Genomic DNA, 72,089 nt, shown 5'->3' on the forward strand with positions numbered 1-72,089 from the left:
AACCTCATTCAATGTCACGGATGTAACTGATGGCATACAACCAAGCAATCTCATCATTGTGTTTGCACTCAATGAACTTCCAACACCTAGTGTAAATTCCGTCAGTAGATCATACCGTTATGCTTTCATCAGCCTCCCCTACGATATCAACCTCATTGAGTGTCACTGATGTAACTGATGGCATACAACCAAGCAATCTCAACATTGTGTTTGCACTCAGTGAACCATCAATTTTGAGTTTTTTGAGTGACCCGCATACTACCGCTAGGCTTTCATCGACGTCGCCTATAATCTTCACCTCAAGTATCACTGATGTAACTGATGGCATGCAACCAAGAAATCTCAGCATTGTGTTTGCACTCAGTGAACCATCTAGTATGAATTCCTTGAGTGACTTACATGATACTGTTATCGTATTATCAACCTCACCTGCGATATCAAGTACATCGAGCCTCACAGATGTAACTGATGGCATACAAGCAAGAAGTTTTACCACTGTATTTGCACTCAGTGAATCGATACCGCCCAATGTGAATTCCTCGAGTGAGTCACATGATACTGGTTTACATTCATCAACCTCACCTGCAATATCAACCTTGCTGATTATAACTGATGTAACTAATGGCATACAACCAATTAGTTTCACTACTGCGTTCGCTCTGAGTGAACTACGGCGTAGTTTGAGGTTAGTGAGTGACCTACATGATACTGATATGCTTTCATCAACCTCACCTGTACTCTGAACCTCAAGTATCACTGATGTTACTGATGGCATACAACCGAGAAGTCTCATCATTGTGTTTGCGCTCAATGAACCCCCTAGTGTGAATTCTTTGAGTGACTCACATGATACCATTATGCAGTTATCAACCTCACCTGCGATATCAACCTCATTGATTGTCACTGATGTCACTAACGGCATACAACCAAGTAATCTCATCAGTGCGTTAAGACTCAGTGAACTACGGCGTAATTTGAGGTCATTGAGTGACTCACATGATACTGCTATCTTATCATCAACCTCACCTGATATATCAACCTCATCGAGTGTAACTGATGTTACTGATGGCATACAGTCAAGTAATCTCATCATTGTGTTTGCACTCAGTGAACCATCCATTTGGAGTTCTTTGAGTGACACACAGGATACTGATTCATCTGCGATAAGAACGTTATTGAGTGTTACTCTTGTAACTGATGGCATACGTCCAAGAAACTTCATCATTGTGTTTGCACTCAGAGTACCAAACCATATCTTGAAGTTTTTGAGCAACCCACATGATACCGATGTCATTTCATTGACTTCACCTATGATATCGACTTCATGGAAAGTCACTGATGTAACTGATGGCATGCAACCAAGCAATCTTACCATTGTGTTTGCACTCAGTGAACTACCGTGTATTGTGAGATTAATGAGTGACCCACATGATACTGATATGCTTTCATCAACCTCACCTGTACTCTGAACCTCAAGTGTCACTGATGTAACTGATGGCATGCAACCAAGTAATCTCATCATTGTGTTTGGACTCAGTGAACCACATAATATGAATTTCTTGAGTGACTCACATGATACTGATATGCTTTCATCAACCTCACCTGTAATATTAACCTCAATTATCACTGATATGACTGATGGCATACAACCAAGTAATCTCATCATTGAGTTTGCACTCAGTGAACCATCCAATTTAAGTTCTTTTAGTGACCCACAATATGCTGATGTCATTTCATCGACCTCACCTGTGATATCGATCTCATTGATTGTAATTGTTGAAACTACTGGCATATAATCAAGCAATCTCAACAGCGTGTTTGTACTGATAGAACCATAACATATTTCGAAGTATGTGAGTGACCCACATGATACCGATGTCATTTCATTGACTCTGCCTGTAATATCTGCCTCATAGAGTGTCACTGACGTAACTGATGGCATACAACCAAGCAATCGCACAATTGTGTTTGCATCCATTGAACCATATACTTGGAATTCTTTGAGTAACCCACATGATACTGATATGCGTTCATCAACCTCACCTGCGACATCAACTGCAAGTGCTACTGATGTAACTGCTGGCATACAACTAAGTAATCTCATCATTGTGTTTGCACTCAGTGAAGCGCCCAGTGTGAATTCCTTGAGTGACCGACACAGTACTGTTGTTCTAATATCAACTTCACCTGCGATATCAACCTCATTGAGTGTCACTGATGTAACCGATGGCACACAGCCAAGTAATCTCATCATTGTGTTTGCACTCATAGAACCAGGGCATATTTCGAAGTTTGTAAGAGACCCACATGATACCGATGTCATTTCATTGACTTCACCTGTAATATCAACCTCATCGAGTGTCACTAATATAACTGATGGCATACAACCAAGCAATCTGACCATTGCGTTTGCACTCAGTGAACTACCGCGTATTTTGAGGTTCTTGAGTGATCCACATGATACTGATATGCTTTCATCAACCTCACCTACACTCTGAACCTCAAGTACCACTGATGTAACTAATGGCATACAATAAAGTAATCTTATCATTGTCTTTGCGCTCAGTGAACAATCCATTTGGAGTTCTTTGGATCCTATCAATGTCGTTTCATTGACTTCACCTTCACCTGCGATATCAACCTTATTGAGTGTCACTGATGTAATTGGTGACATACAACTAAGCAATCTCATCAGTGCGTTTGCAGTCATTGAACTACGATGTATTTTGAGGTTATTGAGTGACCCACATGATACTGATATGCTTTCATCAACCTCCCCTACACTCTGAACCTGAAGTATCACTGATGTAACTGATGGCATGCAACCAAGTAATCTTATTATTGTGTTTGCGCTCAGTGAACCATCCAAATTGAGTTCTTTTAGTGACCCACAACATACTGATATCATTTCACTGACCTCACCGGCGATATCAACCTCATTGAGTGTCACTGTTGTAACTAACGGCATACAGCCAAGCAATCTCATCATTGTGTTTGCACTCATAGAACCAGGGCATATTTCGAAGTTTGTGAGTGACCCACATAATACCGATGTCATTTCATCGACCTCACCTGTGATATCTACCTCATTGAGTGTTACTGATATAACTGATGGCATGCAACCAAGCAATCTCACCATTGCGTTTGCACACAGGGAACTACGTCGTATATTGAGCTTATTTACTGACATACATGATACCAATATGCTTTCATCAACTGCACCAACACTCTGAGCCTCTAATACCACTGATGTAACTGGTGGCATGCAACCAAGAAATCTGATCATTGTGTTTGCACTCAGTGAACCACCTAGTATGAATTCCTCTAGTGACTCACAAGATACTGATATCCTATCATCAACCTCACCTGCGATATCAACTTCAAGCGTCACTGATGTAACTGAAGACATGCAACCAAGCAATCTCATCATTGTGTTTGCACTCAATGAACCACTCATTTTCACTATTTTAAGTGACCCACATAATACTGATATGCTTTCATCTATCTCTCCAGTAATCTGAACCTCAAGTGTCACTGATGTAACTGATGGCATGCAACCAAGCAATCGTATCATTGTGTTTGCGCTCAATGAACCACTCAGTATGAATTTCTTGAGTGACTCACATGATACCGTTATCCTATTGTCAGCCTCTCCTGTGATATCAACCTCATTGAGTGTCACTGATGTAACTGATGGCATGCAGCCAAGTAATCTTATCATTGTGTTTGCACTCAGTGAACCAGTCCATATTTTGAAGCTATTGAGCACTCCACATGATACCAATGTCAATTCATCGACTTCACCCACGATATTAACCTTACTGAGTGTCATTGATGTAACTGATGGTACATAACTAAGCAATCTCAGCATCTCGTTTGCACTCAGCGAACTACGGGTTATGTTGAGGTTATTGAGGTTATATGATACCAATATGCTTTCATTAACCTCACCTGTACTCTGAACCTTAAGTATCAATGATGTAACTGATGGCATGCAACCAAGTAATCTCATCATTGTACTTGCACTCATTGAGCCACCCAGTATAAATGCCTTGAGTGACTCGCATGATACCGTTATCCTGTTGTCAACCTCTCCTGTGATATCAACCTCTTCTAGTGTCACTGATGCAACTGATGGCATACAGCCAAGTAATCTCATCACTGTGTTTGCACTCATTGAGCCACCCAGTATGAATTCCTTGAGTGACTCGCATGATACCGTTATCCTATTGTCAGCCTCTCCTGTGATATCAACCTCATCGAGTGTCACTGATGTAACTGATGGCATGCAGCCAAGTAATCTCATCATTGTGTTTGCACTCAGTGAACCAAGCCATATTTTGAAGTTTATGAGTGACCCACATGATACCGATATACTTCTTTCAGTCTCTCTTGACATATCAACATCTTGGAGTGATCTTAACATCATGTTTGCACTCACTGAACTACCCGGTATTTTGAGATTTTCTAAAGTTCCATGATCTACTGATGTTCTGTCGTCAACTTCACCTGCGATTTCTACCTCATTAAATGTCACTGATGCAACTGCTGGCATACAACCAAGAAATCTCATCATTGTGTTTGCACTCAGTGAACCTCCTAGTATGAATTTCTTGAGTGACTCACATGTTGTTTGCCTATCATCAACTTCACCTGCGATGTTAACCTCATCGAGTGTAACTGATGTAACCGATGGCATGCAACCAAGTAAACTCATCATTGTGCTTGTAATCAGTGTGCCAGTGCATATTTTGAATTTTTTGAGTGACCCACATGATACCGATATACTTCCATCAGCCTCTCCTGTGATATCAACATCTTGGAGTGTCACTGATGTAACTGATGGCATACAACCCAGTAATCTTAACATCGTGTTTGCACTCAGTGAACTACACCGTATGTTGAGGTTAGCGAGAAATCCACACAATACCGATGTTCTGCCATCAAAATCACCTGCGATAGTAGCCTCTTTTAGTGTCACTGATGTAACTGATGGCATACAACCAAGAAGCCTCATCATTGTGTGTACACTCAGTGACCCACCCATTAGGAATTCCTTGAGTGACTCACACGATACCGATATCCTTTCATTGACTTCACCTGCGATATCAACCTTAATGAGTGTCAATGATGCAACTGATGGCATACAGCCAAGTATTCTCATCACTGTGTTTGCACTCATTGAGCCACCCAGTATGAATTCCTTGAGTGACTCGCATGATACCGTTATCCTATTGTCAGCCTCTCCTGTGATATCAACCTCTTTGAGTGTCACTGATGTAACTGATGGCATGCAGCCAAGTAATCTCATCATTGTGTTTGCACTCAGTGAACCAGGCCATATTCTGAAGTTGATTAGTGACCCACATGATACCGATGTACTTCCGTCAGCTTCTCCTGACATGTCAACATCTTGGAGTGTCACTGATGTAACTGATGTCATACAACCAAGTAATCTTAACATCGTGTTTGCATTCATTGAACTACGCCATATATTGAGGTTATCGACAGATCCACATAATGTCGATGTAATTTCGTCAGCCTCTCCTGTGATATCAGCCTCATTGAGTGTCACTGATGTAACTAATGGCATACACCCAAGTAATCTCATCATTGTGTTTGCACTCAGTGAACCAGGCCATATTTCGAAGTTAGTGAGTGACCCACATGATACCAATATACTTCTGTCAGCTTCTCCTTTGATATCAACATCTTGGAGTGTCACTGCTACTACTGATGGCATACAGCCAAGTAATCTCATCATTGTGTTTGCACTCAGTGAACCAAGCCATATTTCGAAGTTAGTGAGTGACCCACATGATACCGATATACTTCTATCAGCCTCTCCTGCGATATTAACATCTTGTAGTGTTACTAATACAACTAATGGCATACATTCAAGTAATCTTAGCAGCATGTTTGCACTCAGTGAACTACGCCATATATTGAGGTTATTGAGAGATACGCACAATACCGATGTTCTTTCATTAACCTCACCACCGATATCGACCTCATTGAGTGTCACTGATGTAACTGATGGCATACAACCAAGTAACCTCATCATTGTGTTTGCACTCAATGAGGCACCTAGTATGAATTCTTTGAGTGACTCGCATGATATTGATGTCATTTCATTGACTCTACCTGCGATCTCAACTTGATTGAGTGTTACTGATGTAACTGATGGCATACAACCAAGCAATCTCACCATTGTGTTTGCATTCAGCATACTACGGGTTATAATGAGGTTATTGAGTGACCGACACGATACTGATATGCTTTCATCAACCTCATCTGTACACTGAATCTCAAGTACCACAGATGTAATTGACGGCACACAACCCAGTAATCTCATCATTGTGCTTGCACTCAGTGACCCGATCATTTTGAGTTCTTGGAGTGACCTAAATGATACCGATATGTGTTTATCAGCCTCGCCTGTAATTAAAACCGCAAGTACCACTGATGTAACTGATCAACTGTAACTGTCAATGTGTTTGCACTCACTGAACCAACGACTTTGAATTGTTTGAGTGAGCCACATGATACCGATGTCATTTCAATGACTTCACCTACGATATTAACCTCATCCAGTGTCACTGATGTAACTGATGGCATACAACCAAGTAATCTCATCACTGTGTTTCCACTCAGTAAACCTGGCCATATTTTGAAGTTTATGAGTGACATACATGATACCGATATCATTTCATTGACCTCACCAGCGATATCGACTTCGTTCAGTGTTACTGATGTAACTGCTGGCATACAACCAAGCAATCTCATCATTGTGTTTGCACTAAGTGAACCACCTAGTATGAATTCCTTGAGTGACTCACATGATACTGATATTCTATCAACCTCGCCTGCAATATCAACCGTATTGAGTGTCACTGATGTTACTGTTGGCATACAGCCAAGTAATCTTATCAATGTATTTGCACTCAGTGAGCCATCCATTTTGAGTGCTTTGAGTAGCCCACATGATGCCGATGACAATTCATTGACTTCGCCTGCAATACGAACCTTACTGAATACCACTGCTGTAACTGCTGGCATACAACCAAGCAATCTCATCATTGTGTTAGCACTCAGTGAACCACCAAGTTTTAATATCTTGAGTGATTCATATGATACTGTTATCCTATTTTTAGCCTCATATGCGGTAACATTGAGTGTCATTGATGTAACAGCTGGCATACAGCTAAGTAATCTCAACATTGTGTTTGTACTCAGTGAACCAATCAGTATGAATTCCCTCAGTAACTCACATGATACTGTTATCATATTATCAGCCTCTCCTGCAATACGAACTCCATAGAGTGTCATAGATGTAACTGATGGCATACAGCCAAGTAATCTCATCATTGTATTTGCACTCAGTGAACCACATAATATGAATTTCTTGAGTGACTCACATGATACAGATATACTATTATCAACATCACCTGCGATATCAACCTCATCGAGTGTCACTGATATAACTGATGGCATGCAACCAAGCAATCTTAAAATTGTGTTAGCACTCAGTGAAGCACCCATCATAAATACCTTCACTGACTCACATGCTACTCTCATACTATTATCAACCTCACCTGCGATATGGACCTCATTGAGTGTCACTGATATAACTGATGGCATGCAGCCAAGTAACCTCATCATTGTGTTTGCACTCATAGAACCAGGCCATATTTCGAAATTTGTGGGCAACCTACACGATAACGGCTTCATTTCATTGACCTCGCCTGCGATATCAACCTCATTGAGTGTCACTGATGTAACTGATGGCATACAACCGAGCAATCGCACCATTGCGTTTGCACTCAGGGAACTACGGCGTATTTTGAGGTTATTCAGTGACCCACATAATACTGATATGCTTTCATCAACCTCACCTGCACTCTGAACCTGAAGTATCAGTGATGCAACTGGTGGCATGCAACCAAGTAATCTCATCATTGTGTTTGCACTCAGTGAACCATCCATTTTGAGTTCTTTCAGTGACCCGCATGTTACCAATATGCTTTCATCAACCTCGCCTGTAATCTGAACCTTAAGTACCACTGATGTAACTGACGGCATACAACAAAGCATTCTTACCATTGTGTTTGCACTCATAGATCCAGGCCATATTACGATATTTTGGAGTGACCCACATGATACCGATTTCTTTTTGTTGACCTCACCTTCGACATCAACCTCATGGAGTGTCACTGATGTAACTGATGGCATGCAACCAAGCAATACCTCCATTGTGTTTGCACTCAGCGAACTACGGCGTATTTTGAGGTCATTGAGTGACAGACACGATACTGATATGCTTTCATCAACCTCACCTGTACTCTGAACCTCAAGTGTCACTGATGTAATCCATGGCATACAACCAAGCAATCTCATCATTGTGTTTGTACTCAGTGAACCATTCAATGCGAGTTCTTTTAGTGGCTCACGTGATACCAATGTCATCTCATTGACTATACCTTCACCAGCGATATCAACCTTATTGAGTGTCACTGATGTAACTGATGGCATACAACCAAGCAATCTCACCATTGCATTTGCACTCAATGAACTACGGCGTATTTTGAGGTTCTTGAGTGACCCACATGATACTGATATGCTTTCATCAACCTCCCCTACACTCTGAACCTCAAGTACCACTGATGTAACTGCTGGCATACACCCAAGTAATCTCATCATTGTGCTTACACTCAGTGAGCCAGGCCATATTTCGAAGTTTTTGAGTGACTCACATGATACTGATGTCATTTCATTGATCTCACCTGCGATATCAACCTCATTGAGTATCACTAATGCAACTGATGGCATACAACTAAGTAATCTCACCATTGTGTTTGCACTCAGTGAACCACCAAGTATGAATATTTTGAGTGAGTCACACGACACTGTTATCCTTTTGTCAGCCTCACCTGCAATATCAACCTCATTGAGTGTCAGTGATGTAACAGCTGGCATACAGCTAAGTAATCTCAGCATTGCATTTGCACTCAGTGAACCACCCAATATGAATTCCTTGAGTGACTCGCATGATACCGTTATCCTATCATCAACATCACCTGCAATATCAACCTCATTGAGTGTCACAGATGTAACTGCTGGCATACAGCCAAGTAATTTCATCATTGTGTTTGCACTTACTGAACCAGGCCATATTTCAAAGTTTAGGAGTGACCCGCATAGTACCAATGTCAATCCTTCAGCCTCCCCTACGATATTAACATCTTTGAGTGTCACCGAAGTAACTGATGTCATACAACGAAGTAACCTCATTATGGTGTTAGCACTCACTGAACCAGTCAATATGAATGTTTTGAGTGAAACACACGATACTGGTAATCTTTCCCCAACTTCGCCTGCTAGTGTTGTCACGGCTATTGTCAATTCAGTAACCGATGTCAAACATCCAAGCAGCCGTATTAAAGTAGTTGCGTCGATTTTAAAATGTAATATGTGAACAGATATCACATTTTGTATCCACTGATAACTATAATTTTGTTTGCAAAGAGCCAAGTAAGAAAACGCTGGGAAAGCATGAAATTTGTCGTTCCCAAGTTCTACTGGGATGTTTTGCAATGGCTGTAACTCAGCATGTAGGTCAGCAGTGTCAGCAGATGGGTTGCATACTTCATGTTCATACAAAAACAAAAGTGGCAACGACCATGCTTCCCATCTACGAACATTGTCTGTAACCATCATAACTGCATGTCGAAGAATGTGCGCGGTAGCACTCGGACATAAACCACAACAGAACTGCAGAACGTATTCCATATCATATAAATTGTCCGTGGTTATCAAATCAAGCTGCGATCTAAACATCACAACATTAGAATGATATAAATGAGCTAAATATTTTGCCGCGCAGAATTCTTGGAACGTTTTGTGAATGAACGTAGCACATGTTTCACCCACAAGGGCACCTTCTTCTTCATTTGTAAGCCCGATGTCTAAAGACTGGTTTAAGATATCTTGGTCAAATTCATCACTTCTGATTTGTAGATTATTCGCAAACAATGCATCAAGTGCAGGCTTACCCAGGTTGGTGAGAACATTCTCAATGTTACTTGGAGACATGTGTTGTTTCTTTTGGAATGGCTTATTGAGATAAATGACAGCTTTCTCATACAAACCAGTTGTGCTTTGGAATGGCACAATTGAGTCTCTGGAACTTGAGTCTTCCCAAAGGAGGCAAAGCATAACAAGGATTATAGGAAAAGCTGATAAGGTCTGCAATATAGGAGTTTCTTCTATTCTTTCAATCAAGTTCCTCCCGATTTCTATCTGACCAGTCCTATCAAAGAACTTTCTTATATACATTTGACAATTATCAGGAGAAAATCCTGATATTCGTACATGAGCATATGCTGACTTGTCTGGACTTTGACAGAATTCATCTACCATATGTGGCCTTGACGTCGCAATGACAAAACAGCCAGAGAGCAGTGGGCTTTCTAGGGCATGATCATACAAGTCCTTTTGCATCTCATCAAACCCATCAAGTATTACAAGACACTGTTTACCTAACTTATCGATTGCTTTTGCGATACTTTCAACCGAAGTGCCCGGTAATAACTGTTTTTGTATCACCTGCTCGAGACTTTCGTTTGAATTTAGTTTTCTAAGCTCTATGAAAAATGTGAGATTGAATTTCTCATACATTGCTTCTGAAAATGACATTTGCTCACTTTCACCATCAGGACTAGAACCATCTTTGCCTTGAGCCCAAATATATGCAATCCTAGATACTAAGGTAGTTTTACCACTACCAGCGGGACCCTGCAACAGTATGTGATGCACAACCTTTTCCTGCTTTTCAATATTTTCCTGCCCGTTTACTGTTTTACACTTTTTCAAAGACTTAATTGTAAACAAGTCTTCATATGATTCTAGTTTCCTACTGTTGCTACCTTGTTTGTCATATCCTTGCTTTGAATTGCCTAAGTATGGCTGACTTTCACTGGTACTAGCCATACTACATGTACCTTGTTCTTCGTCCTTTTCTTCAATGAGAGTTAAATCAACAAAAATATCATCTGTATCGGCTATCGCTCGTCTGCCCCTACCAAACCTGATTTTGCTTCTGTCTAGCTGGTACTTCTTCTCAAGTCGCTGTCTCCAGCTCGATATCTCGGAAAGAAAATCTACAAAGCAAAGGTAAAAATATGAGTATGGAATTCCTGAGAGGCACCAGAGAGGTACCTATTGACCCTTTCCCTACTTCCCATCATGCACTATCCCAGGGAAAATTACACAGATGCTCTACTTCGCTCTATAATTGCATCACGCGTGTTTTTAATAATTACATAATTAATAACATCATGGCCTTATAGCGATAATCCACATATAGGGAATCAGTATGCCCATATGAAGAAAAAATTATTGCAAAGACCATCGGATGCACACGATCTATGAGGTTGATAGACTACGTCATACCCTCTGGAATAGCGCATGATGGGAAGAAGGGAAAAAGGTCTATATTCAAAAAGTGGGTAATTGTGAATCCAACGTACGAGGACACAAAACACATCAAGGATCAATAAATGATACAAGAGGATATCTTGAATATGAACAACAGGAAAGAAAAAGAGCAAGGTACACCAACTTGATGTGGGGAAACAAGTAAAATACAGACTAGACAGTATGCAGGAGGGACAAAAACAGCAAATGTATAAGGCATTAGATGTAGTCAAAGTTCGATAGTCAAAAATTACCAGTTCCAAAGCCCACAGAAGTACTAAACCTGCAAAAACAATAATGATCAATGGGAATACAAAAGTGCACTAGACAAAAGTACACTGGAAGTGATGAAAATTACTGTGCACATACATGACATAGCAGACAAACAGAACCAAACAGGTAATTGGTTTGTTCCCCCCTGCATACTGTCAAGTCTGTAATTTACTTGTTTCCCCACATCAAGTTGGTGAACCTTGCTCTTTACACAGCCGTGACGTTAGTCACGGCTGTGTCTTTTTTCTTACAGGTTCTTACCTAGCCGGGACACCGGCTAGGTCTTGTGATGCTATCGGATCTTTCTTACCTAGCCGGGACACCGGCTAGGTCTTGTGATGCTATCGGATCTTTCTTCTTTCTGGCAACAAATTTCAAAATGCTTCTTCTCCTACATGTTACATCCTACAATGACGTCACTTGCACATATGCATCGGCTATATCCAGTGTCTATAGGATATTCACAAATTTGGGGTCAAAGGTCATTAAGGGTCATTTCCGGTATAAAACCAAATATCTTCAAAATGCTTCTTCTGCCACAAATTACATAGTACGATGATGTCACTTACACATATGCATCGGCTATTACAGGTACACAAAAGTTATTCTCCGATTTTGGGTCAAAGGTCATTAAGGGGTCATTTCCGGTCTGAAAGCTAAAAATATTCAAAAATCACTGTTTTTACAAATTACATAGCAGAGTGTTGTCATTAGCACACATGCATTGCTATCAACCAGGGTCTTTGGGGTGTCTACAGTTTTGGGGTCAAAGGTCATTAAGGGGTCGCTTCCGGTCAAAAAACCAAAAATCATCAAATATGTTCATTTTTTTAAATCTCAAAACGTAACCAGACCAGAGTGACATAAACTTCATATATGCATTAGTGTTACCCGATGTATGCACGGTATTTTTAGTTTTTGGTCAAAGGTCATTTAGACGTCATTTCCGGTTTTAAGCTAAATAATTTCAAGAATTTTTATCTCCATAACTAAGCATAGTAGATTTTTTAAATTTAAACTGTAACAATGCATTTTCGCGGTGTGTATGAGGTTTTTTTATATTGGGGTCAAAGGTCATTAAGGAGGTCAAAATGTCAAATAAGAAAAAAAATGTTTAAAATTGCTGAAAAGTGGCTGTATCTTAGCCTATGGAAGACGGATAAAGCCCCTACATGCTACAGTGATGCACCTTTAATGGTGTGAGATGTCCATAATAACCGGTCAAAGGTCAAACTTTAAGTTAGACTGGCATTTCCGGCCCCGGCTAGGTCCAGATCTGTAACCAGATCTAGTTCTTCTTTCTTCTTCTGGCAACAAATTTCAAAATGCTTCTTCTCGTACATGTTACATCCTACAATGACGTCACTTGCACATATGCATCGGCTATATCCAGTGTCTATAAGATGTTCACAAATTTAGGGTCAAAGGTCATTAAGGGGTCATTTCCGGTATAAAACCAAATATCTTCAAAATGCTTCTTCTGCCACAAATTACATAGTACGATGATGTCACTTACACATATGCATCAGCTATTACAGGTACACAAAAGTTATTCTCCGATTTTGGGTCAAAGGTCATTAAGGGGTCATTTCCGGTCTGAAAGCTAAAAATATTCAAAAATCACTGTTTTTACAAATTACATAGCAGAGTGTTGTCATTAGAACACATGCATTGCTACCAACCAGGGTCTTTGGGGTGTCTACAGTTTTGGGGTCAAAGGTCATTAAGGGGTCGCTTCCGGTCAAAAACCAAAAATCATCAAATATGTTCATTTTTTTTATATCTCAAAATGTAACCAGACCAGAGTGACATAAACTTCATATATGGATTAGTGTTACCCGATGTATGCACGGTATTTTTATTTTTTGGTCAAAGGTCATTTATACGTCATTTCCGGTTTTAAGCTAAATAACTTCAAGAATTTTTATCTCCATAACTAAGCATAGTAGATTTTTTTTGTTTCAACTGTAACAATGCATTTTCGCGGTGTGTATAAGGTTTATTTTATATTGGGGTCAAATGTCATTAAGGAGGTCAAAACGTCAAATTTGCAAAAAATGTTTAAAATTACGGAAAAGTAGCTGTATCTCAGCCTATGGAAGACGGATGTTAAAAATATTTATGACCCAAAGGTCAAGGTTAAGGGTCAACGGTTAAATTTTAAAATTGGTCCAAGGAATGATTCTTACGACATTCTTAACATGTTGAAAATATTTATGACCCCAAAGGTCTTTCTTCTGGGGACAAATTTCAAAATGTTTCTTCTCTTACATGTTACATCCTACAATGACGTCACTTGCACATTTGCATCGTCTGTATACAGTGTCTATAGGATATTCGCAGATTTGGGGTCAAGGGGTCATTTCTGGTATAAAACCAAATATCTTCAAAATGCCTCTTCTGCCACAAATTACATAGTACGGTGATATGCATCTGCTATATCCAGTGTCTATAGGGTGTTCACAGTTTTGGGGTTTAACATGTTTAAGGGGTCATTTCCGGTTAAAATCTAAAAATCTTCAAAAATTCATATCTGCTACATGTAACATACGGTAGTACGCTGATGCCACTTGCACAGAAATGATCCTTTTGATATCCTAAATATATTAAAAATATTTGTGACCGCAAAGGTCAAAGTTTAGGGGTCAAAGATCAAATTTTAATTCAAATTTCACCGTATTTTTGCGAAACGAATTAATCTGCAAGAATTTTTTGTACATAAACATGTGGATTCAAAATAACTTTGGAATAAGTTTTGTACCAAATGCCACCTTAATCTTTCCTCTCTCTCTTTCTTAAATTCCAAATAATTGCTTTTATTGTATTAGGTAGTTTTATCGGACACCAGTAAATTATGGCCCTATTGCCATTTGACTCCAAATCTGCGGCAAACTTAAAGAGAGAGAGTTATGTACAAGATTCACAGTGTCAAGACATGAGTAATCAAACCCACACGCAATCGCGTTACCCGTCTGGGGTAAACCGTGCACTGAGTATGATCGGAGAGGGAGCAAAACGTTTGCAGCGTCATATAGGCCCAGACTTTGATTTTTAAATCAAATTTAAAAATTTGATGCAATAATTAAAAACAGGATGACAAGACGCAATTTCTTTAAAAAAATAAATATAAAGTGTTCGCTCATAGATTTAAGGATTTATGGTTCACCCAAGCCAGTGTGTATCGGCGGGTGGGTGGGGGTGTGTGTGACGTGGAGGGGGGGAGAAAAACTGAGAAAAGTGTCTAATTATTGTATGTCTGGGTTCTGGTTTATGTCGTAATGCTAACATTTTTGTTTATACTTCTACAGCACATGTATCATGATGATGATGATGATGATGATGATGATGACGATGACGATGACGATGATGATGATGATGATGATGATGTTGATGATTATGATGATTATGATGATATCATCATCATCATCATTCCCCTCCCCTCTCGTAACCATATAGGCTGGGCTAAATAAAAATCTCAAAACAAGCGGAAGAACTAATATTTGTATCAGGAAAGTCAAATTATTACAGAAAACATGCAATCTCTTCAGTGGTGTAGCCATTATTTTTTTTTTTTTTTTTTATGAGTTTGAAAAAGTGAAATTTTTGGCTTTCTTGACCAGGAAAGTATAAACAGGGATATTAAGAACCTCATTTTTTTGTTATGAACTCCCGTCGTTAAAAAGCCTACTATCACACAATTCAGTTTTATTTTCCTGACCTTTTTATATTCATTTAATTATTTCTTTGTTTAGTTATCATTTACTTATTTACGTCTATTATTTACTTCATCATTTTTCTAGCAGTAGCGGCTATGATTCTCAGTTTTTTCTTTTGCTCAATTAGATAAATCTTTTACCAATTTCACGACATCGGATGTGTGCGGCAATGGGAGGTATTTATGTGTGTGTCGGGTGTGTGTGTGTGTAGTGGACAATGCAGTGTTTAGTGTTATTCTACAGCCGACATCACTCATAGTACATTCGGCGAAACACAAAGGGGTTGTGTGCGTGCATAGGTGCGTGGTACACAATACAATGTCTATGTGGGTACAGTGATGTGGGCGTGGTTTGGGTGAGTGAAAACAGGTTGGTGCACGCACTTGCTTTGATAGCCATGGGAAAATTATTTTCCCAGTGTGTCTCTGTGGCGTTGCTCTGAACAAGACACGTTTGTGATTGCTCGTATAAAAACCTCGTATATGTGAACGTGAAATAAGAAAATTACTTGCTTGTTTTCTTATTTCTTACTTTCTTGCTTGTTTCCTTCCGTCATTCATTCAATCATTCATTTACTCATCTCATTCATTCTTTTATTCTTCTCATCTCTTTTCTCTGCCTTCTTTCTTTCCGTTTGAGACCTAGAAGTTGCCTAGCTTCGGGTGCCTACCCCAGGCTGTGGGGCCACATAAACGTAGCCAGGACGATAACCAACTTGAGTGCAATAACTTGATATATACTTATACTTTATACATACAGTGTACTTACATACTTTTATATATTATAAGAACTGATATACATTTGATTAAAAGAAAACTGCAGTAAGTTATACAGTAAACTTTGTTATTATTCATATTGTGAAAATTCCTCGTCCATAAAAAGGGCACGAACGAACATATGAACTTGAATAAAGAACACTATACTCAATATCATCATAACTTATAATCAGTGCTTGATATTATATTCACCCTACTGCCTGGTAGGCCTAGGCCTACTATATATGAATTTTGGTTACCTGGAAAATACCATTAAATATCTAATAACGCTGTATACTATATCACAGCTTATTTCACTGCGAGAAATTCATTTGTATAGCGATTACAATTATACTGTGGGACAAAACGATTGTATTTGAATAAATTTAATAGGCTAAACTAACAAATATGCCACGCAAATCGAGAAGGTCCCGTGCGATGTCGGAACAGCAGGCAAAGAAAAAACTTGGTACAAGTTTAGACAGGCATGAAGCAGGGTTAACAAATAAGGTCTTTGGAAACTTCCATCAAGGTGATGAGCGTTTTTCCCCACTATCAAGAGCAAAACAGTGCCCGTGTAACAGTTTAGCGATGCTCTGTAATATCGAGCATGTTGAGAGCATATTGAATTCATCTCATATAGACGAAATGTTGATACATGGAGATGCCTTATATAAGACTACCGCTACCAAACTAGAAGCATGTTTTGAGCTTGCTAATGACGGAATTTTGACGAATGATCAATTGCCAACTAATTTTGCTCTTGGTAATAGAACTTACACAGTTCGGTACGAAACTATAAGGTACGGGAGGCTTGATGACAACATTGAACGCGACCCGCTTACTATTGAATTGGAAACATCATTTAATATTACAAATAAGGTAATTTTCAATGTTGATTGTTACATGATGGCCATTTACAAGAATTCAGAGACTGGTGGTTTCATATTTTTTGATTCTCATTCACGAGATCAGTCTGGTTTCCCTATTGCAGACGGCACTGCCATTGCATTGTTTTTTAAAGACCTTCAACATTTGCATACATACTTGAGTTGTTTGGCTAACAAATTGCACTTGTCTGAAAGAATGTTTTACATTATACCCATTGCTACTAATGAAGATACACATACAGAAAGTGACCCAGGGTGTTCCTTCTTTCCAACACGGACAAATGACTCATCAGATCAAAAGGACACGGAAAACACAAGCTCTCTAAATGAAATAAGTGAGCCAAGTCCCAGACTCTCGAGATGGCAAACTTGGTACCAAGGGCTTTCCGAAGAAAAGAAAAGTGACCTTCTTGCCAAAAAGCGAAAACGTGCAAGAGAAGATTATGCGTCGATAGAAAGACTTGAAAGAAAGAAACAACAATCATGTGAAGCATATCAGAATCCAGATATAGCTGAAAGAAAGAAACAACAAGCGCGTGAAGCATATCAGAATCCAGATATAGCTGAAAGAAAGAAACAACAAGCACGTGTACATTCACATGAAGCATATCAGAATCCAGATATAGCTGAAAAAAAGAAACAACAAGCGCGTGAAGCATATCAGAATCCAGAAATTGCTGAAAGAAAGAAACAAGAAGCACATGAAGCATACCAAAATCCAGAGAAAGGACGACGTAAACGTACTCAAGCCCGCGAAAGATCTAAAGATGCTTATAGCGACCCGCAAAAGAAGGTATCCAAAATCCAGGAAAACCAATTACGTAGATCAAGAAAGCCTTCTGATATTGACACGGTCGTTTCACGATTCAAATCATTTTGCAAAGAAGGTATGCAGTTGATATTTGTATGTCAAATATGTCAAAGAATCAACTTCAGACACCAGGTTAAAAAACTCAAAAAAGAAAACTACAATCAACGGATTCTACTCAAAAGTCTGCCTCCTGACATGTCCATTGAAGATTTAAATGTAGTGGAAGATAGGGATGACAGCAAAACATGGGTATGTAATACCTGTCATGCAAGTATGAAAGCTAAACGTATGCCAACAATAGCAACAGTTAACGGGTTGAACCTACAAGAACAGCCTCCCGAACTTTCGCATTTGAATATGCTAGAAAGGCACCTAATAGCTCCAGCAATACCATTCATGAAGATGATATCTCTAATTAAGGGTGCTCAAAAAGGAGTTCATGGCCAGATAGTGTGTGTAAAAGCTGATGTTAACTCAGTTGCCCAAAGTTTACCAAGACTGCCAACGGACCATAGTCTGATCAGAGTAAAACTGAAAAGAAAACTGGAATATAAAGGACACCACATGTGCCAAGATGTCAATCCAAGTAAAATAAGATCAGCACTTGTTTGGTTGAAAGAAAACAACCCTGAATACGAAGATATTGACATTAACTTTGAAGCTTTTGACAACATGTTAGATGACCAGTTAATTCACAATGACCACTCCGATGATAACGAAGATGACATACCAGATTCAGGAGATAAATGTACACAAGGTGACAGTGATACCTCCCCCAATGTGAATCATATCCAAGATAATGATGATGTTTCTTATGTTCATGACTTTGACAACGATCTCAATGATGAATCGGTCAATCATGCTGATGACAATAGTATGAATGTAGATAATGTCACTGATGAGTGTGGAGATGATATAAGTTTGCGACACTCCCATGATAGCAATGAAGACGATCATTCTGATAATGAAGATCAGACCAGAGATGACAATGTTGTTGATCGAGATAACATTCCAAGTATTGAAGTCAATGAAATTGAACATGATGTTACAAACACGTCAGCACCGCTGTATTCATTCTTACATGCTGTAGATTTTGCACAGTACGCAGCAGACAAGAGTGATAGCACTATTTTGTCAGTGGCTCCAGGACAAGGCAATAAGCCAGAACACGTTTTAGAAATGGAACCGAAGTGCTTCCCAGTAGAATTTCCAGATGGTTCTAATACGTATAACGAGAGTCGAGAACAAAAGCTGTCGCCTTCTAGATATTTCAATGCCAGGCTCTTTTCAGCTGATAATAGATTTGCCAGGAACCCGGAATATATATTTTTTGCTCTCTACTGCACAGAAGTACATCAAATTCATTCAAATGTATCTATTGCTACAAGAATAGGTTGCACAAAAACTTCAGATGGAAAAAAAATCACAGCATCTATGTTACGAGACCACGAACAGGTGAAGCAACTTATTAAAAGAGACGAAGGTTACCGATTCCTGGCTCAACTTAGAGGAACCCCTGCATACTGGGAAAAATCGAAGAAAGATATCTTTGCAATGATTCGTCAACTAGGAATACCTACTTTCTTTGTGACATTTAGTGCTGCTGATAGACGATGGATCGAAATACATAATTCTATCCTTAAGATGTTAGGAAAACCACCAATGACACCAGAGGAACATAAGAATATGTCATGGGATGAACATTGCGATATCATCATGTCCAATCCAGTTGCAGCTGCCAAACTGTTTCAGGAAAGACTACACACATTTATCAATGACGTGATTATGTCACCAGCTAATCCTATTGGCAAAGTCAAAGACTACTTCTACAGGACAGAATTCCAGCAACGTGGCTGGCCGCATATTCACATGGTTGCGTGGGTTGAAAATGCCCCCCAAATGGGTGAAGATCCAGATAATGAGGTCCTAGAATTCGTTGATAGATACATATCATGCGAAGTTCCTCCAGAAACTGATCCTGAATTACATGAAATTGTTACGAGTGTGCAAGTTCACAGTAAAACTCACACAAGATCGTGCAGAAAAACCGGGAAAACATGCCGGTTTAATTTTCCAAAACCGCCATCAGACAGAACATTCATTTGTACCCCAACAGCAGAAAGAGATGAAAATGATGAAGAACATCAGAAAACCCTAGATCGTGAAACAAAAGCAAAACATATGCTGAACAACATTTGGGAACTTTTGCAGAATCCTGATCATGACTTTGCAGATTTTTATGACGTTCTTTGTTTAGCTGGAATTGGACAAGACGAATTTGAACAGGCACTAGAGACGCTTTCAAAGCGGCAAACCATGTACCTAAAAAGGCGTCTTGAAGACCAATGGATCAACAATTACAATCCAGACCTGATTCGCTGCTGGAATGGCAACATGGATATTCAATATGTACTCGATCCATATGCATGCGTTATGTATATTGTTTCCTACATTACTAAATCAGAAAGAGAAATGGGTGACTTGCTCAGAAATGCCCAGAAAGAAGCAGCACAAGGAAACAATGATGCCATACAGCAATTACGAAAGCTTGGAAGTATCTACCTCCAAAACAGAGAAGTTAGTGTCATGGGAGCAGTCTACCTTATCTGTAGTATGCCTTTGCGAAATAGCACACGAAAAGTAATGTTTCTGCAAACTGCGTTAGACGGACAACGGATATCTCTACCTCTGACACAACTACAAGCAAATGCAGGTAATTCTGAGCAAGTATGGCAGACTACTCAAATTGAAAAATATCTTGATAGACCAAGTACGTCAAAGTACAACAACATGTGCATGGCCACGTTTTACTCAACTCACTATCAAGTGTCGGCCAAATCGGACAATATCAATAGAGACCCAGATGATAACGTAGATGATGAAACCGATGATGACGAAGCGTCTGATCGTCGTGATAAACTAATACAGTTGAACACCCATGGCATCAAGATGAAAGAACGTAAAGGAAAGCCAGCTGTCATTCGTTACCCAAGGGTATCAAAAAGAAAGACAGTGAGAGGTATCATATGAATATGCTACGCTTGTACCTTCCTCATAGGAGTCCAAATATCAAGCCAGATAGTTTTCCCACCTACGAAAGTTATCATATGACTGGATACACAACTATCAACAATGACAGACTACGAGTTAAAGACGTGGTTGAACAAAACATGTCAGAATTCGAACCGAAAACAGATGAACTAGATGACGCGTGGGAAGTACTTCAAGAAGTAGAAAATATGGAAGATGCTTGGGCAGGAATTGCTCCACAATCTGAGCAGCAACGTATTGATGATAGATTAAAAGATGTCAGAATCGAAGACTCAGATGATGACTTAGCTGAAATTGAAGTTCCTGAACTTCAACCAGGAAATAGACCTGGCCAACGTGATGCAGGTTTACCAAGGTGTGCTATTGAAACCCGTAATCCAGATATAACTGAAGAACAGGCAGAGACTATGATGCGTCAGCTTAATGATAAACAACGACAGTTATTTAATCATGTTGCTAAATGGTGCGATGAAAAAGCCAGAAATCACAGAATAGACCCATTTCATATCTTCCTCACTGGAGGTGCAGGAACTGGAAAATCGCATGTGATCAGATGCATCAGTTACTATGCTCAAAAGAAATTTGCAACAATGACCGAGTCCGCTGATGATGTAACTGTGCTATTAATGTCACATCTTGGAACAGCTGCATATAACATTTCTGGTCAAACCATCTGTACAGCCTTAAAAACAGGTATTAGAATGGCCAAAGATTACAAACCTCTTGGAGAACAAAGTCTCAGCACGCTCCGCACAAAGTATCAACACGTACAGCTTGTAATTATAGATGAAATATCTATGGTTAGTGCTACACAGCTATCCTACATTCACGGACGATTACAACAAATCAAAGGAACATCATACACTTCCTACTTTGGCAATGTCTCTATCCTGGCAGTAGGAGATTTCTTTCAATTACCACCGATAAGTCCACCAACACCTTTGTGTTTCCCACACGAAGAACCCTTGAAAGACTTGTGGAATTCACTGTTTGAGAAAGTTGAACTAACTGAAATAATGCGACAGCGGGATGATGCAATATTTGCCCAAATGTTGAACCGACTTCGCGTGCGGAAAAAAAACGAACCACTAGAAGAAGCAGACAAGGAACTCTTACGTTCCCGCATAGTTCATGAGCACATTCGTCAAGCACCTTCTGACGCGTTACACTTGTTTTACCTCAACGTGGATGTTGACAGTCACAATGAAACAAAGTTAGCTTCACTAAACACGGAAACATTTACTATCAAAGCAGAAGACGTTGACCAAAAGGGTGGCAGAGTGATCAAAGTCCACGAAACACCACATGACACATCACGTCGAAAAGACGACACATCACTTGTACCTTATCTGAAGTTAGCAGTAGGTGCTAGAACTATGCTAATAGCTAACATTGATGTTCCCGATGGTCTTTGTAATGGAGTATCTGGTACCATTAAAGGAATTGAATTCGGTAACTCCAAGAACATGCCACAGGCTGTCTATGTCAGGTTTGACAGTGACAAAATTGGAAGGAAGGCTCGATCATCACAAGTTATACCACCTGAGTACGTATCGTGTATCGCTATAATGCCACGCAAGGAAACATTTCAATTGAAAGGAAGAAACTTCACTACCACAAGAGAACAGATTCCATTGAAACTTGCTTGGGCTGTTACTGTTCACAAAGTCCAAGGACTGACAACTGAACAAGCTGTGATTTCTATGAAATGTTTCAAAGAATCAATGGCATACGTTGCACTTAGTCGAGTGACAACTTTAGAGGGAATGCATTTAACCAACTGTGATTTTTCCGGATCTATTGCAATCCAGATGTAGCACGATATGTTGCAGAGATGCCTACTTGTGATCTATCCAATGCCAATCCTATGCTACCCATCGATCAGAATAAGTATTTCATAATTGCTCATCATAATATACAGAGCTTACGTCGACACATCGAAGACATGAAGAGCAATACAGAAATTAGGAAAGCACATGTTATTTGTTTATCAGAAACATGGTTGACAGACATTAGTAGCCTAGACTCTCTTGTAATAGAAGGCTACTCTTTAGAAGCAATACGTTCTACTCGAGGCAGAGGTGTGGCAATTTACATTCAAAATGGTGTCAACTACACAGTAGTGCCCATTCCAAGCGATGTATGTGATGCACTTGCAATTAGGACACATGGAAACACAAACATGCTAATTACCGTAATATACAAACCCGTTGGAACTAGTACGGGCACATTTTGTACAGAAATGAATAACATCACTGCACAAACTGATTTACTGGATACAGATTATACAGTATTTGTTGGCGACTTCAATCACAATTTAATGGGAGGTAGAGCAAATGATTTCCAGTCCTTAAGCCAATACCATCAAGTTATCACAGATCCTACCACTGCTGGTGGCACCCTTCTTGATCATATCTACATAAAACCATGTCCCGCATTATATTATGCATCTGTACTTAATACATATTATTCATACCACAATCCAACATTCATCGCGATTAGGTATTAGCAATCTGGTAATCAGGAACCTGAAGCACAGACACTTCATGGATGAAATGTCAGGAACAGGATAGTGGAAATTAAGGACATAGAAATAGGAACATAATTTTTAAAAGAATTTTGAATAATGAACAATCGATATGGTATGGAAGAGTTAGAAAACTGAGTTTGAATAACTAACATTGATATTATTACTGTAGTAGAAATTAAATTAGGGACAGTAGAAGAGTTATAAGATTGAGTTTGAATAACAAACATTGATATTATTACAGTAAAGATACTTGAAGAACAGAAGCTTTACCATCAAGAACAGGAACAAGTACAAGGTAGTGGAAATTAAATTAGGAACATAGAAATAGGAACATGACACCTGAAGGAATTTTTGAATAATATATGAATTAAATTAGAAACATAGAAATAGGAGCATGATATTTAAAGGAATTTTTAATAATTTATATGAATTAAATTTTGATCAATGAACAAACCAAATAGTGTAGAAGAGTTATAAGACTGTGATTGAATAACGAACATTGATATTGTTACTGTATAAAGAAATTTGAAGAACAAAAACTTTACCAATGAAATGTCAAGAACAGGAACAGGGTAGTGGAAATTACTCCACTACCCCCCACAACCCCCCACCCCTCCCTTCCATTCACCACCGCCGCGCCGCAACGAGACCCCATCACCTGGCAAGATTTTCACCCTTGAAAATGCAGAAGGAGTATAGGCCACATCTCACGTAAATAACAACCACAGACATATCGGCTCAGCTCCCAGGGGACATGGCACAGTCGACAGCTTTGGTATCGCACGATGCTATATACGATCTTCTACCTCATCGGACAGAAGAAGGCCACACCAAGACTACGGAATATTACAACAGGGCAGGTCATCGACCAAACATGCTTAATATTGACAATAACATACTATAGAATGAGATTTGAGGATGAAATTCTGTTTCGACGCATGCAGTACCAAGAAAACAATGGCCAATTTACATGTATGTTGTAAGTACATTTTGATTATGTTGACTTATATGACTTTATAACCCATTTAATACCAAGACCAATTCCGGGAGTTAAAACTTACAAAATACTCTTTCTTTAATATTCAATGAATAGTCCAACTGCAGCCCTGATCAAAACCTTAAACAGTATAGAGGCTGCAATGACCATTATACGGTACTTCGTTGTTTTGATTAATAAAAATCATAGATACAATTACATTGTCCATTTCCAAAACTAAAATGAATCTGTTCATAAAATAACCTGTGTCTTCAGAGATACTACTGTAATCTTAGATTTGTTCTGATATCAAATTATATGTGTCCAAATCCCTGATATTGGTTAAAATTTTATATTACATTTACCTTTTTTCAGGTTTCCTTAAAGGTTTTCCAGACCAACACACGTCCATGGGACCAGGGCTAAGCCTATAGAACTTCATATGAACCAGACCAAGGCCTTATCATGAATATAGGTCCTATAATTTATAGGCCTACTAGGCGACAAACTTGATGAGAATTCGGTCAATATAGGTCCCTATGTTTATAGCCTTTCCACGTTTACGGAATATGCTCTGCAACTAAGTAAGTCTTCAAATTGGGATTTCAAGATCATTCAAGAAAATCTGTCACAAAAGATTAACCAAAGATTCGAGGAATGTTTTACAAATCAGACTCTCGAGGACCAAATTCTAATAGCACATCAGTACCAAGACATAAAACCCAGCATCATCTGCAAAAAATATTTTGTAAGTATACTTTTTCATTTGATTAATTACAGTTATAATTGATTGATATGATTAATTCCTCAGTGAAACCTGATAGACATCCAGATTCTTTCCAAGGTCAATAAAAAATTTTGACCAAATTTTCACCAAAAGTCATCAAGAAATGCTAAATTTTGCTCAAAAATCATAAAAAAACCTTGTTTTCGCCCAAATATTTTTTGTGAAGTTGATCCTAGATACTTCTAGTTTTTGATACATTTTTTAGGATTTTCTCAAGAAATTAGCATTTTTACCAAAATTTGACCTCCCAGATGGATTCATCAAATCTTTTCTATTGAAATATGTATATCTTTTATATACTGTCGATCAACAATTTAGCAGTTATGAGGCACAACATTTTCCATAATTCCAGTGGATGACCATTGATTTTCATTCATTCATTGGAAATGTTTATTGTCATAAAAAATTATTTCTATTTTTGTTTTTCTATGATTTTTTTGCAGCATCTTTCGCAAACACCGCCGGAGGAATCCGCCTGAATCCACCAAGGGTCATGTATGCACTAAAGTTGGTTATCAAAATAGCTTTAAATAGCAACAATGAACGTGGCAAGGAAAAAATATGAATTTAAAAGATTTTTACCATTGGAATTTATAAACTTTTAAATAGTATAAATGTGCCGTGACCCGTCCACCATTAAGTTAGGCAACAGGTTACGCCGACCAAGAGCCAGGACTTGCCGCTGAAAGCGCCCGTCAAACTCGGATAATAACCCAAGCATATCCTGACCAAAATCAAGAAGACGGAACTGCGTCTGATGGAGTGCGAGCGCAATTATGGATGGATCTATCCTGGAAAGTAGACTTTCTAACCTGGAATTACTTTTGTGCTTCAATTTGCTGAATGGATTTCCTGTGCTTTTGAGCGTAAATATGTCGGACAGAGCCTGAGACTAGAACAAAGCAGTGTATGGACTTTTGCAGTAATTTTGTTTCGTAAAAAGTTTTACTGCATCCATGGGAATGATTTCCTATGCTGGAATATATTTCGTGTTTGGTTCCTGAATTAGACTCATGGAAGCTAAACGGTGAGCTTGTATTGTTACTTCATAAACTTTCGCACTTCTTTTTACCTGAGTGCTATTTGCCTATTTCTCCTTTGAAATAATTATAAACTATGGTGAATGACATTTGCACTGGGGACGAAAAGTATCTATTCTGGCCGCAGCCGAGTGTCTGTAGCCCACGTCCAGCGTCTGTTGTTATTTTGTTTTAAATGTAAAACAAATATATCTTTTTGCCAACTCTGTACTTGTGTGCCATATTGTTACTAATCTTTTAAGATACAGCTGTATATTTCATGTGATCCTATTGAATGTAATAATTACATTGAATGACTTGTTGGTTGATATTAAAGACCCATTCAGTGATTTGCTCATTCAGAAGATTATTATCAAAATTCAGTTATTTACACCATTGTTAGTAGCATACATGTGCTAACATAGACTGCAAGTGGTTGAGTCAAAAGCTGTGTATTCAAGACAAAATATGACATTTTACATGAAAATGTAATTTCTCTATAGCTCCATTTCGCTCGGATCACTGCATGGGACTTTTTAATGTCATTAAACTGAATAAGGTTTGTGAATTGTGCTAAATTGTTTATTATTTTTGTTTATCAAACGAAAGAAAATCCCATCTATCATTTAGTGAAACCGCAATTTTTTCTAAAGCCATTTATGACACTTTGATAAGGTTGTAAAAAAACTGTACATCTTGATATGACTGGGAAAACAAACAAATTTGTTTTGCACATGTCTTGTAAATATTTTGCGATACATTTTGTCATAAAACAAGCAAAATAATTATGTAAAATCAGCTGTTTTGATTTTGTTATATTTTTCGATGACTATGTTCATGTTCACAGACCATCTGCGAGGGTTAATTTTTTAGAGCATTGCTATGTGCGCGGTACGTTTGTGCATATAGGGTCTAGTAACCTCACTAACCTGGGGAAATGATGTACACCTGTGTTTTTGGTATACCACTCCCGTAGTTATGAGCTGTTATGGGCGCACCATTTGATACTCAGGAGGGGACGTGGAAGTTTTTAACAAATAAAAAACTCCCCACTAGTGAGTGAATGAAATATAAAATTCTATTTAGCTGTGTATCAAATGCTGCGCTCCTTTTTTGCTATTTATGTCACAAACAAGGGTGTTTTTGAAATTAGCAGGTGCACTTCTCAGAAATGGGTTTGCTGTATGTGTATAATGTACAAATTGCTATCAATCGGTCTTCTTATTCTCTTTGTTTTTTGCTCCTGATTGTAAACAATTAGTGCTTGAACCTTATCCTGTATAATATATATACAATAGTCTTGACAAATTACAGATTCCCAACAAACATAAAACTAAAACCTTTATAATCCAAAACAATTCTATAACGTGTTGATAACTATAATTATGTAATTGTGATAAAAGATTAAGAAAACGTGTGCTAAATTGCTTGCACCAGAAAATGTTAGTTTTAAATATGTAATTTTCTGTTTGTTTTGAAAATGTTATGCATTATTATTAAATTCACATGTAGAACGTTGCATTTCACTCAGTTTTCTACGCGCACGGCATGCATGTCCAGACGGGCCTGATACCCCGCCTGATACCCTCCTTTCATCTTTTCGCTTCCGACTGTCATGCGATATGCGTAGTTTTTGTCCTGGATTGTATTCACCATTTTGCTCTGATCTTTGCCGCGATACGTACCGATGTATGCGCCGCATTTCCGTACATGTATAATGTACGTACATACTGAACTTGTTTACAGTCATCAGCGAAACTTAAAGTTATGGGCGGGGCTAAAACATTGCCGCTGCAATAACAACAAACAAACAAGTTCGTAGCCGACGGGTTCCTGTAGCGTGTACCATGTGTAGGAGTTGTAAATCGGCCCCAATGCGGATTTTTATTTTCAAAATTTTGGGAAATAAGTGTAATTTTACTTTTAATTTATAACTTGTCAACACTCACCAAAATTTTCATCTGATTTTGGCCAAATTTAAAGCAAATTCCCATTTTTAACTGTGATGTACCCCTACATGGTTACTGAGAAATGTATATTATTATTATTATTATTATTATTATTATTATTATTATTATTATTATTATTATTATTATTATTATTATTGTTATTATTATTATTATTATTTTATTATTATCAAATAGTATTATTATTATTGTTACATTTCGATTCCGTACAAATGACTGATTAAATGTACCAAAGACATCACAGAAAATCATACTCCTGTATTCTTTGTATTCTGTTTGTTGTATTTTTTATGTAGACCTATCGCAATATCTGGTATATTTTACCTCATCATTATTTACCATGATATTTTACTTTACAAAATACATTATCAGTCAGTTATAATTTGAATCTTCTCTATTCTTGAGATCATGTCATGTGAGGGGTGACTTCCGGTCAAAAACCAAAAATGAATTTTGTTCATTTCGAAAAGTAAACAACAAATTGACTTTGCTTTCACATATATATACATTGCTACTATCCAGTAGATTTTTAGATTCGGGATCAAAGGTCATTAAGGGGTAACATGTTGAAAATATTTATGACCCCAAAGGTCAAGGTTAAGCGGTCAAAGGTCAAACTTTAAGACTGGCATTTCCGGCCCCGGTTAGGTCCAGATCTGTAGCCAGATCTAGTTACCTAGCCGGGACACCGGCTAGGTCTTGTGATGCTATCGGATCTTTCTTCTTTCTTCTTCTGCTTCTTTCTTCTGGCAACAAATTTCAAAATGCTTCTTCTCTTACATGTTACATCCTACAATGACGTCACTTGCACATATGCATCGGCTATATCCAGTGTCTATAGGATATTCACAAATTTGGGGTCAAAAGGTCATTAAGGGGTCATTTCCGGTATAAAACCAAATATCTTCAAAATGCTTCTTCTCCTACATGTTACATCATATAATAACGTCACTTGCACATATGCATCGGCTATATCCAGTGCCTATAAATTATTCACAGAATTTGGGTCAAAGGTCATTAAGGGGTCATTTCCGGTCTGAAAGCTAAAAATATTGAAAAAATCACTGTCTTTACAAATTACATAGCAGAGTGTTGTCATAAGCACACATGCATTGCTACCAACCAGGGTCTTTGGGGTGTCTACAGTTTTGGGGTCAAAGGTCATTAAGGGGTCTCTACCGGGCAAAAACCAAAAATCATCAAATATGTTAATTTTTTTATATCTCAAAACGTAACCAGACCAGAGTGATATAAATTTCATATATGTATTAGTGATACCCGATGTATGCACGGTATTTTTATTTTTTTGGTCAAAGGTCATTTAGACGTCATTTCCGGTTTTAAGCTAAATAACTTCAAGAATTTTTATCTCCATAACTAAGCATAGTAGATTTTTAAATTTAAACTGTAACAATGCATTTTCTCGGTGTATACGAGGTTTTTTTTATATTGGGGTCAAAGGTCATTAAGGAGGTCAAAACGTCAAATTTGCAACTGAATGTTTAAAGTTAGGGAAAAGTAGCTGTATCTCAGCCTATGGAAGACGGATAAAGCCCCTACATGCTACAGTGATGCACCATTAATGGTGTGAGATGTCCATAATAGCCGGTCAAAGGTCAAACTTTAAGTTAAGACTGGCATTTCCGGCCCCGGCTAGGTCCAGATCTGTAACCAGATCTAGTTTCTTTCTTTCTTTCTTTCTTTCTTCTTCTGTCAACCATTACATTTGCTCTAGCGCTCACACACTTACATCGATTTTGACCTAACTTGGTCACAATGATCACTGACCATGCCCCTACATGTCACATGAAACTTGTGGGGTCAAAGGTCACGCAGGGGTCATAGGGGTCAAAAACGTGATTTCCACTAAAAATACATCTTCTCCCACAACTTACGTAGGACAGTGACGCCACTAGCACACATGCATTGTTATCATCCAGTGTCTATATGGTGTACACAGATTTGGGGTCAAAGGTCATTAAGGGGTCACTTCCGGTATAAAACGAAATACCTTCAAAAATTTTTATTAGCTAAACAAAATATAGGGCAGTAACAGTATGTTCACATCTGAGTTGCAGTTACCTAGTGTATATGTGATATTTTTTTATATGGGTCAAAGGTCATTAAGGGTCACTTCCGTATAAAACGAAATAACCTTTAAAATGCATCTTCTCCCACAAATTACGTAGGACAGTGACGCCACTTGCACACATGTATTGTAATTACCTAGTGTCTATAGGGTGTACACAGATTTGGGGTCAAAGGTCATTAAGGGGTCACTTCCGGTATAAAACGAAATATCTTCAAAAAATTTTATTAGCTAAGAAAAACGTAGGACAGTAACGGTATATGCACACATAAATTGTGGTTGCCCAGTGTATATGTGGTATTTTTTAATTTGGGGTCAAAGGTCATTAAGGGGTCACTTCCGGTATAAAACGAAATACTTATAAAATGCATCTTCTTCCACAAATTACGTAGGACAGTGATACCACTTGCACACATGCATTGGTGTTACCCAGTGTATATGGGGTGTACACAGATTTGGGGTCAAAGGTCATTAAGGGGTCACTTCCGGTATAAAACGAAATACCTTCAAAAAATTTTATTAGCTAAGAAAAACAAAGGACAGTAACGGTATGTTCATATATGAATTGTGGTTACCCAGTGTATATGTGGTATTTTTTTTATTTTGGGTCAAAGGTCATCAAGGGGTCACTTCCGGTCTGAGACGAAAAACCTTCAAAATGCCCCTTCTGCCACAAGTAACATGGCATAGTGATGCCACATGCAAATGTACATTGACACTAGCCAATGTCTATGGGACTTTCATTTTGGGGTCAAAGGTTAATAAGGGGTCACAACACGGCTGTGTTCGTGGTCTTAGACCACAGCTAAGTCTAGTTTTCTTTCCTGTCTATGTATAGTTTGATCAGCTCTTAATCGGCGGGCCTTATAATTTTCTTTCGAGAATTATTGTCTTGTGACAACTCGTCAGAAGTATAACAAATTATTAATAAAAGTCCTATACTTTGCCTATTTTATTTAACACACACAATATAGACCAGACAGGTCAACTAAGTCATAGAGCTTCATAGGCTCAGGAACCGGGGGGCTGGGGGGAGGCTCAGTCCCCTCAATAATTTTGGTGCCGGGGCTGGAATACCCCCCCCCCCCCAATAATGCTATGTGAAGTTAAAAAATTGTGATAAAATAGAAGGCAAATGGGTGCTCGTGACCTATATTTTGCAAAATTTTCTGACCCCTCGGGTACCCCCAATGTTGCAAATCTTCCTAAGCCAATGTATATCACTCTTAATGTGGATCTATTTTTCGGCGTAGTGGTAAAAGCCTAACATTTCCCGACGATTACGAGCTGACGGTATAGGCGTGTATATTTTACAGAGAGGTGCATATACCCAATTAGCTGTCGTAGTGCACGTTAGTAACCATTGGTAACTGGCTCATACACCTGTTCCAAATTATGATATTCCTTAGGCTTTGTGTTTTCATCAGTTCGATCACTGGTTCGTAACAAAGAAAGCGTGAGTCCGGTGAGTTAGCAGATACGCTCAACCGGAGAAGATGGCTCAACCAATATGTAATTTTTGCCTCCATTATCAAGATATATACCTTACTCTATGATCTAGTTGCTCCCACCATCCTGATTATTGTTGCATCTTTGTATTTCCTTTTCATTTATAAACGCTGGGCTTGATATGTCAATTAACATGATAAACGTGACAATAATTCAACATATAAGAGTCTAAGAGAGAGTCAACCATGAAGAGACCAAATATAATAGTACTCACTCGTATCACTTTCCTGCTCAGCTAAATTTTCTTTCATGACAGTGATATCTAAAAAAACGGACGAAAACGAAATCACTTACTAATATGGTAAATTAACTTAAAGCTTTTACCGATGTTGCAACTGGCAATGTCAGTGACGTACCGTGGCCGCCCCTACCCCGGGGGGCTGAAGAAAATTCAATTTTGCCGCCCCCTTCCTCAACAGCCCGAAAAGGTTGACCCAATTTTAAAAGCAGCACATTTATTTTGATGTATAGTACCATTTTGTCAAAATCTTTTTATGCTTTATCAATTTTTTCCGCCCTTTTTTATTTACTAATTCTTTTTGCCGCCCCTTCGTTTTTGCCGCCCCTGTTTTTGCTCCGCCGCCCTTCATTTTGGCCGCCCCCTGCTTTTACCCGGGGGGCTGGCGCCCCAAAGCCCCCAAAATACGCGCATGAATGTACTCGGTGTCTTCAAAGACGTCATTTTAATGATACTACAGAGAGGTGAAATGACTTTCAATTCTTTAAACTGCATGCAATAATTGAGCTAAAGCCCGAGTGAAAATGAACACCCTAGACATCTTATTTCGTTGTATTGACTATTGCTAAACAAATCTTAACGAAATTGTACCTCTTTCTCGATCTACAAGTATATGCATAAGAACGATTGCAAATAATTTGCAATGCAGTGAGGTGTGGACACGATAAGAAGCATACAAGTGAAGTTGTTCGGAGCAATTACTGATTCGGGTATAACTAATATATTGAACAAAGTTTCGAAAACGCACTAGTCATGCAAAAATTAAATACAAATCACGTAAGGCCTTTATTGCCCTTTAAATGATTAGACAGCTATCTCGAATTTGTCTGAACATAAAAAAACAGGCAACACTTTGCAACTAAAAACAATTACCTTTAAGTGTCTCCATGGCAATCTGCTTGGTTTCCTCAACTTCTGCCTGAATCTGTTCAATATCTTCGGAAGAAAAAAGAAAACCAAGCGAGTTCAGTCATTGGTATCAAGACTAAAATGGAGCTAATTAATTTATAGACCAGAAACAACGAAAAGTGGTGCTGTCGGGAGTGCGACTTTGAAAATTGTGGTTGTATACACCATAGGTCAAAATTAGTTTTCGGCACATGATTGACCGATCGATTGATTGTTTTATTGATATTTTAGTTTCTATAGGACTTCTGTTTCATTTGGCATCGTACATCAGTATTGATTTATTCCATAAAACAATATCAAGGATTAATATCACACTTATCACAGCTGATGGTTAGTTGGTTTAATAGTTTAATACCGTTTTTAATACCTACACTCATAGAAATGACTTGTTCGCCTTGTTGGCGCAATTCAAAAGGAGTAAGTTTGGACAACTCAAAAATAGTGTAAAAGTTGCCAAAACAAAATTCATTTTAGTTATCCGAACTTTAAAAATGCTGAAAAAGCTCAAAAAGTTCCGTCAACTAATCAACTTTGTTGGCATTATTTAAAAAGTTGATGTAAGTCGTTGCGTCAACTTTTTAAGTAATGCCAACTTCTGAATTCAAGTTCAGGGAACTTAGAAAAATAAACAAAGTTCAAAGAACCAATTATTTGAGTTATTGTAAGTCAACATGTAAGTTGATGTAACTCGTTCATATTAAGTTACTGGTACTTATTGTTATTCCAATTTGGTACTTTGTTACTTAATTCACGTAATTGAATCATTTTCTGCACAATTAGCAGTATTCAAATATTTATTTTTGTAATCAGTGCAAAATGTTGTATACTATAGCACACCTCTAGAAAATTATGCTAGGCTAGTTTCATTTTCTGAGTTGTAACAACTCAATAAAGTAAGTGGAAATGAGTGCGACCAACATAATGATATCGAGTCAGCGTTACTCAAAATTGTACGCGTTGGCATTACTCGGAAAGTTGACGCAACGACTTACATCAACTTACTGAGTAATGCCAACGAACAATTTTTATGAGTGTATGGGGTCCCGGGGTTCGATTTCCAGCCTGGTCTATTTTTTCAAGACTGGAAACGTACTGAAATTTCTGAAATGCTAATTTATGTGCGCGATCTGAGTTCTTTTCTGGTGTCCGTGTCTCTTACAGACACCCTGAGCTCTCCCTCTGGAATTCAAACCAATGCCCGCTCTCTTTACAGACCTTAAGCATTTTGCAACCAAATAGAATACCCTATAATGCGCCCATATATTTTGCTCGGTTTCATACTAAGCCAGAGCCAATCATGACCATAAAGTAACTAAATATTATAATATACTACTCACTCGTATCATTTTCCTGCTCAGCTAAACTCTCCTTTATCACGGTGATATCTGAAAGCATATTTAATACGAACACAAATGGCATAATATAATAACTGTAGGCTGGCACATGCACATCTTGCAAACATGGAAATGAACGCAGTGTATGTAACAGCTTCTAACAGAGAGTACGTCAATTTTAGTATTTTATAAGAGAGCTGAGTCTTTCAATTCATCAAACAATATGGAAGTAAAAGTATGTGGAGCACCTATTGCGATATCCTCTATTGGAGTAAGAATGCAAAGCTGGGGACCTTGCATAAAACAATGATATTGCTAACAGTTGTCCAGCTCTGGCTGAAACACAATATCTAGTATGTATACACGATAAGAAGAAGATATACTAGTGAGGTTGTTCGGAGCAATTACTGATTCAGGTACAACTAATATATTGAACAAAGTTTTGAAAACGCACTAATCATGCAAAAGTGTAATACAAATAACGTAAGGCCTTTAAAGGATTAGACAGCTATCTCGAATTTGTCTGAACATAAAAAATAGGCAACACTTTGCAACTAAAAACAATTACCTTTAAGTGTCTCCATGGCAATCTGTTTGGTTTCCTCAACTTCTGCCTGAATCTGTTCAATATCTTCGGAAGAAAAAAGAAACCCAGCGAGTTCAATCATCGGTATCAAGAATAAAATGAACCCTTAGATGAGCCTAGATTCATAAACTAGAAACAACGAAAAGTGGGGCTGTCAGGAGTGCGAGCTTGAAAATTGAAAGTTGTGGTTGTATACACCATAGGTCAAAATTAGTTTTCAGCACAATTTTAAGCTTATTTTTAGACTTTCTTTTATGCTTGCTTTAGTTCCCAGCAAACACAAAAACGTTTTTAAAACGTTTTAAATAAGTTATATTTTGGGTTTGGGTTTAGGTAAAAACATTTTAATAACATTAAAATGTCGGGTTATATAAAGGTCATGAAATCGTTTTAAAACGTTTTGTATGAAAACACACTACAACAATATTTTTAAAATGTTTTCGAAATGTCATTGTAAACTATTTTTGCAAACATTTTGGCCAAATATTTTGTCAACCCTTAAATAACATTATGTTAAAATATTTGCACCCAGCAAACACCGAAATGTTCTTAAAATGTTTTTACAAAACGTTTTAATAACATTTAAATGTCGGGTTATATAAAGGTCGTGAAAACATTTTAAAAACGTTATTGTAAATATTTTGGGCAAACATTTTTGTAAAATATTTTTCAACCCCAAAATAACATTCTGTTTAGAATGATTTGTACCAAGTTTTCAAAAATGTTTTTGGAATGTTATTAAAACGTTTTTATACCCTTTATATAACCCGACATTTAAATGTTTTCTGTAAAACATTTGTGTTTGCTGTGCATTAAATTACCAACAAATGTTATTTAATGTTATGAAAACGTTTTATACCATTAATGTACCCTTTATATAACCCGACATTTAAACGTTTTCTGACAACCTTTTATATCCTTTTGCGAATGATGTAGAAAACGTTTTGTGTTTGCTGGGTTGCCAGACAAATGTACCAAATCCGATAAGCAAAAGGAAATTCAGTTTATTTTTTGCACTGACACACCCCACACAACAAAACCATTTTTGTATCCTAATGCTCATGTGAGACAAACCTTTTAGATGTTATGTGACCTCAAGGTGTTTGTGTTATTGTTCAAAGTGTGGGCTACCGAGGTTTGCGGAATATCACTCTGTCTGAGTACATGTTCTTGTTTTCAATGCTATGAGCAAAGTTAAAAAAGAGGGGAGTGAACAAGGCTCAAAGTAGTAATATAGCACTTAAAGACATCACTTAATATTAATGAGATGGGCGTGGCTAATTAGCATATTTATATGTCGCGCAACTTCCATATTATGTCACGGGTGTGTTTTTGTTCCAGAAAGTGATGTCTCTAAAGGTTATGTGACGCGATCAAGCAAAATCAGTCGGAACTCGGAAATATTGATTTTGAGATACAGCCAAACAAAGGATATATTTCGTTTTGATTTCTTTTGTCTTGGAAACGCTTTAATTGCTCATATCTTTGGAACTGGTTGTTTAATGTCAATGTGGTTTTCTGCCAAATGCCGCTTTGTAAAAGCCTCTTACTATCCTATAAGAAACTGAACATTTAATAGTTCCGAGTTCCGACTGATTTTGCTTGATCGCATCACATATTACTACTGCCCAATGTAAATATAAAATCTTAACCTCAAAAAAGAAGAGTAACGCATACCTTTACTCGTATCCAGTATAGCAGTTTTTGCTTCTTCGACTTCTTTCTGAATCTTCTCATTATCTATGTAGAAACATTAAAACATGATTGCGATCATTGATTTCGGTAAGTCCCATAAGCCTTTGCGAGCCTGAGAACTCGTCATTTTACGTTACGCCGACTTACAATGCGCAGTAACGATGTTCGATAAATGATGTGAGCATCGGCGCAGATCGGTGTGACATAAAATGACGGGTGTACTCGGAAAGGCTTATGGGATTTACCGAAAAGGTCATTTAAACATGTTCCTGGAGATGTTTAACAGCAGATCGAGAATGCGACCTGATAGACATTGGGGGGAGAAGATTGGCACGTGTTTTTTGTTTGTTTGTTTTTTTTGTTTGTTTGTTTGTTTTTTGTTTGTTTTTGTTTTTTGTTTTTGTTTTTTTTACTGGGGACAACTGTTTTGTTCAGTCTGCTCCCAGAATGCAGTATATTCAAGTACACAACACAAATCTGGTATGCAAATATATTGCATCGGTTTGCACCAAAAAGGTCGGCTTTTAATCCCAGCTACATACACCTTAAGTACATTCCATTTCGAGGACTGTTAAATGTCAAAAATTTGCCATAAAGTTTGTATCGCGATTTAAAAAAACAAACAAATTAGTTGATATCAGAAGGAGATTCTTCGTGTTCTCAGGTCCCACAAAAATACTGTACAAAGGTGGGTGACCGAGTCCTTAAAGAGCGTCAATCTAATTTTCTGGTTTCTTAAATTTTGTAAACTATTGTTACCTGCTGCTATGTTGATCTGCGGTCCTTGAATGATTGTCTGTTGTTTAATCTTGGTTTGTTGACCAATGAAGCGCTGTATGACGCCATGTTCACGCGACATAGAGTCTTTCAACACGGCTACTTCTGCCAATTTAACAAACGTATATCACATGTTATTATTTCTTCATGAGAAATCCAAACAAATCTTAAGTAGGTATATTCACAAAATAAATTAAGTTTTTGTTCCAAGTCAATATTCCATTTGACTGTCATCAGTGGGCTTGTGATCGGATACACTACTTTGCTTTGTCTGTAATTTGAAAATTATGGCATTTGTCATTATACTACGTTTTTGTTGTGAAATAAATGTTTCTTGAACTTCTTGAACTTGAATACAAACACGATTAATTAGGGACGCACCATTTGATATCAAGGGGGGCTTGGTAGTTTTTGAAAAACAATTGCCTCGCCATCTGAGTAAAAAAATTGCTCCACCTCAGACTAAAAAATAAATTGCTCCACTAAGACCAAAAAGAAAAAAAAAAATGCTTCACCTCAGACCAGAAAAAAAAATTTGGTGTCAAGGGTGAAAAAAAATTTGTTACAGTTAGTGAAGAAAAATTAACCTCATATTTGACTATTTCAGCTTTCAAATTGCAAATTGTTCCGTTTTTCGTCATGTTTATTATTTCAGCTTCGAATGGTAAGTATTTTATTCGCATTTGTTTTATGAGAAGTTATTCTGTGACTCAAAACACTTAATTCAATCTTCTTCCCAGATGTTCACCAATTCCACCCAATGTTAAAAAGAAATTTATGCCAGTCAGAGCCGGATTTACCAATGAGCCAGATGGGTCAGTGTATGTTCCTTTTTAGTCGATAACATTTTGGACCAAAATATGATAAAATTTAAAATTTTGGCCCTCTACATTCATTTTGGACCATGATTGTCTGAAATGTAAACTTTTCTCGCGCTGCGCGCGCAAATACCTTAATAAAATCAGAACAAAATATGCTCATCTCCGCCACTGTCGATCTTATAGTAAATCCCTTATTTGTAAATCAAAACTCACGGTGAGTTTTGGGAGCCTCCCCCACCCGACAAAAATGAAACAAAAAAGTGCCCCTCTGCCAAAAAAATGAAAGAGAAAATCAGGAGGGCAAAGGAAGAGAAAATGGGCAAGAGCCCCTTTTTTTTAACCAAAATTCAGCCCGATCATGGACCAAAAAAGTGTAAAATACAAAATGTCGCACATTGTAAAGATAAAACCCTTTCCATCCTGATAATGGGTGAAAATAGTGTAAAATCCCAAAATTTTTTGCGCGCTACGCGAGCACATCGTCCCAATAAAGCCTTTTTTGGAAGCTCAAAGACATGCAGTCTAAATGTATTGTATGATGCAACTGTAACTTTTTTCGCCTGTGTCCCCGAAATAGAAACTGGCTGCCAACTACCCAGCCCCCCTGATATCTAATGGTGCGTCCCTTACAAGCTTGAGGCGTTTATGAGATACCAACTTCAGGTTGAGAAAGTGTATACATAGATATGTTTGAGACCATGATTGTACCTGTACTTTTGCCTAATACAAACTTTAATGAAAAGCCTTGTTGTGTAAATGCTAATTAGTAATTAGTGACACCTTCGCATGTGAATTCACATTGAAAAGTGACGTTGTGGTCACTAGCTCGTTTTCACGTCTTGTATAGTAAATTTGATAGTTTGCATCTATATAATACTTGTGGTGATAAGCAGTGGCGTAGCCAGTGGGAGGGGGGGGGGTGGGCCCCGCTCGTCATGGCCGTCGGTTCATGTAAGGCCGTCGGAAGACGGAAGGCGTTGGTGAAACAAAATTGGGTTAATATTAGACTATTTTTTACCAAGGGTGACAGAAAAAAGGGGAGAATTTAAACAAAAATGATGAAAAATTGTGAACGAAATTGAATTTTACATAAAGATTTTGTGTTTTTATGATGGTACCGCCTATAAACCTTTTTATTTTATTTTTTTTTTTTTGCTCTTCACTTTTTCAAACCACGCAAAAAATTTTGGGTCAACAAATCACAACTTCCGTCGGCAAAAAATATTTCCGTCGGTACATTTACAAGTTGTGCCCCCTCGGTTCCAAAATCCTGGCTACGCCACTGGTGATAAGAAATGTTCTTTTTGTAATGTCACACTACCTTTAGACATCATATGATTAGCACACGGGTCTTCCTCACAATAGTGTCTTTTACACAAAAATCCAGGACATCTTTGACAGGCAACAAACACTTCTTTCTCACAACCAACGGTCCAACATAACTTTTCTTCAGGATCTATGAGCAATGCGACAAAACCGATGAAAATGAGGATATGTAGTCAAGCCTCAAAATAAGCAGATCTGGACCAGGAGCCACATTTGGAAAAAGCAGCTCCTGGTCCTGTGATTATCTAGTAAACCAGGGGCCATTTTTAAAGAGCTAAGAGTCATTTAAATTTAAATTGTACACATTAAATACAAAACCTGCTTTAACTACCAGGCTCTATTTGGAAAAGAAAATGTAGAGCCTGGTTCATATGATTTTGTTGCGAACCAGGAGCCAAAATGTTATGACCATTGGGTAAATGGCTCCTGGGTGCCTGCTTGTTTTGAAGCTTGTAAGTACTTGACTTAATGCCCATAGAAATATTAATTCCTTCATTTATTTTTGAGAAGTAGGCCTATTTTGAAAAAACCAATAATTTATAGGGAAAATTACTTGGAATAGAGTAAAAAATAACCCGAGAAAGTTCATTGTCATACAGTGAAACACTGAATACAAATTTCGGAAAGTTTGAAATAGGACGTAACCATATCATTATTACACACTATTTATAGAGCGCCCTACCATGTCTACGGAGCACGCAGCTCCTTACAAAATACAAAGAGCATAAAAACAAAACAATACACAATGAACAATAATACAAAAATACATGCAGAAAATTAATTCTGGATTAGGTGTGTTTTAAGGGGGTACTACACCCCTGCCCAATTTTGTGCCTATTTTTGCATTTTTCTCAAAAATTATAGCGCATTGGGAACAAGTAAGATATGTATATTATAGGGGCAAAGACTACAACTACTGCACTGGAAATTTCATTTCAGCACAGACAACAGTTGTGGAGTTACAGTCAAAAATGAGGGAAAACCAATATTTGATCAATAAATCAAGAACTACTTGCTTTGAGTTGCTGAATTTTCAATACAGTAGTTGTAGTCCTTGCCCCTATAATATACATATCTTACCTGTCACCAATGTGCTATAATTTTTGAGAAAAATGCAAAAATAGGCACAAAATTGGCCAGGGGTGTAGTACCCCCTTAAGCGTTTTTTGAATACAGAGATTCCCTACTACAGAGGAACAGTGATCCTTCCTTACCTGATAGAGGCAGACTTTTATCTCTCAGTGCAAAGACATTTGGATCAGTTCGTGGTACAGATGTTGTGGACTCAAATAGGTCGAATAACTAATATAAAAAAGAAATTGACACCGCAATTTAAAAGTAGTACAAAAATGAAATAACAATAATATAAGAAGTTAAGATAATGAGAGATTTTAATTATCCAGCAAACACAAAATGTTTCACAGAAAACGTTTAAATGTCGGGTATATAAAGGGTGTAAAACGTTTTAATAACATTCGGAAAACATTTTTGAAAACTTGATGCAAAATACTCTAACATAATTTTATTAAGTGTTGACAAAATATTTTGCAGTGGTGTTTGCCAGAAAATATTTTGCAATAACATTTTGCCAACATTTTAAATATATTGTCATTATTTTTATAGTGTTTTTCTTTATTTAAACAGTTTAGAATTTTTTTTAATGACCTTTATATGAAGCCGACATTTAAATGTTATGAAAACGTTTTTACTAAAACCAATACGCGTTTATAACACGTTCATAACGTTTAACAGCATTTTTGAGTTTGCTGGGAAATTCCTCTAGATTTGCTAACAGAAGATGTCAGAAGATTCCATTTCGTTTAACAATTATTCATATCAATTAACCATAGAACTGCTTAACCATATTTTTATAACACGGACTACGAAGCTGGGGGGTGTTTCCCCCCCCATAAAAATTCAATTATAAACGTCATATTCATATAGACGAATCCAACGAGCCAAGTCATGGTCAGGATTTGGTCGGCCATATTTGGGTACCCGCATGCACCAAACAGGTGTTGTGAGTACCCAATGGGTGGATTAAACCCGCTTAAAATTCGATGTTAGATTCTCTTGTGTTGTAAACTGTCATCATTCTTTTGTCTACGTGTTACACAGGTGATAGAATGCAGTTTATAATACCCTTCAAGGCCGCATCATCCCACATTTTAGGTGGAATAGTTGGGTACCCGTCGCGGCTAATGGCTGCCATTGAGTAGCAGGAATGCGTGAAATTGGATTCGTCTATACCATTCTATTTGGAACCTATGTATAGGTATGGGTCTCTTTTATCCAGTGATCCAAAAATAAGTACAAACATTCCCCACATAATATCGCTCTGACGTCATAATGTGAGCGCACCCTTGCAAAATTTTTGAAATTCAGGCCATGTACAAAAGTATAGCCAAAATTGATTTTCGGCTCAAAATTCTATACGAACATGTGATTTTCACCAAATGTTTCCTAAATATAAAAGGAAATGACTATTTCAACCTAACTAATTCAATATTTCTTGGAATAGTTTTTATTGGAGCAAAATGAAAATAATTACGACTGTCACATTCATGACCCTCGCCACCGCCCCCCCCCCCGAAGAAAATTACAACCCCCTAATAGTCAAACTATATACCGTAAAACCCCGTCTACAAGCATATAGAGCGCTTCTGATGAAAGCTAAATTCATCCAGGCGTCATTATAGAATTTGAGCAAATAGATTACAGATCCAAGCATATACAAACAATAAGACCAATCTATTGTATTGTCATATTTTCGCATGTATCGTATTAATTTAGCTTTCATCAAAAACACTTTTATGTTTGTAGACGAGGTTTTACGGTATATCATGATTTATCTCTAGTTGGCCATTAAATTTAGGCCTTACTATCTATTCAAGTTATTTTCACTCATTCTTACTCGTTCTAAATGTGATATCATCTGACGCTCATGTTCGTCACTGAAGCGACCAATTTCTGTAAGACAACACACCATTTGGGTGATTTCCGTGAAGTGATCCTCGGTGTCTCCCGCGCTTATGTCAATGGGGTTTGCTGAAGGCGTGAGTACAAAATCATTCCATACAAAGGATACCTGATAATAAATAAATAATAAAGAAGCTGTATGAACCACAATATTCAAAATATACTTAATGGTTTGCGTCACATGCGTGACTTGACTTAAACTTGACTTGACTAGAGTGTGTGTAACAGACCATGTAACTATATTATCCATAGCGAGAGAAACTACTGGCTACCACACTCTCACAAAAACCAGAGTGGGAGGCGCTTTGTCGCTTTGGACCATTGAAGGTTGCTGTCGCGCCTTCGGCGCCCCGCTTACCCTCGATCGTGAGACCTCATAAACATGATAAAAGGATTACAAAGTTTTAACCCTACAGTGGCGTGAGCAGGTTTTCAAAAGTGAGGGGCACTGCTTAAAAATTGGTCGCACATAATTTGTCCCCCGACTGGATGCATTTTCCCCGACCGACTGACAAAAGTGCCCCCTTGCGCACACCACTGCGTATCTAATCGCGCATTCTTTAACCTAATATCTCACTCGCTCCAATTTTCTCTCCCTCACACCAGTGGCATGGGGGGGGGGGGGGCACCGACCATGATCGGGGCCTGCGGGGGGGGGGCACAAGCCATTTTCGACAATTTTCCTACGGGATTTTCTAAATTTTCAGATCGATTGTTATTTGGACAGTTGAAATTTCTTCTTTCAAATAAGGTGCTGTACAATCGGCAGATACTGACCTTTTGTAAGACTTCATATGGCTCAAAATAACTCTTGGTAGGAGAATTGCACCGATGGAATTTGCCACATCGAAGCATAATTTGAAGTATACTAGCAACTTCATAGTCACAGATCTTAGCTGGTTTCTGTCCAGGTGATATGTGAAATGCAAACGCATTGGATATTTGTATATGATCGTCATACAGAAATGAAGCATTCACATTTTCCCATGCCATACATTGCTTCTCTTGTTGCGGATAGTACGAGTCTTCAAGAGCTTGCCCCCACTTGATGCAGTTCTCACATGAAGATGGTCCTGCAGGCTTTCCCTTGAAGGAAGAACATCTGGCAGGATTCCTACATGGTTGAAGCCCTTTCGCCTTCTGATTTGCGTGCCAAGATTTGATAACTTCCTCGATAGCTGGGCATGCCTCTTGACACACATATTCTACAACTTGCAGGACTCTGTTGATATTTGGTGGCCTTGGAGGGTCATTGGTGGCCATCTTAAAAAGGAAGGGTTCACATTGTCCTAGGATTGCTGCATAAAGGCGCCATCTGCAATGATAGTATATGTTCATTGGATCTTATCACATAATGTGACATGCTACTACCATTAAATGAGTGTAAAGTCGCAAATTGGTAGTTGTTTCATACGCACCTGATCAAAAGTATGTCTGTACGTCTGTATGTTCTTTGTGAATGGGGGCACAATGGGCCATTCACGAAGGGTATACACTACTGGCTTGTACAGGTTTGCGACAAACTAAACTTGAGAACATCATCTCAGTCAGCCAAGATACCTCGAAACTATCAACTTGCGACTTTATACTCATTTCGTTATAGCAGGTCACATATTAGTTTGATTTTAACAGTTTTCGTTTGGTTTTATAATTTGCATTAAGGTGACTGTACACTCTCAGAAATACATTAATTAAAAGTGATGTAACTCCTTAAAAGTACACGTGAATCACAAATCTAAATTATAAACACAGATTTTGGGGTAAAAAGAAACAATTTTGGAGAAACTTTTTGCACCAAAACAACCCACATTTATTTGCCTCAAATCTTTTGCAACACACTATGGAAAAATGAAAAATCCAAAATTTGGCTTTTGTGGCTTTTTCTTTGTGTGTGTGTGTGTGTGTGGGGGGGCATTATTGTGTAGCATTGTTTTCCACCAGGGACCGTCGATGAACATACGGTCCAAGATTGGGGGGGCAATGGCTACGCCACTGATTTAAAATACTCATAAACCTCGTGCATAATTATGACTTCTGTGGTGATTTGTGATAGAATTTCCGAGGATCACTGTTTTGAGCATTATCATGGTGCTGTGGAGCCCCCGGGGTAAATTTCAAACGGCTCGCCAAAAATCGCTTGCCCCCTCTCTCGGCCCGCCAAAAATCGCTTGCCTCCCCCCTTGCACATGCAAAAAATTTTTGGATCCCAATTTGCAAACTTCAAATGGTCTATATACACGTATGGGTGTTGCGAGCGTAGCGAGCAGGACAATTTGCATAGGCCTATTTAAGCTTTTTCGTACGGTTTTCCTAAGCCTTTTAGAGCGTTTTATTTAAAAAGCACCCAAGTATGTGTATGTGCCAAAAATCGCTTACCCCCTCTCGGCTTGCCAAAATTGCGCCCCCCCTTCGGCTCGCCAAAATTTCTTGCCCCCCACAAATTTTACCCTCCCTCCAGGGCTCATATAATTATTGCACAGCCCCATAGCTAAAATTAGCTGTCTCTAGACGACGAACCGGTAATTATCAAAATATTATTGTAGTAAAATCATATTTCTACCATAACCCCTCTAAACTAAAATTAAGAGGTATGCCCTTGGACAGATTTAATGGTATGCGCCCGTATTCAGTACTAAACGCAGCCGTCACCAATTAGGCGACCTCTGACCTCTCTGAAGCACGATGTGTTTACGTTTGGATATTGTTATGAGAACATCTTATTTTTCTGTGATTTGGATTGCATCGAAGAGCCAAAACAGCGGTAATTCGTAACTAATTTAGCCAGTTACATGGTAGGGAGGACGATTATATAATATAGCTTGCATGGGATAATTCCAGGGAAAGCTTACGGCAGTGATACTCTTCTAATTCTGCAGCTTGTGATACGAGTTTTTCTTGCGGAGTGAGTGTGGGACATTTAAAAATCGTCGATAACGCTAGCTAGCATTGCAGAATCAATCATCGAGTATAAAACTGAATTCAGTCAATAAAGAATAAATAATAGGCCTATCGCGATCGCGAAGAATGCATACATGGGAAATAAAAGTGACATAAGCTGATCAGTGCTAAATTTGCATACACAAAGTGAAGTAGTGACAATATGAATATTAAAATGATCATGATCATGAATAGGTGCACCTTTCGCGATTGCTTACATACATGTACATATTGTTACACATCTGAATGACTATTGGTATTGCCAATATTGTGTTGTTGTGCTGACTCATCATACAATTGTGTATTTATTTACTATATTTTTTATGTGTCCCTGCTAATGACCTTCCACCTTGATTGCGCTAGGATTTTTGGTATCATCCCTTATTACCGGTGCACATTTTTGACAGATATATTTTTATGTATATTTTTTATGTGTCCCTGATGATCTTCTGCCTTGATTGCGCAAGGATTTTTGGTATCATCCCTTATTACCGGTGCACATTTTTGACAGATATATTTTTATGTATATTTTTTATGTGTCCCTGATGATCTTCCACCGTGATTGCGCAAGGATTTTTGTATCATCCCTTTATGGACAGTACACATTTTTGCTAGGTATATTTTTTTATGTGTCCCTGGCCTCTTTCTAAATTACATTATTGATTTTTGGTATCACTTTTAAGAGTCCAACAGCTAGCAGGCCCATTTCTCTCCATCATTACATTGTTTGTGTTGGTTTGATTATGAATAGAGTTCACGAAAGTTAAATAGATGTGTGCAGTCTCAATTATTCTTCTTTAAAGTAAATCCCTAGTTAAAATATATGTAAATCAGTGTGTTGTACCCTGGTTATTTGCCCAATCTAAACTTTGTAGATCTCACTGGTCTTCCATTGGCCAAAAACGTTCGCCCGCCATCGCCGCTCGGTCCGCCGGCCCTTGTGATACCACGCCCAAGGAACCCGTTTTACCAAACATGGTGGCAGCGGTGGGATTAAGTTGAGAAAAAAAAACAGGATCAATTGAGAATTTAGACACAAATTAAGTATGGAGGAAATACCTCTATTGAGCCCTGCATCCTCAGTGGGATCCTTTCAAACTCTTTCAGAGGTCAGTGCTGAGTCTGCTTATCACCCCCAGTCTTCACCCGTGGGAAGTATGCAACCGGTGTACAACATGCAGTCTAGTGGGAATAATCCTTTTCTTGATGAACTTGTTGACCAGAGGGAACAAAATTCTTTTGGATTTGTGGCATCACCAGCACAAGAGAGAGTCCCCTATGCATTTGATGGGCGTGGCCCCAGAAGGGAGTCAAATCCTTTCCTGCCGTTACCATCAGCATCTCCCCATCCACCTGCAGTACGGGCCAGTGAGAAAACCCCAGATAGGTTTGATGGCCGCAGTCCGTGGACGGATTATTGGGCCCATTTCACAGCTTGTTGGGAGTTAAATCAATGGAGCGACGTGAGAGCCGCGCTAGTATTGGCGTCAAGCCTAAGCGCCTCCGCTTGTAAGGTGTTGACGCCGAAGCCCCAAGACTCTTTTGGGAGGGAACGGATGTTAACGATTCATGAATTAAGACGACGTCTTGATCAAAGATATGGTCCTGGTGAGTTGGCCGAGGGGTACTTGGTACAGCTGAAGACCCTTAGACAGAAGCCCCAACAGACATTTCAAGAGCTTGGTGAAAAAGTAAATGAACTAGCCATCCAGGCCTACCCCGAAGCATCATCAACCCTCATAGAACGAATGGCAATCATGCATTTCAAAGATGCAATTCAAGACAGCGAAACACGTGCTGCTCTTTATAGGGGAAAACCGGCCACATTGGATGAAGCCATGCAGATTGCACTTGAGGCAGAAAGTTTCACCAAAATAGAATCGCAAAGAGACAAGAGACATGTCCGGCAAATTGGCATAACAGGTGACGCCGACCTTGCTTCTCGTTTATCGTCAATGGAAAGAAAACATGATGAACTGTTGCGGTTGCTGACTCAACGGCAGAATGAATCCGTACAAGGGAGAAGAGTGCCGACAAATAACAATTTACAGTCTCCACCTTTATGTTTCAATTGCGGGGAGACGGGGCATATGCGCAAGACATGTCCACATTGGCAAAGGCAACCACCTCCACGACGCACAACGGTACGGTGTTATCATTGCAACGAAGTTGGACACATTCGTCCCAGGTGCCCTTATTTGGGTTCGGGAAACGACCAGGGGCCAGACCCAAGGGGCAGGGGGTGGCCAGCCAGCAGTGCCCCAGCCTCCCAGCAGTACCCTTCCAGCCAACAGTACCCAGCCTCCCAGCAGTACTCATCCAGCCAACAGTACCCAGCCTCCCAGCAGTACCCATCCAGCCAACAGTACCCAGCCTCCCAGCAGCACCCTCCCAGCCAGCAGTGCCCACCCAACCAGCAGTAGAGTCAGGTGACACTTCATTATTTCTGACCGGTACCATTCTAGATATGCCAATAACATTTATGTTGGATACTGGGTCCTCTGACACTTTAATTTCACCAGAAATATTTGATAGTCTGCCAGAAGAGCAACGCCCATCTCTATCATCACCCATCACCAGTCTTAAGCAAGCAAATGGCACCTACCTCCCCAATTCAGGTGGTGCTAAAATGACTATTAGTGTGGGGAAAGTACATGTTCAACTACGGGTGATTGTGGCCGATATAGATGGAGAAGGAGGCATACTTGGAAGAGACTTCCTCTTTGCTGTTGGTGGACACATTGATCTCTCACAGTATTTATGGGTGACACCTACTGAGACTGTTAAATTGTATAAAGGTTCCAGCAACTTATGTGCTAGAGTCAAATTAAGTGATACCATCTGTGTTCCTGCAGGACGTGAAGTCATCCTCCCTGGACAGATACAGCGACAGGAAGCATTCCTTGTGGAGAGTGATGATCTTAGTCAGCCATCCAGTCCAATAGGAATGGTGGGACCTCCAAGTAGATCTTATTTCACTGCTCAAGAAGAGGTGCCCTTGATGATTGGATATACACTGGTGGATGCTTCCAAAGACATTATTCCTGTACGCGTATACAATCCAGGAAGCACAGATCAAGTCCTTCAGCAGGGAACTACAGTGGCTACAATACAGAAGATTCATGATGATGCAGTGTTAGACCGTCCTGCTGATGATACAGAGATGAATCGTGCAATGGTGCCAGAATATTTACAAGATTTATACCAGCGGAGTGTGACACAGCTTCCTGAAGATCATAAGACAAAAGTAGCTCAGCTTCTTGCAGAGTATTCAGATGTATTCTCTTCCAGTGACAGAGATATTGGGAGAGCTGGTCGGTTGAAACACACCATCAACACTGGTACAGCAGCTCCAGTTAGAGAAGCACCTAGAAGAGCACCAATTGGAAAACGAGAGGAGATTGATAGGCAGGTAGCTGATCTTTTAGAAAGAGGCTTAATCGAAGAAAGTGACAGTCCTTGGGCATCACCTATAGTGCTAGTCAAGAAGAAAGATGGCTCCCAGAGGATGTGCGTGGATTATCGCAAGCTGAACTCTGTGACCATTAAAGATGCATTTCCAATTCCTAGAATTGATGACAGTTTAGATGCGTTAGCTGGATCTACCTGGTTCTCCACATTGGACATGTCTTCAGGTTATTGGCAAGTCGAGCTTGACTCTGATGCTGCAGAAAAGTCATCTTTCGTAGTGAGGAATGGGCTGTACAAGTGGAAGGTGATGCCCTTTGGCCTCTGTAACGCGCCAGCGACATTCGAAAGGCTGATGCAGAAGGTCCTCGCAGGACTTCATTGGGAGGTGGCCTTAATTTACTTAGACGATGTGCTTGTGTTTGCGAAGACAATTGAAGAAGAAATCAACCGGTTGAAGCTTGTGTTTGACCGTTTCCGACAGGCTGGCCTTAAATTAAAGCCGAAGAAATGTGAACTCTTCCAACAGTCAGTGCTGTACCTTGGACATCAGGTGTCAGAAGAAGGAATCTCTGCGGATCCTGAGAAGATCAGGGTTGTACAAGATTGGCCGGTCCCTATGACTGTGAGGGATGTGCGGAGTTTTATTGGGTTGGCATCCTACTACAGGAGATTTGTCGAAGGATTTGCAGAGATTGCGCGCCCAATGCACAAGCTTATGAGTAAGAATGCTGTTTTCAAGTGGACAGGAGACTGTCAAGCGGCGTTTGAAAACCTTAAACAAAGGTTACTCACAGCACCAATCTTAGCATGCCCCCAACCAGAAGGAGATTTCATTCTCGACACAGATGCCAGTGGTACACATATAGGAGGAGTACTGTCCCAAATCCAAGGTGGACATGAGAAGGTGATCGGGTATGCAAGTCGTGCACTTAAGAAAGAAGAGCAAAACTATTGTGTCACCAGACGAGAGCTCTTGGCAGTAGTGGATATGTTAAAGCATTTCAGACATTATGTGTATGGGAGACCTGTCACAGTCAGAACTGATCATGGCTCTCTCAAGTGGCTAGCTAACTTTAAGGAACCAGAAGGTCAACTTGCCCATTGGCTTGAACGTCTGGCAGAATATGACTTGAAGATAATTCATCGACCTGGGTATCAACACAAGAATGCTGATGCACTTTCGCGTGTACATGTACCTTGCAAACAGTGCAAGCGGTATGAAGAGATTGTAGATGAGGAACAAGACAGGAAAGTTCTGCTGAATGTACCTGCTACTAAACATGATAATGGAACTTGTGCCAGAATAATGCATGTGAAAGTTTTGCCAGCTTGGACCCCTGCTAATTTGAGAGAAATGCAACTAAAAGATAGCACCCTGGCTCCGCTGGTTTTGGCAAAAGGAACATCAGCTAGACGCCCTGAATGGCAAGAAATTAGTGAGCACTCTCTGGCAACCAAGTATTATTGGGGCCAGTGGAACCAGCTAGAGATCAAGGAAGGAGTCCTTTGCAAGCGCTGGGAGTCAAGTGACAGGACATTAATTAAATGGCTCGTTATAGTCCCTCAAGAATTGCGGACAGCAGTGTTACAAGAAGTGCATGGTGGGCAAGCATCTGGACACCTTGGAGTCAATAAAACTCTGGGAAAGCTCAGGTCCCAATATACATGGTATGGAGTGTCAGCTGATGTCAGATCCTGGATTCGCCGCTGTGACACCTGTGTCATGCGCAAGTCACCCAGCAAGAAAAGGCGCGGAGCATTGCAACAACCAAAAGTTGGAGCACCCATGGAGTTAGTTGCTTTAGACATACTTGGTCCCTTGCCTACTACAGAGAGAGAAACAAATATATACTAGTGATAGGAGATTATCATACCAAGTGGGTAGAAGCATTCCCAATGCCAAACCAGGAAGCCGAGACTGTGGCAAACATCTTCAGCAAAGAATTTTGTTTGAGATATGGCTTTCCAGATCAATTACATAGTGATCAAGGGCGTCAGTTCGAGTCTACCCTATTTGGAGAGATGTGTAAGACCTTCTACATATACAAGAGTCGAACAACACCCTACAACCCAAAAAGTGACGGGATGATTGAGCGATTTAACAGGACATTGTTGGACATCATAGCTAACATGATTTCTCCACATCGTAGGCAGAGAGATTGGGATGTACAACTCCCCTTCGCCACATTTGCATACCGCTGCACACCACATGCTTCTACAGGAGAAACTCCACACATGTTAATGCTAGGCAGAGAAGTCCGTACTCCAGTCAACTGGATAATGGGGAGCCCGGATGAGGAGCTAGGGGAAGATTTAGTGACTGATTATGCCTATGAATTACGTCAGCGTCTGTTACTGGCCCAAGAAAGAGCCAGGGAACAATTAAAACAGAGCGCTAGAAGACAAAAGAATCTGTATGACAGAAAAGTCTCCAGAGACCCCATCAATGTTGGTGATTTTGTATGTCTGGAGAGATCTGCTCGTCAGCAAGGTCTCTCGCCAAAACTCCAGCCAAGATGGACGGGTCCATATTTAGTGATAACTAAACTGTCAGATCTAGTCTTCAGAATTCAACAAAATGGACCCAAAGGAAAGATGAAAGTTGTCCATTATGATAAGCTGAAACCATACCATGGAAACCCCCCGATGTCCTGGTTAGCTAAAGTTCAGTTTGCACAACCTCAAGAGGAAAGACCAATACTGAATAAAAGCAATGGAAATCAGCAGTTATCTCTTGATTCCAGACCTGAAGAACAGAGTGACAAAATAAATACAGAACCAGCAGAGACTACAAGGTTTTCAAAGCAAACTGAGGAAACTGCCACTGCAAGTAATACTCAGATACCAGCCAAAGATAACTTAAACCAGCCAAATAGAGACGCCAATAAGCCAGATAGTGTCAGAACAAAGAAGCCAGCTAGTGACAACTTCCATGTATCACAGCCAACCAGTGACATTAACTTACATGTAAATCAGCCAACCAGTGACAACTTACATGTAAATCAGCCAACCAGTGACAACTTACATGTAAATCAGCCAACCAGTGACAACTTACATGTAAATCAGCCAACCAGTGACAACTTACATGTAAATCAGCCAACCAGTGACAACTTACATGTAAATCAGCCAACCAGTGACAACTTACATGTAAATCAGCCAACCAGTGACAACTTACATGTAAATCAGCCAACCAGTGACAACTTGCATGTAAATCAGCCAACTGGTGACAACTTACATGTAAATCAGCCAACCAGTGACAACTTACATGTAAATCAGCCAACCAGTGACAACTTACATGTAAATCAGCCAACCAGTGACAACTTACATGTAAATCAGCCAACCAGTGACAACTTACATGTAAATCAGCCAACCAGTGACAACTTACATGTAAATCAGCCAACCAGAGACAACTTACATGTAAATCAGCCAGCCAGTGACAACTTACATGTAAAGAAGCCAGCCAGTGACAAGAAGCCAACTAGTGACAACTTACATGTAAATCAGCCAGCCAGTGACAACTTACATGTAAAGCCAGCCAGTGACAAGAAGCCAACTAGTGACAACCTGCATGTAAATCAGCCAGCCAGTGACAGCATACATGTAAAGAAGCCCACAAGAGATAAACCAAGTCATCAGGATGATGAAGATCCTCACAATAAGCAGCCAACCAGGAGGCACCCAACGGTTGCAGATTCAACTGAAAATCAGCGACAAATGGATCCAACCAAGAAGGACCACCCGATGCGATATCCTCGTCGACAGAATAGGCAAAAGCCTGTCAGATTCCGTTAGCACCCTGAACGATTGGTTGCACATGACATGCTAAAACCGGTTGGATCGGTGAAGTTTCGGCTTCACTTGTAGGCTGGTGTCTTTCCGGGCCGGTGCTACAGAAGTCATGTTGTGACCAATTCGTTCCATCCAGATCGCCGACTCAAGTTCTACAAAACACTGGTGAAATACATTAGCCAATGGACAAGTGCTTCAAATTATAAAGAAATGTTTTTCACTGCCAGTGTAAGAAATACAGCAAGAAGAAGTGACAATATTGCAGATTTAAAGTGCCACTACATGTTCATTCAGAATAATGAGACCTGAGTGAAACAGTTAATCTAGGAGAGACAGACAATATGGTGTTTTGTGGGAGTTTATGGAGACCTATACATAGTTCAGAATTATGATATCTGAACAGAAGGAGTGTGAAAGTAATTCAGAAGATTATTATTTGTGTTGGAGAAACTAATCATGATTGGGAGCAGTACAGTTGTGTAGGGTACATGTGATCCAGTGGAGAGAGAAGATAATCAATATGTGTGGAGAAGTGATGGATATATGAAATATTGTCAAGAATAATTATTACTGATTCAAGGCACACAGTCTGTATTCTACTGTCTGAAGGAAATGTATAGATATTTGAGATCTACTACAAAGTGAAGCAATGGAAGAACTACTCTGAAGTGAACAAGTCTGTTGATGTGAACTACATGAACTTTTACAACAGAACTTTGAGCCATATTGTGTGACTAAATGTATAAACTGCTACATACACCTGATGTGATTTTGTAGAACTCTGAACACTGGATACCAGTTGAGCATTGAACGATCGTGAACATTGGGCTAACTAACTGGAGTACAACACACAGTTTTGGCATGTCTATTCTTGCTATCCCCATGGTTGGTTAAATTTTTCTCTTGTATTATTTTGGTCATGTCGACGTCTGATTCATATAAATTCTGCTGCACACATCACAGTCCAAAATTATGCCCTTTAAAGTCCTTTTTAGGTACCGGTAGTAAATGTATGAGCGCTGCATGTTATTGGACCCTAAATACATGATGTATGGAGGATATTGTGCATAACCAATCACAAATTGTTGTTGACTATGAGTAACACTAACCATTTGTTCCATTTGCAGGTGAAATATTTTTATTGTGCATAACCAATCACAAATTGTTGTTGACTATGAGTAACACTGACCATTTGTTCCATTTGCAGGTGAAATATTTTTGTGTGCACCATACAGGTGGATGTGTATGACTCGTGCTGCAAAATGAGTAACTCTTGTGTTAACTCTTGACAATATATCAAGCTTTTGGGTTTTTCATGGCATTGTGTTTATACTTAAAAAGTTATCCACTTTGGATAATTCTTGTGTGATATATACCTAGTGTTGATATTTACTCACTGTGCTTAGCATTTATTGTTCATTCATTAATTCATTGATTGCTTCATTCATTCATTCATTCATTCATTCATTTATTCATTCATTCATTCTTATCCATTCAATTTAACACTTTATGTATTGATTATTCTTAAATGTAATGTTGGCTCAATCAAAGAAACAGCAGTTACAATGCACATGCACATGAATGTATTCTATGCTGTGAACATTAAGCTGATTGATAATATCCATTGGACACACTTAAAGACCAGCAGTTATAATGTACACATACTCTGTGCTGTGAACATTAAGTTGATGGATAATATCCATTGGACACACACTTAAAAATAAGCAGATACAATGTACATGTACTCTATGCTGTGAAATATCCATCGGACACACACTGTAAATAGACAGCAACAATTAATTACATGTTCTCTCTATGCTATGCTATTAACATTAATCGGATCTGAATGATATCCAGTGGACATACTCTTACATGTATAACAGATGCATAGTGAAACAAGTTGTTATGCCATTGTTCAGAACTTATACGGAAGAGAGCGGTTGCCATGGCTACTGAAATTACTCTTATTGTGTGCGATTGGAGAATATTTGTTTTGTGCCACTTATTGGATAATGTCCCGAACAATGTACTCTTGTATGCGGATGCAGACAATGTACTCTTGTATGCGGATGGAGACTAGAGACAACACATGAGCCACATATATTTTCATTAGGCGCTGAGGACAGCGCTTCAGAGAGGAGGGGGTTGTGTAGTAAAATCATATTTCTACCATAACCCCTCTAAACTAAAATTAAGAGGTATGCCCTTGGACAGATTTAATGGTATGCGCCCGTATTCAGTACTAAACGCAGCCGTCACCAATTAGGCGACCTCTGACCTCTCTGAAGCACGATGTGTTTACGTTTGGATATTGTTATGAGAAGATCTTATTTTTCTGTGATTTGGATTGCATCGAAGAGCCAAAACAGCGGTAATTCGTAACTAATTTAGCCAGTTACATGGTAGGGAGGACGATTATATAATATAGCTTGCATGGGATAATTCCAGGGAAAGCTTACGGCAGTGATAATCTTCTAATTCTGCAGCTTGTGATACGAGTTTTTCTTGCGGAGTGAGTGTGGGACATTTAAAAATCGTCGATAACGCTAGCTAGCATTGCAGAATCAATCATCGAGTATAAAACTGAATTCAGTCAATAAAGAATAAATAATAGGCCTATCGCGATCGCGAAGAATGCATACATGGGAAATAAAAGTGACATAAGCTGATCAGTGCTAAATTTGCATACACAAAGTGAAGTAGTGACAATATGAATATTAAAATGATCATGATCATGAATAGGTGCACCTTTCGCGATTGCTTACATACATGTACATATTGTTACACATCTGAATGACTATTGGTATTGCCAATATTGTGTTGTTGTGCTGACTCATCATACAATTGTGTATTTATTTACTATATTTTTATGTGTCCCTGCTAATGACCTTCCACCTTGATTGCGCTAGGATTTTTGGTATCATCCCTTATTACCGGTGCACATTTTTGACAGATATATTTTTATGTATATTTTTTATGTGTCCCTGATGATCTTCTGCCTTGATTGCGCAAGGATTTTTGGTATCATCCCTTATTACCGGTGCACATTTTTGACAGATATATTTTTATGTATATTTTTTATGTGTCCCTGATGATCTTCCACCGTGATTGCGCAAGGATTTTTGTATCATCCCCTTTATGGACAGTACACATTTTTGCTAGGTATATTTTTTATGTGTCCCTGGCCTCTTTCTAAATTACATTATTGATTTTTGGTATCACTTTTAAGAGTCCAACAGCTAGCAGGCCCATTTCTCTCCATCATTACATTGTTTGTGTTGGTTTGATTATGTGTGCAGTCTCAATTATTCTTCTTTAAAGTAAATCCCTAGTTAAAATATATGTAAATCAGTGTGTTGTACCCTGGTTATTTGCCCAATCTAAACTTTGTAGATCTCACTGGTCTTCCATTGGCCAAAAACGTTCGCCCGCCATCGCCGCTCGGTCCGCCGGCCCTTGTGATACCACGCCCAAGGAACCCGTTTTACCAAATTATCATAATAATTAAGCCACTCTGGGTTGGACTGAGTAAGGCTTTTTCCGGGTCCTAAATATTATTACTATATCCTATATTTAACTTCCGGTTACACCTTAATTCTGAAAATGAACCATGCAATTACACTGTCCTCTTTACCCCTAAATTTAATAACCCTTTAATGAAGGCAATCATTCAGTTTTGTCATTGTTTTAATTTGAATACTTACATTTTTGTCCCGTTTAAATCTGTTTGACGATGTTCTTCTACTTCCTTTTAACGCAACGGTTGAACACTCATACCTAGTACACCCTACACGTAAATTCCCATTATATTTATAGACAAGTCTGCTAATTTATATTCAAAGTATAAAGTCAAATGACACGGGTCGTTTAACATTGAACTTGATAGTTCAACCCGATCTAAAAAGACACTTGTACGAATTATTGACGACATATATATTTATCCATCACAGCCGAATTATTAAGTTAAAGATAATTAAATTTTGGATAAATTCAATTAAATACTTCCAAACAACTTGAGAAAGGGGGTGGCAAAGCCAAATTTTCGGGACCAATTGTCAATTTTTGTCCCATTTTTAGTCATTTTAATATCACTTTTAGTTTACTCTTTGCCGTTCTCATTATTTTTTTATGCCTGAGACACGGGGGGGTGGGGTAACACTCTCAGGTTTCCCCTGGCTACGCCACTGTCCAGTAATGAGATCCCAGCAAACACAAACATGTTCTTAAAACGTATACATGTATTATAAACACGTTTTGGTTTAATTCAACATCTAAGACGGATGTCGGATCATAAAAAGGCCATAAAAATGTTTTTAAAACGTTTTATATGAAAACATTTAAAAAAATGTTGTCAAAATGTTATTGCAAAATATTTTTGGCAAACATTTTGTCAACTCTTAAATAACATTATGTTACGATGCTTTGCGTCACTTTTTCATGGTTTTGAATTTTATTATAACGTTTATATTACCCGGCAATAAAACGTTTTCTGTAAAACGTTGTGTATTTGCTGGGGAGAAACGATTTCATGCCTTCTGAGAAGAGTAAGCAGCGACCTTTTCCTCCACTTATATCAATAGTGGAATTGTTTTGTTATGGTGAGGGAAATTGGGAAGGCAAACTACCCGGCCCCATTCACGTAGAACCGCCAGTGTGTGTTCCGAGTGTGTGTATCAATTATTTAGTTTTGAGTCATGCTACGGTTTGCATGAGTATCTATGACGCACCGAGAACAAGGAAAACGACATTAGTCTGATCTTTTTCAATGAAATGTCCGAAAAGAATACGTTGATACTTGCTAAATAAGTTTGGTTTGTTATCTCATAAATAATCTGTAGTGTCTTTATTTTACTTGAAATTTGTTTTATATAATTAATATGCATAACGTTCTAGTTAGGCCCTATATATAATTTTTTCTAAGTATGCCATGAAATTTGCTACTCTGTGAATGTGAGAAAAAGCATTTGGGAATGAAATTGAATTGAATTGAACATTACACGAAGTGGGAAATTCTTACGTCATCCCCTTCTAATCGTGTCACGACAGGTCAGTTATAGCTCAGTCGGTATATTAAAGCAGGGACAGACTTATGTTTCCTCCGGGCCAGTGAGATGTCAAATCTACTGGTCCTGCAATGAAGTTACCCTTTTAATTTTTCCGTTCTTGTGGAATGATTGAGCTATATAGTTTGATATTCCCCTGGACCAGGAACTTACTGCTAATTATCCCAAGCTATCCGTACGAAACTCGGGGCTGATCCTGGTTGCGATGGTTAAATCACGGTAGGCTGATTAGGGTTCTGTGCCTGTCTGCGTTCCTGAATGATGCTAATGGTTTCTAAAGGTGTGTCTTGGGTACAGGGGTCAGTGAATTTCTGTAAAATATGCTGATGCTTGTGGAATTATGCCTGTGCATATATGTGCATACCGCATTATAAATGACTGTTCTTTATGTGCATATACACATGTACATGTATGATTGCTATGTTTTCAAAATATCAACTATGACTAAGTTTCTTTTGTATACCAAATAGTCCAACATAATGCAGTTATTTACGGGAATTGTATTTAACAACTGCGCGTGTAACTCTATAAGCACGTCGTCAAAATCAAATGAACATTATAATTAGACACATTTAAGATGTAGATAATAATAGGTTCAAACTACACAATATATTAAATGTGTGTTTTATTGTCACACACTCGCCATGTGTGTGATAAAGGTCCATTATACCATCGTCTCGGCTAATGTACATGCAAACAAATTACGGTGAAAATAAATGTACATTTTTAATAATAGAATCAAAATCTATCGGAATCGTTATATTCTTGCCTGCGCAATGAACTGTAAATATCGACTTTTGTTCCTTTTATGTCTGTAGAACCAGATATGACGATTGCCGCAAAACAATCGCAAAACTTGTCATCATTTTGAACCAGGAATTTGTACGGCGATCTAAACGGAGTTATGATAGCAACATTTGCACAGTATTTTTGTGGGACCTAAGAGCACATCAGACATATCGAATTGCATTCTGAATACGAGGATATTCTGATATAAAATAATTTTGATTATTTGGAATTCGCGATCATAATATAAATTTTATGGCAAATTATTAAAATCCATTCTAAAATCAAGAAACGATGTCAACGCTAGAAGACATATAAGTCATCAAGGGATGTGCAATAATTATGAGCCCCTAGTTAAATATTCAAATGGCGTGCCAAAATTGTTTGCCCCACCCCCCCTCAGCCTGCCAAAAATCTTTGCCCCTCCCAATTTACCCCCCCCAGAGCTCATAATTTTTGCACAGCACCTCAAATACCATATGGACATAAACTTGTCCATATATACCGCCCTCAAGAGTGTATATTGGTTTACGATTTAGAGAAAATGAGGGGGTATTATTGAAGGGCAAAACATTCACCAATCTGCAAAAAGGGTGCTTTTAGTCGAAACTTTCACGAAGTGAGCTGCGAAAGGGATGTTTCAAAATTAAAGGACAAGCATAATAAACTTATTTTTTGTGTTACACAATGAAACACCATGAAGCCGGCTCAATCCTAATCCTTGAATGAAAATGTTAAATTCCACATTCAATACATAGAAATATATGTTTTCCTTCTTTTCTAAGGGAAGTTTATTTTTTGCCAATTCAATGGAGTTTTAAGATGTCAAAAATAGCGCAAGTCAAAATGCATTTTTGGAAAAAATTCAAACTTGGCAAGTAAGGAATTCGCATCAATCATTTTCAAGGAATTCTGTGCATGACACTGGAGCTGATAAAGCTGACCACTGTGACCCAAAAACACACCATATAAATCGTTTAGCAACAATCAGCGATTTTGCAGTTAAGAAGCGCGCACCATTCAGATACCACAATAAACCACCGCAGCCAGGATCAGCTCCCCGAGTTCTCGTACGGTAGTAACAGAGACAACAAGCAGTTAGTTCCTTGTCGTGGGGAGCTTCACGTTAGCTCAATTATGCACGAAAGCAAACAGAGAATGTGCCGGGGCTCGAATAACATCGTACACAGTAAAAAATATTTTAAACAACTGTTTAAAAGTTTTAAACAACACTGTTTACGCCGGTCACTCTAACAACTTCTGTTCAAAGTTTAAACAACCTTGGGTTGTTTAAACTTTAAACATCCAATTGTTTAAAATTTTAAACAATTTTTAAACAACAGTTTTAAACATCTGGGTTGTTTAACTTTAGTTGTTTAAATGTACACAGTTGTTTAAAGTATTTTAAACAACAAATGTTTAAAACAAACAGTTGTTTAAAGCTGTTTATGGCTGTTGTTTAAAACAATTGTTTAAAACATTATACTTGTTGTTTAAAAGTTTTAAACATTTTTGTTTGTTGAAATCAATTTAATTGGGAGAATGGGCAAGAAGAACTGACTGTAAAACATGCACATCAGCCTCATGCATCTGTGCATGAGCAGTGTGAATGTGATACATTCAGAGGTAAGTGTTTGGTTTATAGTGTTTGATGTGGTTAAGCTTACACTCACACTGTACTTGTCACGGCTGCATACTACTGCACAACTTGCATCATTTAGCATGTACAACACACAACTGTGTGTTCATATAATACTCTATCACATCAATCAATATATAAACCAAACACTTACCTCTGAATGTATCAATTAGGTCTAGTATTTCATACTTTTGGAGCAAGTCAATCTCATAGTCATCCGCCATGATTATGAATCTGACCCTGATTTCAAGGAAGGAAACCCCTCTTTTGCAAAATTCGATCTTTTTTAAACAATGTTGTTTAAAAGTTCCTTTTTTTGGTATTATTCATGAATTAAACACACATTGTTTAAAATTCAAGGACTGTCTTTTACACAATGTTGTTCAAAGTTTGAACAACATCGTTTTAAACAGCGACATTTTGAACAGTGTTTTTGCCGTGTAAGGCAGATGCCATTAATTCCACTCATTACGTTCACCGTGCAAAGAACTTCACGACATAAAAGGTTCTTTCACTGATAACATTTTATATATAACTGTTGTTGTTGTTTTTATTATTTATATTTGTTTTATAAGATTGTATGTGTGTAGACGTAAATGGCAGGTAAAGAAAAATGTATCGTTTGTAAAAAGAACATGCAAAAGAAACATCAAATTTTCTCATGTAAAATATGTAAAAACTATGTGCATAAGAAATGTATGAACCTCAGTCGAAAGGAAATTTCGTTACTTAAAATAGATGAATATGTATGTAATAAATGTTCCAAAATCAATGATGTGAATATAGATAATGATGAGGATTCTGATGGCGATAATGACCTTATGAATGAATCTGGAGAAACAATCCAGGTATCGGATATTAATATAGACAAATATGATAAAATGATGTTTAATCCAATTAGATTTCAAAATAATAACAAAAATGACGAATTTATTGAAATGAACAAAATACCAGAATGCAATTATTTAACACCGGAAGAATTCAGCCAAAAATATATTGATACCAATAGTGAACTCTCCATACTGAATGTTAACATTAGAAGTATCAAGAAAAATTTTGAAAAATTGAAAGAAAACATTAAGACCTTAAATCACGAATTTAACATCATTGGCCTATCTGAAACCCACTTAAAAGAATCGCCATCCGAATACTTCCAACTTAAATGGTTATAATATGGAATATACAAACAGAACAGAAAGAGAAAAAGGGGGTGTTTGTTTATATATTTCCACTTCAATCAAATATAAACTGAGATCTGATCTTTGTATTTCAAACTCTAATTTTGAATCTTGTTTTGTAGAAATAGAAAGAGAAAATACACGAAATATGTTAGTAGGTGCTATTTATCGTGCACATACGAAAATTGAGCATTTCATCAAAGATATTGGTCCTATTTTGGATCAAATAACTAAAGAAAATAAGGAATGCTATCTAATGGGGGATTTTAATATAGACTTGTTAAAGGATGACTGTCACAAACAAACTCATGAGTATCTTAATCTTGTTTATTCGTATTTTCAATAATGTATATGATGAATGTGTGCCTTTGACAAAACACAAGAGTAATAATAAAAAAGAACCAAAATTTCCTTGGATAAGTAGAGGTCTTCTCAAAAGTATAAAAACTAAGAATAAGATGTATAAGAGGTATATACAAAAGCCATGTGATGAAACGCTTGAGTCATTCAAAACATATAGAAATAAGTTAAACACGTTAATACGAAAATCAAAAGAGAGTATTATAAAAGAAATTTGAATCTGTTAAACACAATCTACAAAAACATGGAAAACAATAAATAGTATTATTGGACGTAACAACAAAAGAAATATGCAAGCTAAATTCAAAAATGATGAAGGCGAAACGGTGTCAGATCCCCAGAAAATTTCAAATGAATTTAATAAATATTTTGTTAACATCGGACCTAAATTAGCTTCCAAGATTACAACAAATGGCAAGAAGTACTATGATTATTTAAAGAGCCCATTAAGCAGTAGCATGTACATGAAACCAATTGTTGATGAAGACGTTATAAAAATAATACATAAATTTAATCAAAACAAGAGTGCTGGTCACGATACTATTGGTAATTACGTGGTAAAAAGGATTGCAAAGGAAATATCGATTCCATTAACTATTATATTCAACCTGTCTATTACTGCTGGTGTAGTACCAAATGAGTTAAAGATCGCAAAGGTAATTCCCATTTATAAGAAAGAAAATCCAGAAGTTTTCTCAAACTATCGTCCAGTTTCTGTTCTGCCATGCTTTTCAAAAATACTTGAAAGGCTTGTGTTCAACAGATGCATACATTACATTGATAAATATGAAATTCTAAATGATAAGCAATTTGGCTTTAGATCTAAACATTCTACCTATATGGCTATCTTGGAATTTATTGACAAAATTAGTAATGCTGTCGAAAACAATGAGACAACTGTTGGGATTTTCTTAGATTTGTCAAAAGCCTTTGACACTATCGACCATAGTATTTTATTACATAAACTGGAACATTATGGTTTTAGAGGAAACGTTTTAAAATGGTTTAAAGATTACTTACATAATAGAAAACAGTATGTGTATTACAATTCTTGTAAATCTGAACATAAAGATATAATATGTGGAGTACCTCAAGGCTCCATCCTAGGCCCATTATTGTTCATTTTGTATGTTAATGATATCATAAATACTTCCACCATTCTAAAATTTGTCTTGTTTGCCGATGATACTACTATAACTTATTCACATAAGGACATTGTGTCCAAATACGATCTTATCAACAATGAATTAAAAGAAGTAAATAATTGGTTTAAGGCTAATAAGCTATCAGTGAATGCAAGCAAGACTAATTATATGGTGCTTGGTACAAATCACAAAACATCACACGTATTGTACAATGTTACTAAAAATATTATATTAGATAATGTAATCCTGGAAAGGTTGAATAAGACCAAATTTCTTGGAGTGACAATTGATGAGAATTTAACTTGAAATTTCATATTACCAACATCTCAAAGAATATATCTAGAGGTGTTGGTGTAATAAACCAACTGAAACATTTTGTCCCCGAGCGAATAATGTATTCACTATATTGTACTTTAATACTTCCTTACATAAACTATGGTATCTTAGCATGGGGAAATACTTGTCAAAAATATTTGGAAAAGATTTTCAAACTTAAAAAAAGCCCTTAGAATGATATCGAATAGTCACTTTTAAGTCACTCAGCCCCTATTTTCAAGAATTACAATTTGCTTAATGTTTATGATAGTTATGATCTCGAACTAAGCACTTTTATGTACAAGTATAATACCAATCAGTTACCAAAGGCCTTCAATAGTTATTTTGTTGAGCAGAGGAATCACCTCAGGTATCACACAAGAAACGATGAAGATTACAAGATCTGTCTTACAAAAACAGAGTTTGCTAACAAAACAATAAGAACCGCCGGGCCAAGAAAATGGCATTCGATTGACAGATGCGCCAAAACGGCTACATCAGTAAAACTCTTTAGATCCCAAATTAAAACAAACCTTATAGAAATGTACACTTAATACCTCTTAGTTTGGATTTACTTATTTTATTTTTCTCCTTTTAAAACAAAAAATCGATTAAAATTAACTGATCTCTTAGCATTTATACTATATTCACAAAATGTCAGCTTTCTTGTGCGATATACGTACGTGAGCAAATGTTATGAAATCCTAATTTATATTCTGCATGTTCTTTATTCATCATTTTTTCCCTGCTTAGTTCGTTCTACATGAATGTATGAAAGAGGGTGGGGGGTGTTTGTATGTATGAAATTGTATTTTATTAGACAAATTAAGAAACTTAGGCTAAGGTTAAGGGGGTGCTTGTTCAGGCCTTTTTGGCCTTCTGAGCATCTCCTCATTCAAATGTGTTGTTTTGCTGTTATTGTATTGTTGTATTTTGAATGAAATAAAGATTGATTGATTGATTTAATGTCCCAGTACACGCGTTACGTCAATAACAAAATGGTACAACCCTATTTAGCTCTGCTTTGGAAGTTTGTTTTCAAACTAAACAAATTATATAGCTCAATATCCCGCTAACTGATGATGCGCTATTTAATTCTGCACATTATGACTCCCCATTGATCCAATGTGACCTCAAGAAGTAAAGTTACAAGCATTTGATTAGACGAAGGTCCCGTTTTAAAAGTGACAAACTGGACTAGGACTAGACTTCTGGTGGTTTGAGAGTGGTGGTTGGCAAATTTATGCTCGCCTTTTGTTTAATCTAAATTTAAAGCAAAAGGAACAAAAGATAACAGAAATAAAAGAATGTAAAAATAAAATAAAAGTTGTGATAAATATAGAGAAGACAGAAAACTGAATTAAAAAAACTTACTGCTTTAAATAAAGCATGTCTGAAGAAACCGTGTTGTCTCCCCTTCTGGTATATCAATGACCCCTTTTTCAAAGCCTATTTTGGTATATGAATGCGTCCTTTTTTCAAAATTTTCTCAATTTTTTCGGAAAACAGCCCAATTTTTCCTTAATCTAGCCAAAATTTGTAAATATTTTGGGTAAATTCGGCCGAAAATTTTGACTTTTGGTATATCAATGGGTCCAAATTTCTTGAAAAATTGGTATATTTATGTTTCTACTTCCAAAATCTCAGCGGCACGTCCCTACCAAAACCAAACTTGAGTACCCCCCCGGGGTTGTCTCTTTGTTGTGCTTGTTGGAATGTTTTAGCCTTGTATAGGTCAGTATGTCACTTTTAAAACGGGACCTTCGTCTAATCAAATTAATGCTTGTAACATTACTTCTGGAAGTCACATTTGATTCAATGAGGTGTCATAATGTGCAGAATTACTTGTGCATCTACAAATTTACCCAAATATGATTCAGTTTTAAAATTGGGATTTTTGCAAGTGTAAGGATACTTTTTGACGAAGTATATTAATGAGAATTGTATCAAACTGCAACTTGTAGAAACAAATTAGCCATTTTGGTTACACCAATAGTTTTTGTGACAGGCTGTATGAGAAGAATAGTAGTGACTTATAAGTTTTTTAGTCTATTTTATTTAGCACAATATATTGGAATCTGATCTTGTCCAAATCTATAAGCGATTGAATCATACGCTTCTCATCTCATCCAGTATCAAAATATGTTATTTATTTTTTTTATTTTTATTATTGTACTTTTGAGTATTTTTATCTGGTTTAATGATTCCTTACAATTATGTTTCTTTCATTCTTATTTCGGCCACATGATATCATCATTGTAGTAAACATTAATATTGCAGCGTAAGTTAAATTTCCATCTTGTTCAGGTTGGGTGCCACAATCTTCACGCTCTGCGTCTTTGCAGCATCTCTTCACTTTTCATGTTCTTATTGTTTTTCTTTAAGTGATATCATTACGTATTCCTTATCTTGCATTTCCATTTTGTTTATAACTTTGTTGTGAATTAAGATGAAAAGAAACATTTGAACTTGAACTCTATTAAAATATTCTTCTTGTATCATCATTAAACCCAAAAACACCAAATGTGTTTCCAAAGTTTGTCCCTGTATATCACATTAGATTTGTAAAGATTATCTGCAAATTATTAAACCATTAAAAATATAGTAATATAGGCATTTATTGTATGCCACTGTTATTGCGACGGCTCTCCAAAAGTGTTTAATTTTAAATCAAGTCCATTGCAACTTCATACTTCATTATTGATTGTAACATGAAGTACACGATAGTTCCTGGTAAACTTATGTTCGTTCGTAATTATTTAGGCAAAATGCCATTCTAGCATTCTGTCCATTCCATGCATCAAATTCACCCCGAGACGCGCATTGCGTCGATAACGAAAAGGAACGACCTTGTTGGAGTTGCCACGTCGAAAATCACGCAACTGTAGCCCTTCACTTTGCTTCACCTTCTGAAATGACGGCGGTTTTGTAGATTGTGAACCTTTGTTAACTGCCAGATATTCCGCTCTTAAGTAGATAACAAACCAAATCATATTGTTGAAGTATTCTTGCAAGAAATTATAACCTCTATCCATAACTTTCGTGCATTCTTCAATCATTACCAATGGATTTTGCAGTCTAGATAGCATCTTTTCGTCATCACTATTGATATCAAGAACTACCAAATTTGTGCACGAAATCATTTCAGCAGTATGTTGGCTTGCAGCTGGTGCTTGAGCTGCTGTAATGCGCGGTAGTCCCCCCATCTTGGCGTAGGGAACGATGAAATACCAATTCCAGTATTGGGTAATGATCGTGGAGCACTTGTTCGCACGATTAAGAAATGGTTTCATTGCCTTCAACAAAGTTTGCGTTCCTGAAAAGTCAGCAATGTTTGACGTGAATATGCGATCAAATTGGTACGATTCTACGTTAAACCGAGCTGATAAGTCGAGACAGTTCCATATAATGATGGATACGCGTTGAGTCCTGGCTTTAATGCTTGCGATCGTCTGCTTGATCTGATCTGATATGAAGGAGTGAAACATCACAACCATTGACTTATTGTAATGGTGCTTCTTCACTTTCAGGTAATCCCATTCACTAAATGCCATCAGATGATATTCGATGCAATAAACAAATCTACCAGACGTAGGGATACGCTTGACGTCATGATTAGCTACTTGGGCTTGTGCAAATACGAAACCCGTCAATGTGGGATTATCGTATGCAAGAATACACGATCTTGCATTTACATGAGATATGAAATTGCCGTTTTTATTGTACTCATCAAACGATCGTAACATTTCATTCGGCAATCCTCTACGATACAGCTTTATTCCTTCGTCAGCTGTTTGACTTTCGATCAGCAACCTCTTGCGCTGTTCTTGGAGATCAATGTATTTCTTATTACCTTTCCGACATTCTAACTCCAGCCACGCTTTCCACACCTCTCGCATGAGATACATATCTGATTCGGTAATTTGCAGAACTCCTCCCGTTACCTTGCCAATATCATCAGCTGAAAGACCTAGGAGTGCTCTCAAGCAATCTATCAGAAACTTGTAACCTTCTTCAGGCAACTGAAGAGAATACCAGATGGTCGTGATTCTTTCTGCAATATTGGGGTCGTCAGAGTACATTATCATCATGTACAGTTGAAGTACATTTCTAGCTTGCATATACGGATCGAAATCGTTGAGAACTGTGTGCAAGGTGCCTTTGAACTCTTTCGGTAAAGACGCAACTGTATGAATCCAGTTTCTGAGATTACCACAGCCTGCAGACAGAATGGAATAATTACATTCCAGTGGATCTTGCTCTGTCTTCGCTGATGTTACATCTTTGCTCAACAATTCGTTGCCTTGTAAATTTAACATATCAATAGCTAATGCATTTCCAATATAGTATGGATATCCCATTCCTTTCCCAGAGTGATTCTGAAAAGTAACATATAGGGATGCAGATGCTTCTTTGATATCTTGTGTACGTTTCCGACAACTTAGCTTATGGTCTTTCCAGTGTTGCCGTTGGCAGGTTTCTTCGCAGTACCAGGCATTGCAACACGCAGAACACTGATAATAAACAAATGAAAAAAAATATATAAATACTTACACTATAGACCAAATTAATACTGGACTGGTGACCTATGGTCTTGAAAAAACTGAATCTACATGTGCAGGACACGGCAGAATATGAGACACATTGTGGGAGCTTTCCAGTAAAATGTTTTAAGAATTAACATGAATGTTTTCAAATTATATATTTCGAATGACGCATAGGTAACATTACTGCAGCCTAAAAACGGATTCCCTGGAAAGAAGTAAAGTTAAATATCTGATATCATAGTCATACCTCTCTCAGTTGCCCAGACACTTTGCCGCATTTTGGATTTGAGCACTGCTTCGGTTTCCATTCTGCGCATTCTGGCGTGTGTCTCCACTGATCACGAAAACGGCATCTTTCGCTGCAGTACTTGGCTTCACCGCATGAATCACAAGCAACGTCCCCTTTGATTGGGTTTTCACATCGCCAACAACAACCAAGCTTGACATCCATTATCTAAATAATAATAATAAATAATCAGTTCAAGTTATGCACACAATAACAATTCAAAATATAAATATCGTTGTTATTTACGCACATGCAGAGTAGATAAAACCGATAACAGTCGATGTATCCCGGAGTGCTCACCCATCTGTCATTAGCGATTGGGCAAAACCCCAGGTAATGAACCAACCCCTTCCTATGATGGTCACCATAAAGGGTGACGTTTTACGAAGTTCTTAAGCATCTTCAGTGCCACAAGCCGTTTTTGCCATGGTTGCAGCCCGCGCTCGGCGAATTGTGTATAAATAAATTAGGGATGGTCTATGGTAATCTATTATTCGTCAGTTTGCAAACTTCACGTTTACGATTATGACTCAACTTTAGGTCATATGTTTCCATATCGCACATGTTATGAAACATATCCAGTATACAAATAATTAACAATGAACAGTCTATAAGACACAGAGATGCGCATACTAGACCAGCGGGTCTCGGACAGGAAAAATATACTCGCGCTAACAAACAAATTGTATTTAAAAATAAAATTTGAGGTGGATCAAGTCACCGACACTTATTATTGTGCCCAAGGATAAAAGATACTCATATTATCATATTATCATGTTGATCAGTATAATGCTATGTGCTTTTTATCAAACCATTTGTTCTACAAAACCCCGGGTACAAAACCAGAATAGTAATAAATATTCCAAAAAGGTACTTACTTTGATTCGTTCTATCAATTCTGTTATAAAAAACACTCTTCCTCGCAAATATCTTGACTTTCAGAAAAATGGGTAGCTGCCAAAGCACGTCATGATCCACGCTTAAAAATTATGTGACCGTGGAATAGTGAGACGTAGGTTGCTGGAGAGCTAAATTGCACATCAAATCGACCCCCAGTTTATGCAATAGTTGAATCACGTTGATCATGCAATATACTCCTATGACATCTGATCATGAGCCATTTCCGTGCTTAGTGGCTATAAGCAGTCATAGGAGAGATGCTGATACCGTACGCACACCGCTTTGCTCGTGTAATGTACGACATCTGATCATGAGCTACTTCTGTGATTGGTGGTCGGATATGACGTATCATTCAAGAAGTCGGTAAATAATTAAGTGTACTTTGACCAACGGCGGGTTGTGGGTATCGCCCATTAAAGGCCCATTCAGTGATCCCTTGAGTGTAAAAAAATATAGTTGTGTATAAATTGCCTAAACAGTGAAGGATACGATTAAAATTTTCATATACGTATTTTTGAAATGAAAAAAAAATTGAAACAGCAGTATTGACAAATTTGAAACCACATTCAAATGCATATGAAGCTGCATTGTCTACTTAAATAGAGAAATTACAGATTCATGTCAAATGTCCATATTTTGTCTTAAGTACACAGCTTTCAGCTTAGCACATCCATGACACTAACAAAGATGCCAAAATCTGAAATTTGATGATTTGTACGACCCCCCGCATGAGCAAATCACTAAATGAGCCTTTAACATTGTAATCAGAGCCTGGGGAAAGAGTAAAGAAAAAAATCCTGCTACATGTACTCATGCAATTTTTGAATCCCGTTACTCTACTGATTATCAGCTAGTCCCATGTACGATGATCTAAGGGGCTGTGCAATAATTATGAGCCGGGGGGGGGGGTAAAATTTCCGAACGCTCAGCCAAAAATAGCTTCCCCCCCCCTCGGCCCGCCAAAATATCTTTTCCCCCTTACACATGCCAAATTTTGTGATCCCAATTTACAAACCTGAAATGGTCTAGATATATATGTTGCAAGCGCATTGAGCAGGAAAATATGCATATTAAAGCGTTACCGTTTTCCTAAGCCTTTTTAGAGCGTTTTATTTAAAAGGCGCCCCATGAATGTGTGTCAAAATTGCTTGCTCCCCCCGTCTCGGCTCGCCAAAAGATGCGTGCCCCCTCTTTCGGCTCGCCAAAAATCCCCCCTCCCATTTTACTCATCCCCAGGGCTCATAATTATTGCACAGCCCCTAATATGAGAAGTTACGGTTACGCTCATCTTCCCAGCAAACACAAAACGTTTTCGACATCATTCGCAAAAGGTTATAAAAGGTTGTCAGAAAACGTTTAAATGTCGGGTTATATAAAGGGTATCTTAAGGGTATAAAACGTTTTCATGACATTTAAAAATCATTTTTTGATAATCTACTGCTCAGCAAACAAAAAATGTTTTAGAGAAAACGTTTAAATGTCGGGTTATATAAAGGGTATAAAACGTTTTAATAACATTCCAAAAACATTTATTTTGGGGTTGAAAAAATATTTTGCGAAAAATGTTTGCCCCAAATATTTGCAATAACGTTTTAAAACGTTTTCATGACCTTTATATAACCCGACATTTAAATGTTCTTAAAACGTTTTGAAAAAAGCATTTTAAGAACATTTCTGTGTTTGCTGAGTGCAAATATTTTAACATAATGTTATTTAAGTGTTGACAAAATATTTGGCAAAAATGTTTGCAAAAATAGTTTACAATAACATTTTTGAAAACATTTTAAAAATATTGTTGTAGTGTGTTTTCATACAAAACGTTTTAAAACGTTTTCATGACCTTTATATAACCCGACATTTTAATGTTATTAAAACGTTTTTATGTAAAAACCAAAAGCCAAAATATAACTTATTAAAATGTTTTAAAAACGTTTTTGTGTTTGCTGGGCCCAGCAAACACAAAACGTTTTCGACATCATTCGCAAAAGGTTATAAAAGGTTGTCAGAAAACGTTTAAATGTCGGGTTATATAAAGGGTATATTAAGAGTATAAAACGTTTTCATAACCTTTGATAATCTACTGCTCAGTAAACAAAAATGTTTTACAGAAAACGTTTAAATGTCGGGTTATATAAAGGGTATAAAAACGATTTAATAACATTCCAAAAACATTCTTGAAAACTTGATACAAAACATTCTAAACAGAATGTTATTTTAGGGTTGAAAAATATTTTGCGAAAAATGTTTGCCCAAAATATTTTCAATAACGTTTTAAAAACGTTTTCATGACCTTTATATAACCCGACATTTAAATGTTATTAAAAGGTTTTGAAAAAAACATTTTAAGAACATTTCTGTGTTTGCTGGGTTCAAATATTTTAACATGTTATTTAAGTATTGACACAATATTTGGCAAAAATGTTTGTAAAAATAGTTTACAATAACATTTTTTGAAAACATTTAAAAATATTGTTGTAGTGTGTTTTCATACAAAACGTTTTAAAACGTTATCATGACCTTTATATAACCCGACATTTTAATGTTATTAAAACGTTTTTACCTAAACCAAAAGCCAAAATATAACTTATTTAAAACGTTTTTAAAACGTTTTTGTGTTTGCTGGGTTCATGGACTAAGTGCACAGGCAGAGGGAAATGTTGATTTCTCAGCGGATGGAACAGCCATTTTTTTCAGAGGGAGTATGTAAATTAAATGGAACAGCTATTTTGGGGCCATTATTTCAGAGGGAGTATGCCAATGGGTATGTAATTTAACTACAACAGCCTTAAATTGATATCGATATTGATATTGACGTCACAGACTCGATTTGAGAAGGTGTCAGTTCTTCAGGAACTGACACAAAAAACCCAGCGTGAGTTCATTGGACAACCAGGAATCCACGTAGTTGTTTTTGTACCGTAAGTTTATAACATTTGATCCCGCGGAGGGGGGGGGGGTCAAATTTTCTGAGTACCTACACCTTTTAGGAGCTATTATAGCTCCTCAGATTTTCAAAAAATTGCAAGTGCATTTCAGCTCTGACGTATGCCAATGAGAATATCACCTCAAACCCCAATAAATTTGATAATATCAGAACAATGTTGCATAAAGTCCGAAATTATATCCTCCATAAAGCTCAAATTCAGCCATTTTAGGCAAATTCACTACATTATGAGCACCATAATGTAAACTCATGGAAAGCACATTTTCTATCAAACAA

At 37.9% G+C, this 72,089-nt stretch overlaps 2 protein-coding genes and 1 long non-coding RNA gene across 3 annotated transcripts; all 3 read right to left on the minus strand.

Moving 5' to 3' along the window:
* Nucleotides 1-6,444: 6,444 nt before the first annotated feature.
* On the minus strand, nt 6,445-37,488 carry LOC140158382 (uncharacterized). The gene is made up of 5 exons (XM_072181475.1): nt 37,370-37,488; nt 36,593-36,655; nt 32,960-33,022; nt 32,063-32,110; nt 6,445-11,159 (listed from the first exon to the last, which is right to left on the minus strand). The coding sequence occupies exons 1-5, from the start codon at nt 37,467-37,469 to the stop codon at nt 6,445-6,447; spliced, it is 4,989 nt and encodes a 1,662-aa protein (XP_072037576.1). The 5' UTR covers nt 37,470-37,488.
* A 2,047-nt stretch (nt 37,489-39,535) lies between these two features.
* Nucleotides 39,536-42,618, minus strand: LOC140158290 (uncharacterized). The gene is made up of 3 exons (XR_011859758.1): nt 42,449-42,618; nt 40,749-40,836; nt 39,536-39,664 (listed from the first exon to the last, which is right to left on the minus strand). It is a non-coding gene; the product is annotated as an uncharacterized lncRNA (long non-coding RNA).
* Nucleotides 42,619-65,699: 23,081 nt separating this feature from the next.
* LOC140159152 (uncharacterized) lies at nt 65,700-69,134 on the minus strand. The gene is made up of 3 exons (XM_072182515.1): nt 68,848-69,134; nt 67,931-68,137; nt 65,700-67,650 (listed from the first exon to the last, which is right to left on the minus strand). Exons 2-3 carry the CDS (start codon nt 68,132-68,134, stop codon nt 65,896-65,898), a joined length of 1,959 nt encoding a protein of 652 aa, XP_072038616.1. The 5' UTR covers nt 68,135-68,137; nt 68,848-69,134; the 3' UTR covers nt 65,700-65,895.
* Between the last annotated feature and the right edge of the window lie 2,955 nt (nt 69,135-72,089).

Source organism: Amphiura filiformis, chromosome 8 (genome assembly GCF_039555335.1).
Source record: "Amphiura filiformis chromosome 8, Afil_fr2py, whole genome shotgun sequence".
NCBI classification, from domain to species: Eukaryota; Metazoa; Echinodermata; class Ophiuroidea; order Amphilepidida; family Amphiuridae; genus Amphiura; species Amphiura filiformis.

Coding starts and splice junctions, on each gene's coding strand:
- LOC140158382 (XM_072181475.1), bottom strand. CDS start 37,469: ATGTCGCGTGAACATGGCGTCATACAGCGCTTCATTGGTCAACAAACC. Junction 36,656..37,369: donor GCAGATCAACATAGCAGCAG/GTAACAATAGTT, acceptor GTTTCTACATAG/ATAATGAGAAGATTCAGAAA. Junction 11,160..32,062: donor TGAGCAGGAAAGTGATACGA/GTGAGTACTATT, acceptor TTTGCTTTGTAG/ATTTTCTTTCCGAGATATCG.
- LOC140159152 (XM_072182515.1), bottom strand. CDS start 68,134: ATGGATGTCAAGCTTGGTTGTTGTTGGCGATGTGAAAACCCAATCAAA. Junction 67,651..67,930: donor TGTCTGGGCAACTGAGAGAG/GTATGACTATGA, acceptor GTTTATTATCAG/TGTTCTGCGTGTTGCAATGC.